General features: G+C 35.3%; 1 protein-coding gene across 1 annotated transcript; it reads right to left on the bottom strand.

Moving 5' to 3' along the window:
- Positions 1–39,803: 39,803 nt before the first annotated feature.
- LOC127793443 (probable 2-oxoglutarate-dependent dioxygenase AOP1) lies at positions 39,804–41,630 on the bottom strand. The gene is made up of 3 exons (XM_052324172.1): positions 41,159–41,630; positions 40,747–41,068; positions 39,804–40,272 (listed from the first exon to the last, which is right to left on the bottom strand). Exons 1-3 carry the CDS (start codon positions 41,530–41,532, stop codon positions 40,024–40,026), a joined length of 945 nt encoding a protein of 314 aa, XP_052180132.1. The 5' UTR covers positions 41,533–41,630; the 3' UTR covers positions 39,804–40,023.
- Positions 41,631–72,089: the final 30,459 nt, after the last annotated feature.

Below are 72,089 nucleotides of genomic sequence, written 5' to 3'. Positions count from 1 at the left end.
AGCTTGCCCATTCCTTTACTCCATAATTTCGTCTCCCATGTTTAGTTGAGATTCCAATGTGACATACAAAGAAGAAATAAAATATCACAACGGTTAAAACTTGATTTTTTTTTATTTCTTTATTTTTTTATATTATTATTATTATTTTTGAACACTCAAAAATGCAATAAAAGAGAACACAAAAATGAAAAAAAATAACTAAAAATAATTAATGTCTAAACTAATATTCAAGTTAATTAGTATTGATATTAATACCAATCCCCGGCAACGGCACCAAAAACTTGTTAGGCTAATTCGCAAGCGTACGAATCGTGCAAGTAATATAATAAATGAGTAGAGTGTCGATCCCACGAGGATTGAATTAAGTACCAAAATTAGATTAACTTTAATATTATTTAGACTATAAAAAGAGATGAATTTGAATAAATTAAAATAATGAAAACTAAAATTAAACACAAATTAAAAAATAACTTAACTTAGATAAAATGGGGGCAACTAGGGTATTTCAAATCCACTTATTAATCCATCTTAATTTTCAATCAATTGGGTTTCTATCAATTCAATAGGATGAATATCTAAATTGGTTAGTTTCTTTCCCAAGATTTACTAACCTAATTAAATCTCAATTTGTTAACAATCAACCTATTTTTCAATAGTTATAACAAACCGAAATTCATTGTTAAGTTCAAATTCATTATCCCTCATAAGATTTAAGTATCAAATCCCTTATCAACTATCTATCTTATGAAATTTATTACTTCAACTTGTTATGAAAATCACTTCTCAGTCTCAAATCATAATACAAAATCAATTAAATGATGGTCAAATCACTCAATCGCATTAAGAACAAGTAATAAATAATTAAAATCATGATAGAAAACCCAATCAATAAAATTAATAATTCATAACAAGTTTCATCTCAAACCCTAGTTAAATAAAATTAGTTCATAATGAAATTAATGAAATAAAAATAAAATTAAATGAAGAATGAAGAAGAGGAAGGTCCCTGTGTCGCGCCTGCTGCGTCCAATCTTCCTCATTGTGCGCCTCCTTCCAGATTTTCAATTCCTTGTCTGTCTCCAATTGCGCCACCCAGAAGCCTTCTCCCCCCCCCCCCCCCCATTCACTTTATTTGTTATCATGCATATATATAAGTGCACATGGAGCCCTAAGGCCCTTCACACGCCACTGCCATGCCTCATTTAAATAATATAATAGATATATGTTATATAATAGGTATCTATTATTCACGCCATTAGTATAGTATATAATAGATATATATAAATAATATAATTTAATAAAGATCTCAGATACCTAGAGAATGAGGCCACGTCTCGGGTTAAGGGGGACGAAAAGAGCATCATAGGTGTGCATTTTAATTAGTGTGGTTATGTTGTAGAATGGAGTATGTGCTACTATGAAAAAAAAGAAGCACGTATGTGTAATATATGTGTGACCATGAAATGAAATGAGAGTTTTAGAGTTGAAATAATGTATACGTGCCTGGTGGATGCCTATCGAGTGGCAAAATTTGAGATTAAATGGGAACCCCCTTTAAATAATCGGGGGGGATAAGTGTGGGCGAGATGTCCCTAGAATCGACCTGTGAAATAGCATAGGTTTACTTGAAATTTTGATTGATAAGTGAGGCAAAAAAAAAAAAAGAGGGAGGACGATGCTTGAGTTTAAAATTTATTAAATTTGGGAATCTGAAATGGGAAGGCAGTGATAAAAAGGCATAGCAAGCCATTGACTAATGGCAAGGAGCTGTTAACTGATCGCGAACAGTCGCCCGTTTCCTTTAATTTGTTGACTATTTTCTACTAGGCTTGATTTCCTAAGCTCCCCGTTATTTTGAAGTAATAAGGATTTATTTTAAGCCTGAATACTTATTGTGTAATGATTTATTGCCTCAGTGACAACTATGGTAAAATTTTGGAAAAATGGGGGACTTGAGTTAATGGGACCCGAAGAATAAATTATGAGGTTCACAGTTGCTAGTTGAGGTAATCTCTAGGGGTCGTGTCGATCATGCGGGTTCAGAAGTGTTTAAGGGAAGTAGTCTACGGATGTGCACAATAGATAATGGTTGGTGACAAAATTACAAAGATGAGTAATAAATATTGAGGCAAATAATAGTAAAGAAATACCTTTGGTGTATGGCCAAAAAATTTATTATGATATGTTGTGAAGGGAGAGAACTGATGAGGTTACTATTGATTTATTAATTAAGGGTAAAGGAAAATCATAGGGTATGATATAGCACTAATGAGTTTTGATGATGACTTTTAATTCAAGGAATGTGCTAGTGGTAATGCCATAGATTAGATAAGGTTACAGTTGGGAGACTAAGTTTGTTATTGATCTATTATTGAGGCTATTGGTTGCTTACCTATGTGTGGTTTAACTGCAATTAATAAGAGTGTAAGCAACTATAGTAGTGCACCTATGTTGAACTTGAATTGGAATGTCTTAGCAATGAATTGTGGTGATTTGGAAAACATGTGAGACCTATAATTAACGTGGTTAGACAAATGTACAAACTGGATTATGTGTTGGCTTGACAGCCAAGGAAGTCATGTATTTAAATTCTCATTATGGAAAAGAAGTGTGGAAGAGACAAAATTTTGAAAGAAATTGAACTACAGGAGTTTAAGGTACAATTGTAAGACTTGCTAGACAAGTGTTTTTCACTAAATGTGTCGCTTTGGGATACTCCTGTGTTATTTATGCTGAGGAAAGACGAAAGTTTGAAAATGTGTATAGACTATTATGCCTTGAATAAGGCGACTATGAAGCATAAATACCCTTTACCTCGAATTGATGATTTGTGTGACCAGCTACAAGAGATTGGGATATTTTCTAAGGTTGATGTGCAGTCAGGGTATTATCAATTGAAGATAAGGTAAATGAATGAGACAATCCTAAAATGGCGTATAGGTTGTGGTATGGTGAATGTGAGTGTTTGATGATGCCTTTGGGTTTGACCAATGCGCTAAAAACATTTATGGATCTTATGAATGGGGTATTTAAACAATATGCGGACAAATTTATTATTGTTGTTTTAATGATAATGATATACTCGCTGAGTGAAAATCTCACCGGGAGCATTTGAGGATTCATTCGTCCTCGTTGAGAGATCACAAGTTGTACGTTAAATTTAGTAAGTGTGATTCTGGTTGAGAAATAGTTTTCTTGGGTCATGTGATGTTGGGCCAAGGAATTTCGGTGAATCTTGCCAAGGTCGAAGCGATGGAAGAATGGTCGTGACCTATTACCGTATCTAAGGTAAGGAGTTTTCTTGGGTTGGCAGGGCTTAATCGTGGGGATGGTACTCAAAGAAGTATTAGAAGTGACAGAAGATGGGTTGATTGCAACTCTTGGAGACGAGGTAGGGGCTTTAGTATAACAATAGCACTATAGGTGTGTGGCTTGTAATAATGGATATGAGCCTAAGGACCAAGGCAGAGGACTAATGATGGGCTTGTGCCTAATGACTAGAGTAGCTTGTAGGCTAGCTAGTGGCAAGGGTATGAGGCCCATGAGTCGGAGCTACATAGTGAACTACGGAGACAGTCAGATGCCAAAGTTTAGGCAACATTGTGGGTGTTATGTTTGGACTAGAATCCAAGTCCCAAGGGATTAGAGCATTATGATAGGATCCTTAATTGTTTATGAAATGGTTGAAAGTTTTTAAGATTGGCAGACTAATGTTGGAGATTCGTGAAGAGATTTTTCAGAGTAGTTGTATCCGCGATAAGACTCATGGGGAGAGTCAAGTAAGAATGGTCTGCCATATGCAAGTAGAGCTTTCAAGAGCTCAAAGATTTGGGTTGCGTGCAATTGCAACATGGATGAGTGTTCATGTATGGATCATGCCAAGGCATAGAATGAACTACCCAATGTAAGACTTGGAGTTGGAAGTTGAGGTGTGTGCTCTCAGGCTATAGAGGCACTACCAGTATGGTGGGACATTTGATATGCCCACGAACAACAAGGAGCCCGTGGTATGTGCTCTTGCAGAAGGAGCTGAACATGAGAAAGCGACGGTGGGTGGAGTTCCTTGAGGACTACAACTGCACTGTCTTGTATCACTCGGGGTGTGGCAATGAGATGCTTGACGCTTTGAGTAAGAGTGTGCCTATTATGACTGGGTGGATGGCCATTTGAGTGGCGGATATTGGAGGCTTTTAGCCTATTGACGGTGAGTGTAATGCCAAGGGGATCGTCCGTCCTTATTGGTAGCCTAACAGTTTAGCTGGATTTCGTGAACGAAATACGGGAAGTATATGTGGGTGGCAAGTGTACATGTCCACGAGTAGATAAGCATAGCCAACCCAAGAATTTTGATTTTTGAGATGCGAAATGACATTCTCAAGTTTTGGGGTAGGATATACGTGCCTAACCTTTGAGAATTGAGGCAATAAATTCTAAATAAGGCCCACAGGACTTGATATACAATGCACTCAGGAGTTCATTTGATCACTCATTTGCAGACCCTGATTGGGAAATTTGCAAAGTTAGCTCTCAAGGTAGAGCCATGCAGTGACACTGCAATGGTGGTGTAGTGCACCCTGGAACCCTATATTCGTGGTTGGGAATGAAGGAAAAGTATGGGTATTGGGGACCTGTGCATTAGTGTTAATCTATTTATGATTTATAAATGGAAAAGTGAAGTTGAATTTGTGAGAAAATATGACAATCATTGAGGAGATTGTGACCTTCGGAGAATCCAGAATGGGAATAAGTACATGTGGCTATAGATTTTATCATGGGATTACCCTAAACTTCAAACAAAATCAATGTTATTTGGGTGATTGTGGATTGATATATTGATGACATCAGTGCATATCTTATCTTCTGGAAGAGCCATAGACGCTAAACAATTTGCTCCATTTTATATTTAAGAGGTTAAATGATTATGTGAGATTTCGATGAATGTTGTGTTGGATAAAGGAAATTGATTTGTGTCCATCTTTTGGAAGACTATGCGAGAGGAACTTCCTTATTTATTCGAGGATTATAGTTAATTCTAGAGGGCATGCCCAAGGCATGTGTGTGGGATTTTGAGAGTTTATATAAGTGATTGTTAGAAGTCTATATATGATATTTGTTCAAAAAACATGTCGATTCTGGGAATGTATATTGCTCAAAAATTTTGAGGACAAAATTTTGTAAGGAGGGGAGACTGTAACATCCTTGACTTTGGAAATAATTAATTTATGGGTTTTAATGTGATTTATTAAGTTATGTGCAGTTTTGAGGAAATTAATGGAAAACAATAAGATATTGACAAGCATCTTGAGACGAGATTTATGACGCTGAAAGAAATTAAAATGGGGACAATTTTTAGCACAAATGTGATGCAGCCTGAAAAATCGAATGATCGTATGAGACTTCTGGAAAGTCAATGGAACCCTGAGAGGGCTCTGATTTTATGTAAGGATCAACCCTGAAGTAGTTTAGGGATGAAACAAAAGTCCTATGAGAACACTAGGGCAAAAACGTACTTATCGAGTAAGCGTTGAATTATTAATTTTGCATTTTAAGTATTTTGAAGAGAATTAATTAATGTTTGTGGGCATAATTGTAATTAAAAAAAATACCCAAGCGAGATGATGAGGAAATTTGGGAATTAAATGAATAATTTTCTAGGGTATCATGTTACATAATATATTATATAGTTATAATATAATATCTAATTATATATGTATATGAGTGACCAAAGTCTGTGGGTGCAAATCAATGGGCTATGTGAAGCGATGCCCAAGTAAAATGTATGTATAAATATGGGGGAATGGGGCAATTAAGGAGGAAAGGGAAAAAAACAAAGAGGGAGTGGAAGGAGAAATGAAAGAGAGAAAGATAGAGAGATGAGTGGTTGGGCGGACAAAAGCCAAGGCAACTGGTTGTAATAGACGTGATGACGGCCTTGGAAGCAACTGCGAGGAACAACGGTGCAATAGCTGCTGGGAACGGCCGAAGGTGGCTTGGAATGGCCGAATTTGACCATGGCAGTAGCAGCTTCAAGCTATTGTGCAGCGACGGCCATGGCAGTGATGGCAACACGGTAATGGGAGGCTGCAGCGGCGTGCAGCGGTGGTCCAACGAGTCTGGTAGTGGCTGGCGAGGCCTGTGGAGCAGCGGCTGGCATGCAGTGGTTGTGCGCGCAATGCACTGTGCATGCGTGAAGTAGGGAGGAAGAAGGAAGAAAGGAAGGAAAAGAAAAAAAAAATAGGGAAAAATGGAGTAAACTAGGGAAAAGCTTTCGAAAATTTTTAGAAAATTCTGTGAATTAATTTGGGGCTAGAAGAGCATGTCAAAGTCAGAAAATTATCTGGGCATGCATTTTGATGTAAGTGTTTAATATGCTTTGTATGTAAATTATTTTTATCATAGCTTGCATAAGATATTGAGAAAGTGCCTAGGCATGGGATAGTGGATTTTTTACTGTGAGAGTCCTAGGACATGGTCATAAAAGGAACCACTAGGGGCCACCTAGAGCCTACAATAAGTGTGGTGGATGGGTTTGCGTGCATGCTGCACTTCATTTTTATCTATGATGTTATGTTCATTAATTTACTGCATCGCATATTGCCTTTACTGAGTCTCCAGACTCATCCTTTTACCCCTTACTAACCCAACAGATGGCTCAGGGTCTAAGAAAGGGAAAGCTGTGTTGGTGGAAGAGTTGTCGGGTAATAGTGATTGCAAACAGTGAGGATGTGGGTCATGTTTCTATGTCATTTTTTGTAATATAAATATATATATATATGTGCTTTGTATTTGACTACTGGAGATAGCTACGACTTAAATAAAATTTGATTAAAATCAAATTAAGGTTCCTGCTATGAGTAACTCAGTATGTGTGTTTGTTGGGAATTTAAATCGGTCGATTGCGGTCGGGATATAAAATATGTTTAAATATGTTCGACTGTTGGTGTATTTTATTGAGCATGTTGGTACTTATTTTGATTTGTTACCGAAAATGGATTTATATTTTAAAGGCTTAATCGAGCACGAGAATCGAGTAAATTTTTGTTGTCTATGCATTTTAAACCCGAGTTCTCGATAGTCGAAGGCAGCGAAGCCTAGACCCCACCTAGGGTGCCCACATTATTTTAGTACTTTATGATGGCAAGGCATAGCAATCCTTCGAGATAAGTCGGGGTTGTAATCGTGGGTTACAGTGACACCCAGTAGTCAGGGCGTCACTCCAGCCAAGTTTGCTCACATTTCTAGTGAAACTGAAAATCTAAAGACCTCGTCCAATGGCTAACAATGCCATGTAAGATCTGCATCACAAGGGAAGAATTTGTTTAACTACCCTTTGATTTTAATAGAATAACGAGGAGTAGTGACACACTCGCGGATCCAACTACAAAATTGCAGAGGGAAATTCACAATATGAAGGACAGTCAAGAGAAAGTCCCACTACACAGTGTCATAAGCTTTTGCTAGGTCCACTTTCATCGCACATCGAGGATGCCCCTTGTGAAGATGATATTGGAACACAAGCTCCTGGGCAAGCAAGACGTTATCCCCAATTGAGCGTCCAGGCACGAATGTTGCTTGAGCCTTATTCACAAGACCAAAAAGTACGTGTTTGATTCTATTAGCCAAAATCTTGGTGATGACTTTATACAAGATGTTACAATAAGAAATAGGCCTAAACTGGGACAACGACTTGAGATGAAGGACCTTAGGAACCAGACTAATGATAATCGCATTCATCTGTCCTAAAAGATGACTTGAAAAGAAGAAGCTCCTGATAGCCTCCACCATATCAGGCCCCATAATCCCCCAAGCCCTCTTGAAGAATTTAACTGTAAATCCGTTTGGCCCAAGGGCTTTATCATCCCCCATGTTGAACAAGGCACCCTGAATTTCCTCTGCTGAGACCTCAGTAATAAGGCCCCCTTATTAATCCCTTGAAAAACGTTTATCGATAAAAAGGGCAATCTCTTCAGGGGACATAGAGGTTAAACGGGCACCGTGACCAAAGAGGTTCTGGAAGTACGAAACCATATAGCTCGCCACTTCCTCTTTAAAATCCACAACAAATCCATCTTCTTTCTGGAGGATATAGATATGGTGATTATTCTGCTGAGCTAACATACACTGGAAGAAAAAGCGGGAACACCGGTCTCCCTCTGCAAACCACCTTATTCGAGCTCTAAGGCGAAAATAATTAGATTCATGCGCTAGAGCAGCCAAATAATCCCTATTAAGATCAACCTCCCGTTGGCGAAGATTAGAATCATGAGGGTTATCTTGCATCTCTTGCTAATTCTATGCAGACTATCTCGGAGAGACAAAACAAGATCAAAGACATGACCACTTGACTTATTAAGAGTCTTCATAGCTCTTTTAACCACCTTGAGTTTCTAGACAACCTGAAAAATAGGGACCTAAGGAATCCACTTGCTCCAACTGTCAACCACCTTATTTAGAAAAGGAGGATGGTAAACAAGGTGGTTGAGGAACCTAAAAGGGCTACCATTACTCCGAGAAGTACTAGATAAGAAAACCACGGCGGGGCTGTGATCAGAGATTCTCGATTGAAGGAAAAGAGCCTCACTCCCTGGGTAGCTAGCAAGCCACCCATCATTCACTAGGGCTTTGTCCAGCTTCCAAAAAATGCACTCTTCACCAAACCTCTTATTGTTACTCATTAGGTTTGGACCACTAAAGGCCAAATCCTAAAGAGAAATTGAGGAAATAAACCCATTAAATCTGCTCATACCCAAAGACAGAGAGGTGTTTCCACCTCTTGTCTTAGAACTATTACGACAGATGTTAAAATCACCAAAGAGGATCCAGGGGTCCTTAACCATCGACAACCCCACACCTCTTAGAGAGCTCCATAGGTGAGCTTGGTTCACCTCTTCATTCCACGCATAAATACAAGATAGGAAGAAGGGACTGATAATATCAGGACTTGTCACTCTGAGGTGAACGAACTGGTCTGACATACTCAAAACAACTAAATTAATGGCTGATGGATCATAACCAATCCAAATCTGACCTCCATCATTTATGTAATAATTGAAAATCCGTTTCCACGTGGGCACAATAAGTCGAGAGATTTCCCCAACTTTCCTTTCCCGCACCCGAGACTCTAAAATGAAAGCTGAAGATAACTTATATTGAGAGATAAGAGACCGAACCTCCCATTACTTAAAGGAGAGATTCAGACCCCTCACATTCCATGTAGTAATCTACATCATTAACACTCTTGAAGGGTTAGGTCCAGGTTCTTGGACCCCTGATGCTTCCCACCCCGCTCTCTATTCTTCTTCTTCTCCCTTTTGGCTTCAGCTCTTGTTCGGCCTACTCCCTGTCGAGCTTGTACTTATCACCCTGAACCTCTCTAGCATTAGAGTCCCTCGGGTCATCCCTCTCAACAGCCTCTCCCTGAGATTTTGTGGGGGAAGGGACGTCCTTATCCTTTTCCTTTTCATTTTAAGCTAAGACACAATATTTATTATTTTTTTATTTGATTGTCGATATCCTCAGGGTCATAAGGAACCATTACGGTATGACACTTAAGGCAATCCACCATATTCATAGAGGAATAATCAGGTTCAAAGGGTCTAGAAGATGGCCCTACCTTCTCCTCCCTAACAATTGCCTTATCCGTTCTCTCATTAGCTTTTCCTTTCTTTTTGTGAACCATAATAAAACCTTCACATTCACGTTCATTCTTATTATCTTCAGTGCTTTTGGGAATCTGATGATAATTCTTTGAATACATGAATCTAGCTTCACTCCCTTTTAGCTAAGGATGATTTGGACACCAAGAAATAGGGTGACCAAAAACCTTACAATGGGAACACACAGATGGCATCCATTGATATTCAATAGGTTGTCGAGATATCCTAGGTTCACCTGAGAGATCATCCCTACCTCACTGAATATCAATAAATTTAGGGAAGTTAGAATTGACACTCACCTAGACACACACTCTAGAAAACCCCAATCTAGTTCTTTCCTCGGTCATAGGGTCAGCATACAATGGTCAACCTATAGAACTGGCAATAATAGAAATACCTTTAAGGGACCATCCTTGAAGAGGGGGATTATGGATTTTAATCCATATCGGAACTGATATTTGGGACTCTCTAGAGATATTCATACTCGACTCCCAACATTTTAAAACTATAGGATGGCTTGCAAAGTGACAAGAACCTGCATCAAAGATTTTAAGGATATTTTCTAAAGAATCAAAGTGAAAAAAAAGAAAAGAAAAACACAATTATTAGAGAGTACCTCAATGAGACCATGGCGTTGCAAAATAATCAAGGCATGTGGGAGCACGGTGAGCTCGATCTTCGGTTATATCTACCCATGATTTATTAGGTTGTATGGAAGCAGGCCTGGGCTTATTAAAAAATGATGGTTGTTGTTTACTAAAAAAAGACCCACGAGCTTGTTGCTTTGGCCCATTAACGTGATGGGTAACCTAGCATTACCCTTTAATTCATGTGGGCCATGTTTTGGAGCCTACCCACCTAAATCATGACCAGACCCCACTCGTAGATGAAGCCCATCACCTTAAAAAATTGACCCATCTGCTTCAGCCTCCTTCTCCCTGCCATCACGTGAAGATCCCTGGAAATCAACCGATCATGAAGCGACTGCTGAGCACTTTGAAGCATGGGCCTATGTTGAAAATGGTAAGTGTTTTCTTGGTTGCCCAAGTCAGCAGGTTCTGCCTCGCCAAGCTCGGCTTCCATTAGATGAGCTTTTGCCACTGTCAGCACCACCGCCTGATGCCTTTTCAAACTCCTAGTCGGACCATCACTGAGGTTCTTAGTCCCTGAACGAAGAAGGGGAGCCCAAGCTTCCTTCTGGTTCTTATCCTTCGTGGTCCCGTCCCCACTGTCACTGCCATTGATATTCTCTCCATCGGACTGATCCACCCCACCGTGTAAGATCTGTTGGAAATGTATGCCCTAAAGACACATTTTGTTTAATTTATGGTAATGATGTTTCTTTTAGTCAGTTTATGGCACATATATTATTTGCATTTAATTGTTGGAAAAGTGTCCATGCTATTAAGTAAGTGATTCATGTGATGGGTCGTTCTTCACAGTTAGGCATGAATCATGGGTACTTAATAAGCAAGAAAATATTACTCTTGATCTTTTGATAGAACTGGGCATTCTATCATGATAAGATCATTGTGCAATAGATCCTAATGGAGGATGGCTTGCCTTAGCCAGTAAACAGTCCATTTACTCTAATTGTACAAGCGCATTTGGAATGCGTAGAGTGGACCTGTGATAGAAGCTAATGACAAAGTACTAATTATCATGGAGCTAGTCTATTACTGCTACTACGTGGACGAGTACTCTAATACTTGAGTATTAGTTGGTGGTCTAGTGAACCTAGAGCTATATTCTTAGATTCACAGTAGGTGAGGTCTATCAAAGATCAATAACCTTTTGAGTTGGGAGTATGGTTTCTAATTAGCTAAGACAGACTAATGCAAGATAGTTTCTGTGATTCACCCCCTTGTGATTGTCCAAGAATAATCAAATAATCCAGGGCCCTGGGAACGTGACTTAAGAGTGTGTGCTTCTGGGTAGCTCCCAGTGATAAGCAAGTACATTCGAGTAGTCACGGATTATTGGACTAGTGATCTAAGGATGGTAGAAATCATTTAGAGAGGTGTTAGTACATTATTCCTTTCTAAATGATGGGTGTTACGCAGAGGGGTATTTTCGTCATTACACTAGTAGGTCAAAGACATTGCATATGAAAATTATTCGTGGGGTCAGTGTTACCATATGGTGATAGTTGGAACACTTAGAATGACAAAATATAGCTACTAGGTAGTAGGGATATTTTGGTCATTTTAGTAGCCGTGAATAATTTATCTTTTGGTCCCCGGGGTAGCTCGATATAACTCATGTATTATTTAATACATTTGGCTTGTTGGGTGAATTACATTGAGAGAGAATTATTTTATTCAGAATGGTCCATAATTAATTGGGCTAGAATAAAATAATAGTTCATTAGTTTTTAATTAATTAATTGGGCTAACCCAATTAGAAAATTAATTAAATGAACTTGGCCCACTAGGGTTTGGCCCACTAGGGTTTTAACCCTAGGGTTCTCCCTATATATATTCTCTCTTTAGTTGTTTTTCATCCAAGGTTATTTTTACTCTTCTTCACCGAAAGAGAGGCCACGAGTTTTTGAGTCATACCTTTGGAAGATCAAAAGAGAGCCTTCAAGTTCTGATGCGAAGGAGCCGAAGGATTGCAGGACAGCCGTCGTCTCCACCACGAGAAGAAGCTCCCGCCCATCCTCCGCCTGTCGCTTCATTCCGTCCGGTAATCCGAAGGAAAAGTAAGTTTCCTAGATTCTAATCAATACGAGGAAAGTTTTTATTTAAAAACGCTTCCGTTGCATGCTATGTATCCTCGAGATGATCCTTCAAGATCTGCATGCCGACCTTGTCTACTACTCAAGATGACGCTCCTGATAGCATGGTGACGAAGCTCCTAGAAACAAATAGTTGGAATCCTGATTGACCATCATGAACAAAGATGACTCTTCCAGATCGCTTCTTCTGAGAACACCATTCGTTAGTGCTGGACTGTCACGAAAGCTAAGCTCCTCGTTTAATAGGTTATCTTCTTCAGGCATGAGCTTACTCCCATTCTTAGAGCCCTCGTTAATCATCATGATTCCATCATCATTAACCTTTGCCTTGTTCTTCGAATTTCGTGTATACTCTTTGTCACATCTGGTATTTTTTTTCCAGCCCTTGAGTTATTGTATCCTCTTAAGCCTCGTCATTTTCTTGATGCCCTAAGCACCTTTCTACACTAAATGGTCACCAAACATGCTTGAACTTTCCAACTGAGGCGCTAGTGCATTATCTTCCTTGACACTCCTTGTTCTTTCTTTGCCCATCTGCCCATCTACCTTCTCATCTACTCGGTCTTTGAAAACAACAGTGGTGAGGGGTTGCTTGGTGGTTTCCCCATCACTTCGACCAAGAGGTAGCCATATTTTTTCGTACGACCTCACTAGTGAAAGCTGCCAGGGACGCGCCAGAATCTCCTTTCTATTAGATTTCGTCACTTGGAAGCCCATCTTTTTCTCCTAAACTAGAGATAAACTGGACTTTTCTTGTAATCTTTTCTAGAAAGAGAAATCGTGCTTTAGGTTTTAGGGTTTAGGGTTTAGAAATCTTACCAAGTAAGAAATTGTCCTATAGAAGCACAATCTATAGCACAATTTCTTACCTGGCAGTTGGAAAATGGGTAGGATCTAACTTGGAGCTGAGTTGGCCAAAAATAAGGATTTGATTGAGCCACTTCGGATTTTGTTAGACACGTGGACATTTTTTATTTACAAGATTAGATGGTGATGTAACGGGTGGTGGATAGTTGACGTTGAATAAAGTTCAATGAACAAGTAGTAACAATCTAAAGTTTAGTGAGTAAGTAGTTACATTTTCAAAGTTCTGTAAGTGAGTAATTTACAGTGTCAATTTAAGGAATGGACAGAAGCTTTCGTCGGAAAATCTAAAATTCGAACCTGTCGGGCAAGAGGCCTTAATGAATAATGGAAGCTTTCGGACTAGGGGCCTTTCAACTAAGAACAAAAGCTGGTAAAACAAATAGCTATGGTTGATCTAGTGAAGGAGTTCACCATCACCGTTGTAGGAGATTAATGCTGGCAACTGCAAAATAGCACTCCAACCCAAGAAAGAGTTGTCAACGACTAGCAATGGGCTGTTGTGGGCAACCAACAATAGTCGTGGTTTGTTCTCTAGTAGTTCTAGTAGCTGTAACAGTGTCAAGATTTACTAGTGGTAGATTTACATCCACAACCCTTTCATTATATCACGCTTCTAAGTCCATGAGATGGACAGTAGGTGGAAGATTTGTTCTAGCTCTCAGTCACCTTCATTTGGGCTTGTTTAACATATGGGTCCGCACAAAGGGTTTCGGTGGCTACTTAGGAGTGAAATAACTTGGTCCCCTAAGTTTGTGGGGGTGACTTGGTTAGACAAGGACAAGTCTGGAGCGATCATGGAGCTAGTTCGTTTTAGGTCGCAAGAGTTCATCCAGTGGATCAAAGGGTTCGGGTCAAATGCGCAACAGAAGCAACCGATATCTTTTTCGAGCTTGAGGTAATTGTTACAATTCAAGCATTTCCATTTGATGGTTTTATTATATGCATATAACTATTATCACTGTGTGTTGTAAGAAATGATTCATTTCTACTACTTATTTGTATGGTTTTCGAAAAAGTTTTAAAAACCAATTTGTCTTCTTACATTTATCGCTAAGTGTTAGCACACTCTTTCACCCATAACCTGAACATCAATCCTAATGTGAAACCCATTAAGCAAAAGAAGAGAAACATTGTCTTTGAAAGGCAACATGCCTTAGAGGAAGAGATTGACAATCTATTGAAAGAAGGATTCATTCATGAATTTTAATACCTCCTTACATGAATTGAAAGAAGGATTCATTCGTGAAAAAAGGCCAACACGAAGTGGAAAGTCTACGTGGACTTCATGGATCTTTCCAAGGCTTGTCCAAAAGACTCATACCCCCTTACATGAATTGATAAGCTAGTTAATGAGATATCAAGCTTCAAACTTATGAGTTTTTAAATGCCTTCTTTGGGTATCACTAGATCATGATGTATCTACTTAATGAGGAGAAGACATTTTTCATCACAAAGAAGGGCACATATTTTTATAAGGTCATGCCTTTTAATTAAAGAATGAGGGGACCATATATCAAAGAATGGTTAAAGAATAAGGGGGCCATATATCAAAGAATGGTTAACAAGGTCTTTAAGGACTTGTTAATTAACACGATGGAAGCCTATGTGGATGAAATGACTGTCAAAAGCAAGAAAAATGAGTCACATGTAGAGAAGCTTGCATGATTATTTAGAGTACTAAAAAATACAACATAAGACTTAACCCCAATAAATGTTATTTGGAGTATAATCTGGTAAGTTCATAGGGCACACAACATGACACTGAGGCCAAGCTAGAAAAGATCCAAGCCATCCTAGATATGAAGTAGCCCACCTCAATTAAAGATGTTTAGTGGTTGACTAGGAGGTTAACAATTAAAAAATGAGGTTTTTGAAAGTATTCACACTTTTGACTTTCTTTCGGAAAAGGATTACAATATATAGGCATATACATTCATAAAATTAATACCATAATTCTAGGACCATAAGATCAATAAACTACCAAAAATAACAAATATTAAAGTTGACCTTATTCCAATCTCACTAACACTGAGATTTTATTCTAAATTTCCAACACTTTCCCTTAAGCTAGAGAATAGATATCAATCATTTTCAGCTTGCTTACAAATGAATTAAATCCCTTGCGAGAACATCAGCTTCTTGTGACTAAGATGAAACATAAGATAGGATAATTGTCTTATTTTCTATCTTGATTTTGATGAAATTCTTGTCAATCCCACATATTCCATCCTACTATATCAAATTAGGTTGTGAACTATGTTAATGGCACATTTATTGTCACTATACAACTTCATAGGACTGGTTAGAGGAACATTCGGGTCTTTTAGTAGTCTTTTTAGCCATATAAGCTCACAAATTCCTTGTGTTATGGCCTTATACTCTATTTCTACACTACTTCAGGCTACCACTATTTGTTTCTTGCTCCTCCAAATTAGATCACCAAATTTTCCCATAGTTTAGTGCAATACCCTATTGTTGACTTGTTGTCTTCAATCGCACCAGCCTAGTCAGCATCGACATATCTTTCTATGTTCCTTTGTTCAAACTTCTAAAATAAAAGTCCTTTTCCAGGGGTTCCTTTTAAGTAACGAAGAATTTGATTTACAGCTTCTAAATGCTTTGTTATGGGAGAGTACATAAATTGGCTTACCGTACACTCACACTAAAGACAATATTGGGCCATGTGAGAGATAGGTAAATAAGCTTACCTACCTGATGTTAATTAGTATCTATCTTAATCTATTGGGGGATCTTCCTTTGAAATTTTCTACTTCCAGTTCCTCTCAAGAGAAGTTTCAGCTGGTTTACACCCAATTTTCCATGTTTCCTTTAAATGATTTAGAGTATACTTTCTTTACCTCGTCTACTTCCAACAATTTTCATTCTTAGGAAATACCCAAGTGTACTAGGATCCTTTACCTTGAATTCAACTTGAAGCTTCCTTTTAAGTTCTTTTATCTCCTACACATCATCTCTGGTAATCACTATGTCATCAACATACATAATTAAAATTGATTTTCTTCCATAATCTTTAGCAAGCTTAACAAAAAGAATATGATTAGCCTACCCTTGCTTGTATCCAAACTACTTCTTGATAGTGTTGAACTATGTAAACCACACCCTAGGAGATTGTTTAAGACCGTAGAGAGATTTTTTTAGTTAACATACCTTGCTTGATTATTCTTATGCGTCAAAACCTAGTGGATGTTTCATATAAACCTCATTTTCCAGTGTCCCATTTAGGAATGTGTTTTTAACATCCAACTGATTTAAAGTCCAATCAAGATTTGCGGCAAGAGACAAAAGAACCCTAATAAAGTTTAATTCTGTTAAAAGGGAAAAATTTTCTTCATAATCTATTTCACATGTTTGAATAAACCCTTGAGTAACTAAGTTGGCCTTATATCTTTCAACCTTTCCATTTAAATAATTTTTTGCAGCAAATTAATATCCCCATGCTTCCAACGAGCTTCTTTCCTTCGGGTAGGTCCACTGTCTCCTATGTCTCATTATTCATTAAGTCTCTCATCTCTTCCAATACAGTTTCTTTCCACCTAGGATCTTGCATAGCCTCTTGAATGTCCTTAGGTGTTTGTACGCTATCAACTCTTGAAATGAATACCTTGTAAACTTGGGATAACTTGTAATAGATCAGATGATTAGAGATAGGATACTTAAAACAAGATCTTATCCCCTTCCTAATAGTAATTGGAATATCTAGAACATCAATCGTTGCAATATTTTCCTGTGTGAACTCCATTGGAGGATTTAACAGTTCTTGTTAGAAAGAACCAATGCTTTGGGTATCATGCAAGGGACTCAAAGTGGTTTTCAAAACTTAAAAAAAAAAAAAAAAGCACACACTCACACAACAAAAATGATACAAAATGACCCTTGCAAGACTTGGTACGAACAACCATATGCAAAAAGAAAGCATCAAATGAAAAACTACAGTAACAGTTACCTCACTTTGTTGAGATGTTGTCGGTTGCTTTTGTGATGAGACTGGATTCGAACTATTTCGATCAAGACCAAGTTCCCCGAACCTCCCTATTTCCAAGCTAGTCTGTTTTGGTACTTGCTTCCTTGGCTGACCAAACCAACTCTTACAGCCATAGGGGACCAAGTTCGTCCACACCTAGGAAGAAATGGAACCTTTCATCCCACCCATGTGCTAGAAAAGTGAGAATGAAGGTGATTCCAAAATATGTTAGCTTCTCCAAGATGAATCGGAAGTCTCATGACCTTTTGGATCACTAGAAAATAAGGAGCAAGAAGAGAAGAAAAGGCGATGGAGCTGAGGAAAAAGATGAATGTAATACCCTAGATTTTTGTAAAGCTTATGTACTTGACACATTTCAAAGGTTATAGAAATTTTAGGGCAAAAGAGTAATTTTTGAAAAAAAATCAGGAACAAGTGTAATATTCCAAAGATTTTGGGAATTGAGGCAAGAAAACATTATCCTAAGGGTATATGAAAGATTCAAAGCTAATCTAAGGGTTCAAATGATAAAGGGGTCATAGTGTAAATATATGAAACTTTGAGCCAAAGTGTAATTTTTGAAACTAGTAATGAATTCTCTGGAGTAACGAACTGGATGAATGAGCAATTGAAAGCCATCATGCAGTTCACAAATCAAGGCACAAGTTGGCATGGTGCTTGGAGGATTTTGATTGGTTGAAGATCTCTATAAATATGGCCATGGGGGTTGAAGAACAAGCATACATAGTAAGTATCGGTCGAGATTTAGGGCCATTTGAGAGGTGAGAAAGTGAGGATTTTGTTCTTGAGATAGAGGGGAGTATTTTGAAAAAAATAGGGGAGGTTTTCATTAAGAAATGAGGAAGTTATTAGGTTTACCAGAGTTTTCAAAACCTCACCGAAATCTAGGCTGAAACTGCTAGAAAACAGCAAGGTAAGTTCAATTTAAGCTTATAATCGGGTAGAAGGGCGAAAGAGAAAGTCGTAGGAACAAATGGCAGTCGAATCAGAGCTAAAACAAGGGAGAAATTCCAAAAAAAAATAGAGGACTGGTCGATTCCGCGTTGGTTGTCGCCGGAGAAGATGATCGACACATGCAATGCTCACGCCAGTTTAGCCTGCACGTCGCCCCTATTCCGGTGGCTCATGACGAATGTGAAAGATCCCCTTCCCTTGCAATTTTCTAGAAAATAAATTAAAATAAATAAAATATGTTTATGTAAAAGTGTTTGGTTTACGAAAACTCATGTTTTATGCAGAAAACCCAATCCCACTCTCTATGAACAGTTCACCTAAAAGGTAAAACAGTAAGGTAAGTGGTTCTTGCATACTTTTATGTCATCCCGGACATTTATAGTTCATTTGTGTGGCTTGATGCTTGCATAACATGTGCTTTTTATCTCCCACACATTATGTTTTTGTTGTTTTCATACATCATCACGGTGTTTATGGCTAGCTGATGGGTTATCATGTGTGATCGGGGAGCGATCATGTGCCGGTGCATGTAGGGCTAAGGAGTTTTGACATGATAACGCAACGATGATTGCAACATCCTGACATAGCTTCCATAGGTGGGGAAGGTTTCACACTCATTTGCATATTGCATTTGCATGCATGAATTTTCTTTCCTGGATCACTCACTGAGATGTTTCATATCTTATATCGGCATATTCAAATGTGCTAGGTGCCCAGGTTCCAGTACAATCAAAGGCAAGGAGGTGGTGGACATTTAGTTTAACTTTTCTTAAAGTTATTATATGTACTTGTAATCCGAATGTTGTATTGTAAATATCAGCTAGGATACTTAAGTTAAAGTATGTATAGGAGTGTGTGCGTACTTTAGTCGTATTACAAATGATACGTGTTATGGGCGATCTTCGGGAATCAGCTGACGGGCTAGACCCGGTCCCGCAGGGCGAACCCAAAATACCCAAGGCCCAATAGGCCGGCCAGAATTCCTTAGAGGCCCGCCAGGCCCAGAGATCGAGAACCACCAATGAAGAGTCTCACGGTAAAAAGTCAGGTCGCTTGAAGATAACGAGCTCGCTCAAAACAACATCCCAGCATCACAACATCACGACTTCAACTTCGCCAAAAGACGCGCCAAAGATTAGAACAGCTAGAAGACCGCGAGATAATCGGAAGCGATATACACCTGCCTATCAGAAGTAATTCAAATCCCTAAAGACAAGGAACCTATCCCTGATATTCCAAAGCCGATAAGGAAAATGCCATCAACGGAATAGACTCCTTCCATACTTAGAACTGATTAGAATTGTAAACAACACGACTCTATTTATAGAGAAGGATACGCCACTATAAAAGGAGGGATGACTGAATTACATACTATGACTCTGCCGGAATAACCAGAGAACAATCGTGGACTAGGCATCATTCGGGCCGAACCACATAAAAATCTTGTGTACTTCTCGTTTGTTCTTTTGCTTTTGTTCCTTACTCTTCGGCACCAATTATCGCATTGTGGGTTCTCGAACTCCGGTTGACAGTTCTCGTGCGTCAACAATACGCAAGTGATGCCACTATGATACCATAGGATTGTTTGATAGTTACTTTGGGTGCATGTTTGGGTTGTGTTTGTATTAAACTTTGGAAATCCTAACTACTTTACGTTTCAGGTTTCCATCATTCGCTTCCATTATTAAGGGTTTCCCTGACACCCCTGGATAATCCTAGCATGTAGCTTAGCATCGTTGTGTTTTAGAAAATAGGGTGTTACAGTTGGTATCAGAGCCAGATTTTATGATTTGATTTAGATCTTGATTTGACTAACCCTGAGGATATTTTTGATCTATGGCAGAAATGGATCCAAACATAGTAGAAAACCATAACCAATGTTCTATTATGGGTTAGTGGATGACTATTTTACAAGGACAATACATGCATCCATGGAATGCTTTAGGGTATTTCTTGGACACAACTATTCCTGTCTTGCAACAATTTCTACCGAACATGGTGGTCCCGTATAACGTAATATTACAAATAGTTTATCTGATCTCTTTGTTAATACCGGAATGGCAGGATATTGCAGGCCAACTCCTCGCTCAAGGGCCCTACGATAATCTTATAGCATTCACTAACCATTTGCATGAAATTGAAGCCAATATGGGTATAGGAAGCCATGCCATTAGCTAAGGTAGAGCATGTACAAGAACCAGAGGAACGAGCTCTGAGACCCCCTCCCGGATCTGAGATTGAATAAGAGTGATTTTTGTTTTAAGAGACAAAGGAAGAACAATTTTGTTGATGTAAATTTATAGATATGTATAAAGGAAACAAGATAGTAAAATGGAATAGCCTATGTACATATAGAATAGTGAATCGGAGCGGCTATAGTAAGATGAGATGTACATGTACAATTGGATGAAAACTATAGTGAGGAACCTACTTATGAGGTATATTTGATGTTATGTTGGTTTTACTAAACTTGAAAGCTTTATGATGACAAGGTAGGTATATGACAGCTCTGGGTCATAAAGAATGACCACAAAGGATTGGCAACAAATTTGATGAGCAAGTGGGATGAGATGAAGATAAGTAAGTATATCAATCATTTGATGGATTAAACCCCTTGCTGCTATCTTAGGTGACTCACTGGATTTTAAGAAATAATTTTAGATGTGGCTTGATGGAATCCTTTAAGAAACTACTTCCTAGAAATTTGATGAATTAAGGTTTTGGAAAACTAACCGGGTTTTGAGGATATTCTGATTTGTGGTTTGTTAAAACTAATAAGTATTTGTAGGTAAGGGATCTAAAAATCTTAAGGATTTTAAACAATCGTCTTTGGAAGATAATTTGTATTACGAAATTTTTCGAAGGTTGGGTGATCCAAATTAATCAAGGTTACTAGTGGGCACCAAGTCCATAAGAACCCTTTTGAGGATTTTTAAAAGGGATGTTTCGAAGTCTTGAGAATCTTAAGAAGATAATAAAACCCTGAAAGATTGTCACCTATAAGAAATTTGGGATTCAAGAAAATAATTGAGTTGAGATTACAAGCTTAATAAAGGTTCGATAGGCATATCGCGAATTCCTTATATGAGTTTAGGGAAAAGGGTGATTGATGTATATATAATTAGATGAATATAAAAGACTGGAAATATGTGGTTATAGGTTTTAATCCTGTTAGCTAAAGTATGGGTATTTCGAAATTATGTTATTGTTAAATATTTAATTTTTAATCTTATGACCCCTTATGTGGATATTTTTCCAGATGGTGAACACTTGACGATCCCGAAACCTGGTGCCAAACACTCCTAACCGACATAGGAACAATAACCAAGAAGAAGAGTTGCAACATCTCCTTGAGGAAAGAATGAGAACTTTCCAAGAAAACCCACTTCAAGAAAGGAACCAGGGATATGGGACACACATGGACCGGATGGAAAGAGTCTTGGAGAATATGGTCACTCTTATGCAGAGAACATAACCAACGAGTCAGGCTATCCCTTGAATTTCTGATATTAGTGACAGGTTCCACTGGTTAAATCTGCCTATTTTTCGAGGAAGGGTAGGAGCTGACCCTTGTGAAAGCGAATACTAGTTGGAACAGATTGAGAGAATCTTTGATTTCGTTGGATGCAGTGAGGAGGATAAACTTAATTGTGCCACTTTTATGCTTCGGGATGAAGTAGACCACAAGTGGAAGACCATCCAAAGAACTTTGCAAGCCCCTATGGAACAAGGTACACCGATTATCGAATGGGCATAATTTAAGGAACTCTTTAATGCTAAGTATTTTTCTTTTTGTAAGAAAATGGAGAAAACTCAGGAATTTATGAATCTGAAACAAACTGGGAATATGACCGTTACCCAGTATGAAGACAATTTTACCATGCTAATTAAATATATGCCCATTTACAACTAGGATGAAGAAGCAAAGGTTCAGAAATTTCTCAATGGGCTGAAGATGGAGATTCAACATACGTTAAGCTCATTGAGGGCACATACCTATGCTGAGGTAGTTCTTCAAGCTCTAACCGTTGAAAGTAATCTTCATTGTATGGACGCCCTAAGAGAAGAATTTCAAGAACCCGAGGACTCGAAATTTGGAAAGAAACATGATTTGAGCGTCTGAGGAAAGAATTTTAAGCCTAAGGGTAGTTTCCCTAAATGCCAGAAATTTCATCCTAAGAGACCATGCAACGTTGGAGGTAAGGTTGACAGCCAAATTGTAGGTCCAGTTGCAAGCCAAAGATGCTTTACATGTGGGAAAAGTGAGCACTTGGTTCATGACTGTCCTAAGGGGCCAAGGTGCTATAATTGCCAGCAGACCGACCATCCACAGAGGAAAAGGACTAATGAACCATGGTCAAGCATGAAGGATCAAGAACCGCAACGAGACTGTGTATTTAATTTGATGCAAGAAGATGCCAATGCCAACCCAACAATCATACAAGGTATAACGATTTTCCTTAATACTCCAATACAAGTGTTAATTGACTTGGGATCTACCCATTCATTCATATCACATGCATTGGCACGTTGCTTAGGGTTGGAATTAAGGGAACTAGGTTGTCCAATGGTAGTAACTACTCCCTTGGTAAAAAAAGTGAAGTCTTGCATAGGCTATCAGTATGGAAGGATCATATTGGGGAATAGTGAATTTGCAGTCGAACTTATGTCCCTAGAAATTCAAGATTTTGACTAGATTTTAGGAATGGACTTCCTATCCAAATACAATGCCAAAATTGATTGTCAAGAAAAAATAGTAGACCTAGGTGACAATGGGGTTTGGGAAAGATTCTGAGGGTAAAATAATGAGAAAAGGACCAAATGGATATCGACCCTCAAAGCTATTAAAATGTTAGAAAATTGAGCCTACAGGTATTTGGCTTGAGTGTAATTGGAGAATAAGATGGTCAAACTCAATGAGATACCTGTAGTAAATGAATTTCTTGATGTATTTCTCAAAAAATTACCCGTGCTACCCCCTCATCGAGAAATTGAATTTGCTATAGATGTCGATACCTCCCTACAGAATGACCTCAACAAAATTAAAAGAATTAAAAAGTCAGCTTCAGGACCTTTTGGACAAAGGATTTATCCAACCTAATATGTCACCTTGGGGAGCACCCGTGTTGTTTGTAAAGAAAAAGGACAGGAGCTTAAGGATGTGTATAGACTATCGCCAGCTAAATAAGGTAACCATTAAGAATAAGTACTTGCTCCCTAGAACTGATGAATTGTTTGATCAATTACAAGGTGTTAAATTATTTTCAAAAATTGACTTGAGATCGGGGTATTACCAAATAAGGATTAAAAAAGGAGGATGAAGCAAAGATTGCCTTTAGATCTCAGTATGGGCATTATGAATACTTGGTGATGCCATTTAGGTTAAGTAGCGCACTTACAACCTTTATGGATATGATGAATATGGTGTTTAAATCATATTTGGATCAATTTGTGATTGTGTTTATTGATGATATTCTAATTTATTCGGCTAGTAGGGAAGAACATGAGCAGCACTTAAGGATTGTTTTAAGGACATTGTAGGAACATCAGTTGTAGGCCAAATTTTTAGATGATAGAGAAAATAATCGAGTAAGCCTAGTAAATCAATCGAGTATATCAATCTTTTAATTGAGTACAAATTCATATTACTCAAGTAATATATAGATTAAATATATCAAGTCAGAAATTTCATTCTCTTAATCGAGTATAAATTCACATGTAATCAAGAAACCATTTGTATCTCATTTTGTAACTGAGTATAATTATTCTATACTCGAGTAATGATCTCATTCAAAATAAGCCTGAAAGCTAAATCAATTAGGCTTACCTTTTTAATTGAGAAAGTTCATTTGTAATCAAATAAGTTTATCCTGTCTAAAATATATTCAATTACAAGTTATAGTTTATTCGAGTAAGCATAAGACTATACTCGACTAAATATACTCTTGTACTCAAGTAGATAATGCAAGTTTTTGACAAGGAAAAATTAATCGAGTACTTAAAATTTGTAATCGAGTAATCATCTAAATGTACTCGAGTAAATTTTAATTGTAATCGAGTACTTATTCTCCAAAAAATTGTTGAGTCTTTGGCACTTTGATGTAATTAAGTACTTGAATTTGTAATCGTATAAATACTTATTTATACTTGACTAAATTGAGTTTTCCCATCGAGCAAGCTTTACAAATTTTCATCGCAAAATTTTAATCGAGTACAATCATTTTGTAATTGAGTAAATCAAAAAATAGTTGAAAACAAACTTTGTACACTCAAGTAAATATACAACTTAGTCGATTAAACTGTTGTTTGTATATCGATTAATATTTGGCAATTTTTGAATTTATAGCCGTTACAGAGCATTTAATGCGCATAATTTTTGAATTTTTACATTAAAATTGATGTTCTAACTGATTTGTGATATGTTGTAGAGACAAAAAATGATAGTTAGACACATAAAACATTCTTCATTCAAGGATATTCTATCAGATGCATTAAAAAGAATAACACTACATAAAGAGGCTAAAGTCTGAAGGAAAGAAGAATGTTGAAACAACTAATCCATACGATACTCTAAAGTTTTCAAAGTGTTTCATTGCTTATGATCCTTCGAAAGAAAAGAAAAAGAGATTGTGCTTCCCATTCCTATCTTTGTATCTCCTTTTACAACCAAGAGAAGTATCTATTTTATTGTATCTCACCTGAAACTTTCCCTTATATCTTTTATTTTCACTTTATTGTGAAATTATAAATGTTAAGCTTGATCCTTGAAAAAGACATTGGTTGTGGTTGATTCAGTTGTAAAAGCCATATATTGTAAAGATTTATAACTGAGCATGTTAAAAAAGTTACCCAAAAGTAAGTTTGGTTAACTAAATCCTTAGTGAAAGCCAAAAGTAATTAAGTAAATTTCCTGAACCACTCTAAAATTTTAGTGTACTGCAATCTTTTATTTCTCTTTACTTTCAGATTTAATCTATTTGAGAACTTTTTAAAATGGTGAAAGCTTAATTCACCAATCTCTTAAGTTAACTATGTTTTACACATCATATATTTGAGTAAAATAAGTATATAATCGATTAATCTCTTAAATGTTTAAGTCTTATTTGATACAAAAAATTAGTCGAGTATAACACTTGTTACTCAACTAAACATTTCCTTACTCGATTAAAACGATTATTACTCAGTTAAGCTCATACATTAGTTGATTAATCTTCAAGTCATAACATATATCTTATTATCAATGCATTCTAATGGAGAAAGTGTATTAAAGTTTTGCATTTAATTTCTCATCGTCAAAACATTCTCAAAATTAGACTCAACAAAATTTAATGATATTATTATAATAATTTAAAGTTTGATAATTTTATGTTAAATAATATTTTTATAAAATTATGAATAAATTTATTAATATAATTATAAATTAGCCTATTCATTAGTTGTTTGCAAGCCTATAATTAAGTTTACTCACAAGCCTTTAATCGAGCTAACAAGCCAAATTTTGCTGAACTCAACTTCAGTTCATTTATAAATCGAGATTTAAAGTCAGGTTCAAGATTGATTCATTTATCTTAACGAACGAAATCGAACGAGTTTTTATCGAATCAAACACTGAATCACTGGTAAAAGCTCAACTAATTTGCGACCCTAAAAAATTGGTCTTTAAGACTCTAAGATAGGAGAAAGAAAGGGAGAGAGAGAAAAATAAATAATACAAGGAGAGGGAAGAGAGAAATAAGAAGAAAGGAGATAAAAAAAAATTAATTTATGGAAAAAAAAAAAGAAGAAAGTAGAGAGAAAGTCAATTATTGTAATTAATTATTTATTTTAATACTTAAATCTGATTGTAAGAGTGCCGATTAGGAAGAGGAGTTAATAGTTTGTGAAGTTTGCTTCTTGCGGCAGCTATTTTAGTATTACTTTAAGATATCATAATAATAATAATATAAAACAAAAATTGAATTAACATAACATGCATTACACATATATAATTGCGTAATGTTGAACCTAAGCAATATATGCGTATTCATTTTTTATGTAATATCGATGGTTTATTATTCGTCTATAAATTCTTTATTAGAAACTTTATTATGATTTTATATATTTTGTATAATAAATGTATTAATCTGTTATTTCGATATGTTTGAACAATACCCAATGCTACCTAGTACCAATATTATACCGTAAAAATAAGAAATTCGATATCTTCTCCAATACGGTGATGACATTTACGTCATCAAGAATGTGTTTTTTTCTTATTCCATTCTTTTTGAGTAATAGGTATAAACTACTCGTTGTTTAATTAACTGTGATAGCGTTTGTTAAAATGAGCAAGATAAAAGAGTATCAAGATAAGGTTGAAATATTTTTTGGACTAACATATGGAATAATTAAGATAAAACTGGAAAGTGTTTCAAGATTTCTATTAGATTATTTGTTAAATTTTTTTAAATCCACTGATAATTACATTTTTTCTTTTTATATTTGTTAATGCATATGATAAGCATTAAAATAAGAGTTTTTTTTTTTTACCAAATTCATTCAAAACTGTTTGTCAACATTAACAAATTTATGATTAAACAATACCCAATGCTACCTAATACCAATATTATATCGTAAAAATAAGAAATTCGATATCTTCTCCAATATGGTGATGACATTTCTATTCCATTCTTTTCGAGTAATAGATATAGAATACTTGTTATTTAATTAACTTAGATAGCGTTTGTTAAAATGAACAAAATAAAGGAGTATTAAGATAATGTTAGAATATTTTTTGGACCAATATATGAAATGATCAAGATAAAATTGAGAAGTATTTCAATATTTTTATTAGACTGTTTATTAAATTTTTTGGAATCATGTACTTTTTCTTTCCATATGTTTGTTAATGCATATGATAAACACCAAGATAAGGGATTTTTTTTATCAAAATATCTCTATTATCAAATTCATTCAAAACTATATGTCAACATCAACAATAAATTTATGATTAAAATAGTTTTTTATGATTAAAGTGAATTGTCAAAAAATGAAATAAAAGTAAAAATTAAAAATAGTGTTTTATTTTCTAAATCCATATTCAAAAATAAATTCTAAAAAGACTCAAACTAGAAATAATTAAAAATTGTCAAAACATATTTTCATAATAGATAATAAAATATAAAATTGAATAAAATAATTTAAAAAGTCAGTGAAAGGAATTTGTATTAGATAATAAAATATAGAGAGAGAGAAATTTAAATTTTAAAAATTGTCAAAACATATGACAATTTAAAAATGTATTAAATGAGTAAATGACATTAATTATAAGATTTAAAAAAATAAGTTCTTTTAAACCAACCTTATTGTAAAACTAAGATTTAATAAATTTAAATTTTAAAAATATATTAAATGACATTAATTATCCTATAAGAAGTATACAAGTAATTTGGATTTATTTATAAAATATCAGATAAATTTATCTAAAGGGAATCAAATAAATTTATCTTAAAAAAAAATCAGATAAGAGATCACGTGAGAATTTTTTTTAAAAATGTCAGATAAGTTTAACAAACAAGTTAAAAATGACAAACGTACAGAATGCTTCTCATATCTAACATTTCCCCCTATATCTTAATTAACAAACACCAGCTTAATAGATTAAATAACACTCACACCCTTTGTAGTTAATTTAGGCTATTAATTTTATATAGATTTCCTATAATTTTAAAAATATTTTGAGTGATCTTTATAATTTAATTTTCTTGCAAATATATATACTCCTTCATTACAAATATTATTACTTAAATCTTCATTAAACTAAATATTAAGTTAATTAAATAAAATATAATCTAAACTACTTAACTAAAAAAAAAAAAAAAGTTACTCGATTGAAATAAACTATTACTAAAATAATAATGTAACACAAAAGTTGATTTTAGGTAAATTAATTAGTTGATTTTGAAATGTTATCGTTTTGTGAGGTTATGCTAAATTGATTATTTAGGTAAATTTGTTTAGTTTGAATTATTTTCTGACCTGTACAATTAATCCAAGAGCATAACCAATGAAATATTAAATGATGATTGCAATAACTACAACCCCTTAACTAACTTAATTTCCTCATGGTTAATCCCCTCCGTAGCACAGCTAATTAATTATGTAGGAAGTAGAATCTGGTGACTGCAATTAAGTTCGCGAGATTCATTTATGCTTCACACCAAAATATTGATTCTTGCATTCTTAGGGTATAAGTTAAGTGGTTAGATTATGATAAATTAAAATTCATACTAATAGGTTATGAGTTCAATTTCTTAATTTGCGTTATAAGATAAGGTCTCCGACTACGATTTATATCATCTATCAAAATCGAGAACGCGAGTAGTGAGGGATCCCACAAGGACAATAAACCCAAATTATCAACTCTTGCTATTTGTGAGGCCATAGCTCCCATCTTTGGGGGAGTGATTCACCTAATCCTGTTGTTAAGGTCATGATGGTCGGACTCGTGATTTATAAAGAGAGTGATACACTTGGGTAAAAGAATTTTGCGAAAATAAAAATTACTTGATTTTCATATACTAAAAAGAGAAAAGAACTTTTCTAATGGATGTCTTTAGCTCTAGGGTAATAATTTTCATCTTATTTTCAAAAAAAAAAAAGTATGAAACATCAAGTGCAATCCAAAAGTACAACCAATAAGGTATTGAATTACAAACTATAGGCAAATAAATCCAACAATAAGTTGAACGAAAATTCTGTTGACGGGATCAGACTTGAGACTTTGGCAAAACTGTTAGTTGTTTAGGTTATGGTAATTTTTTTGTTGAATATTTTATTATATTTATATTATTAGTAATATCAATAATAAATCTAATACCTTATTTAATATGATAATTATAATTATACTCCAAAATATATAATTTTCAGCAGTTTTAATAAAAAGATTAAGTTAATATGTCAAGAGTTTCTCAAGTGTTATATCTACATCCTTCCTTCTCCTAGTACACACAAATCATCCACACACATAGTGTAAGAATTTAAAGTAAAAAATAAACCACGATGAAACCATCAAGTACACAATTAAATACAAAAGTTTTACATAAAAAAACTTAAATTGGGTATAAATTACAGACATAAAGAATAAAATATCATTATGATAATATTACTGCTATAATAGTGATATTGTTGCACTAGCTTCAGGAAGGAAAATCTTGAATTGAATCCCAAATTGACCGGTTGATGTGAGCTTATCCATATGGTTATGCACTCTTCAAATAAGTATTCATTTTCTAAAAGATTCTGGCTTTCGTGCTTTGGTGGGTCTCTAAGATCCTTTCCATGACCTATGTTCGTTGAAAGGATATCTATATAATCCGATCGATTGCCTAAAGCCTACGGTAACAACGAAATCAGGAAAAGTATACAGAAAATGTAGTTCCTTTTCTATTCTATTAGTATCTTCTATTAGATTAATATTAATTAGTGATCTTGACTTAATGAGTCATTTCTTCTGTGATGAATTGTTGACATCAATCCCACATTGTCTTTATGGACCAAGGAGAAAGAGGGCTTGATGGGGAGAGGATTGTACCATGAGAGAAGGAAGCAAGAAGGTCAACCTCTTTCAAATGTAGAACATAGATTTTGGCAATGCAATGTAGTTGAACTCTTATGTCAATCTAAATGAATCATCATTTTCATGGAGGTCAATCTTTGCCTGTTAGGCAAGAGGATAGCAAGTTACAAATTCTGTCTCAATAGGGCATGTATTTCTATTACTATGAAATTCATAAATAAAATAATTACTGATGGGTTACCGTTATCCTTTTTGTAGTGACGCATTTTGTATGTGTTCCTAAGAAAAGGAATTTGTCCATTTTTTGAGGTCCCAAATAGGCGTGAAAACACATGAGAACTCTTTAATGGAAATGGAAAAGATGTATAAATCTAGTTTTTTCGAAAATGTTAAGATTTTTGGTGCAAAAGAAGGGGTTGATCCATATCATCTTGACTTGGTTATGTTTCTTCTATTTTTTTAAGAATATTGAGTCGGGTTCTTCTTTCACTTGTATAGAATAGAACATGCTAAACGAAATCTTCTTCATGTAAAACCTACTTGATTTAGATTGGAAAAATTGTGCAGTTTTATGAAATCATGAGCTATGGCTCGAATCTGTAGTCAATCCTATTTCTGTTAGGGACAGTTTACAATTGAATCTAATTTTTTTCATTATTTTTATACTTGTAATAGTGTGAATGCATACCTATTTATAAATCTACTACTCATCTATAGATATATTTAAATAATAATTAACTCATATAAATTTATATCCTAATCAAAATATGAGTCACATAAATAAATCTTGATGAGATATGAAGATAAATCTTTAATTTAAAATGAAGTCTCAATCATAGTTAAATTTAATATCATAATAACAATTGAATTTAAAGTCTCAATCATAGTCAAATTTAAATTTCATATCACAATTATAACACATACCACAAATAACCCTAGCACTATTGATCACTCAAATCCCGTACAAGACCTAGCACTGTTGTTTTTTGTTCCCTAATAAGGCCCAAGGCTATGACGATTTTTCGGGTAGGTCTTCATAGGCTTCGGCCCGAGATTGAAGGACCTAAGACAGTCACCATTTTCTTTTGGCAGCCCATTTTAGAAGTCGGGCCACAAGCCCACTGCCCACTTTAAAGGAAAAATGGGCCTCGGCCCATTTACTCAAGTGGGGTGAAGCCCACTCAACTTAGCCTTGTAGGCCTCATATAAAAAGGCCTCTTTGCCCTTTGTTTGGTGTATTTTTCCTCTTGGCCGAACCCTAGTTCTTTCCCTTTCTCTCTCGTGTTTCCTATCTTGGCCAATTGCTTCATCACTTCTCTCTTGATTCATCCAATTGTGATGGAGGCATTCTTACCTTCTATAGAGATGATCCTTCCTTCCTTGTTTTCAATCGTATTTCCTTGTGTGAGAAAGGCAGTCCCTCTGATGTCGCTGGAAGCCTCTACATATTCAGATCTGGGTTCTTTATTCGGGTAAGCTCTTTCTCTTGGTTTTGTGTTTTGAACCCATTGTCTTTGTGACTGATCTACCTTCTTTGGTAACCTACTTTGTGTGGCTGTGATTGTTTGGGTGAGAGAGGGTTTCTTTGGTGTTTTGGTCGAGAGGTGTTGGGGCTTTTCTGGACTTATGGTTTGAGAGCTTCGTTTGTGGCTTGTGGTACCTATTCATTGGCATTACCAAGAGTGGTGACTAATCTTTCAGATCTGAGCCTTGAACGGTTTAAATAGGGAGTTTTCTTTCTGTTTTCTTACGATCTTGTTTTGATCTATATTTTAATTCGATTTATTGCACTAACCCTTTCTGTTTTGAAGAGATTTTCCGCAACAAATGGTATCAGAGCCTTGTGTGGCTCCTCGGTAGTGCTTTGTTCGAATTAGATCTGAAAAGCCCTATCGTTTTCAGATTCGATCTCATGGTAAGTTCGTTCCATACCAAATCTGATCTCGATTCGATTGCTCCTTCCAGGTTGTGAGTTGGGTCGAAAGGACCCCAGATCCAAATCCAGCAAGTCGCGAGTATTCTCCTTGAGCAGCACGTGGTTGTTCACTCGCCTACTGACCAGCGACGCGTGAGCTTGCAGGCGATAGCGCATGGAGGCCGAGGTGCCCTTCTTCTGTTCCAGATCTGAGCCTGCATCATTCACAAATCTCAGTTATGAGATCTGTACTGATAACTTCTCTTATTTCCTTTTTCCAGCAATTAGCAAGTCATCGTGTGGGGGTGGCCATTAGGTTTGGAGGTTATCCTGTGGTGGTAAGCATTGCTTGTTAGTAGACTTAGGATTATCTGTGATTTTCTTGTGCTAGCATAAACTATTTTGGTACGGTTAAGTCTTGCTTAGAAAACTAGTGTTATTGTGTTATGTGTGAAATCTGTCTTAGTTATTCCTATCTGGTTAGGCTGAAATTGAAACCCTAAAATTATTTTGTTTGTGTGTGTTAAGCATATTCTTTTGTGTGAACATGTTTGCACCTCACTTTGAATTGGGGATTTTCAATGGGAAGGGAGATTTCTCAATTTGGTAACAAAAAAAGAGGGGAATTTTGGTACAACAGAAAGTTTCTAAAGCCTTAGATGACAAATACCCCGAATCATATACTGTTGAACAAAAAACTGAGGCTGGTGAATTGGCTTATACTTCTATTATTTTACATCTTTCTGATTCTGTTTTAAATAAGGTAGGAAAACTTGATTCTACAAAAGAGTTATGGGAAAAATTGGAAAAACTCTTTGTGAAAAAATCCACACCCAACAAACTTTTCTTGCTTGAAAGTTTTTTCAGTTTTAAAATAGACTCATCTAGGGATCTAGATGACAACCTAGATATCTTCAATAAGTTGGTGCAAGATATAACTAATTGTGGTGAAAATGTAATCGAGGAATACAAAGCAATAATTCTTTTAAATGCAATTCCAGATGCATATAAGGAAGTTAAAAATGCCATTAAGTATGGTAGGGACACCTTGACAACCGAAATAGTCATAGATTCCCTTAGGAGCAAAGATATGGAGTTAAAAAGTGAGAAAAGACATGGAGAGGTCCATTTGATGAGAGGTAGATCTCAATCTAGAGGACATGAGGGAGGTGGTAAGAAGAAAGGTAGAAGTAGGTCTAAGTCTAAGGCTAAAGGTAAGGGTAAAGGTAAGTGTTTTGGTTGTGGGAAAATCGGACATTACATTAAAGATTGTTATGCCAAGAAAAATAAGCAAAAAGAAAAATTAAAAGATCAAGAAGAAGCAAATGCAGTAACCTCATTTGACCCTAGTGAAGTTTACATGCTTCTAGATTCTGACTCTGTTGAAATTAATGTTACTCTTAGGGCACACGGGCAAGAACAGATTTTTGACTCAAGTGCATCATTCCATGTCACATCCCAAAGACATTGGTTTGAAAATATGCGCGAATCCGTGGGTGGTCATGCCATAGTTTGTAGTAATATACCCTATAAGGTTGTAGGGATTGGAGACATCACTCTTAAATTAGAATCAATATATGTCTTAAAGTTGAGAGATGTTAGATTAATCCCTGAAATGGTTAGAAACTTAATTTCAGTAAGAGAGTTAGAAAAGAATGGTTTTACAAGAAAGATAGAGAATGAAATGATAAAAAATTTCAAAGGGAAAATGGTGGTATGTAATGGAGTTAGAAGAAATGGGATATATGCCTTAAATGCTGAGGTAGTGAGCAGCTTAGGCTCTCACATTGATTCAATCAATTCGGATGCCACTCAAAAATGGCACAATAGGTTAGCCCATGTAAGTGTTAAAGGGCTTAAGTTTCTAAATGATAAGGGAGTCTTTGGTAAGGACTATGTGTCCGATATCCCCTTTTGTGACCATTGTGTGTTGGGCAAACACCATAGATTATCCTTCTCTTCAAATGTGCATAGAGCCTCAAGGGTTTTAGAGTGTATCCATTCAAATTTATGGGGACTAGCATCAAATCCCACATTTGGTGGGAATAGATATTTCTTGTCTATCATAGATGATTTTTCTAGGAGAATGTGGTTTTCTCTTAAAAGACAAAACAAAAACATTTAAAAATTTCAAAACTTGAAAAACTCAAATAGAAAATCAAACAGGCAAGATAATAAAATATCTTAGAAGTACTAATAATGGTCTAGAGTTTTGCAACAAGGATTTTGATGACTTGTGTAAGGAATGTGGTATAATAAGGTATAAGACTGTCCCTCACACCCCACAAAAAAATAGGGTGGTTGAGAGGTGAATAGGACCCTCCTAGATAAGGTTAGATGTATGATGATTAGCTTTAATATACCTAAATCTCTTTGGGGTGAAGCAGTGATGACTGCTTGTTACTTGGTTAACTTAACCCCATCAGCTACATTGAAGGGTGACACTCTTTATGAGAAATGGCATGGAAAATGTGCAGAATATTCAATCCTTAGAACTTTTGGCTGTGTTGCTTATTCTCATCAGAATGAAGGAAAATTAGAACCTAGAGTAAGAAAATGTGTTTTCTTAGGATATCCTGAATAAGTGAAGGGTTATAGGCTTTGGGATAGAAGTCAAAAGGGAGTGAAAATAATTGTAAGTAGAAATGTCACCTTCAATGAATCAGATATGCCTTGTTTACAATCAAATAGTGACAAACAACAAGAAAGTGAGGGTGAGGATTCCCTAGAATGGTCTAGGAATATTAGCACCAACATTCCCTCCACCTCAAGTGAGGTGGAGAGACAAAACCAGACTGAAGAAAATGAGGAAAATGAGATAATAGAAGAACAGTCTCCCATAGAACAGCCACCGCTATCTAACTATTAGTTAGCCCGAGATAGGGAAATGACATCCCATAGGATTCCTTAAAGGCTAGAATCTGATTTTGACTTAGCCTTTGCTAATTATCAAGATCTAGCCAACAAAGAACCAAAAACATATGAAGAGGCCATTAGAAGTGAGCATCCTAAAAACTAGATAGAAGCAATGAGAGAGGAGATGGGTTCCCAAAATAAAAACAATCCGTCGGAGTTAGTACCTAGGCCAAAAGATAAGTCCATTGTGGGCTGTAAGTGGATCTTTAAGGTTAAAAAAGGTACAAGTGAAAAAGACCCCATAAGATTTAAGGGTAGGTTTGTAGCCAAAGGTTTCACACAAAAGGAAGGGGTTGATTACAATGAGATTTTTTCACCAGTTGTTAAGTATACCACCACACGTGTCATGCTTGCATTTGTTGCATATTTTGACTGGGAACTTGAACAATTAGATGTTAAAACTGCTTTTTTGCATTGTGACTTAGATGAAAAAATCTATGTTTCAACCCAAAGGTTTTGAAGATAAGAAAAAAAATTGATTTTGTGTGTTTCTTGAAAAAATATTTATATGGTTTAAAGCAATCTCGTAGGCAATGGTATAAACGTTTTGATTCATTTGTTCAATCAATTCAATTTAAAATAAGTGATTTTGATCATTGCCTATATCTTCAACATAAAAATGAAGATGACTGTGTGTTTCTTTTACTTTATATAGATGACATGCTTCTTATTGGCCTAGATGTTAAAAAGATTAATAGCATAAAATCTGCTTTAGGTGGAGAATTTGACATGAAAGACCTAGGTATAATTAAGAGGATCCTAGGTATGGAAATTGTAAGAGATAGGTTAAATTCCATGTTATTCTTGCATCAAATTTCATATGTGTTAAAAATTCTAAAAAGATTTAGCATGCATGAAAGCAAATCAGTTTCTTTACCCTTAGGAGCCCATTTCATATTGTCAAGAGAAAAATCTCCAGCTAACAAAGAAGAAGAGGAGTACATGAGTAAAGTCCCTTATTCTAATGCAATAGGATCGGTTATGTACCTCATGGTATGTACTAGACCAGACCTAACCCATACAGTTAGCAGATTAAGTAGATTTATGAAAAACCCAGGTCCTATCCATTGGGAAGCATTGAAATGGTTGCTTAGGTATTTGAGGGGTACTTCCAATGTAGGTTTAGTGTATAAACATCATTCAAATAAAATGAGTCTAATGGGGTTTACAGATTCAGATTATGTAGGTGATAGAGACAATAGGAAATCAACAGCATCCTATGTGTTTACTTTATGTAACTCATGCATTAGTTGGAAGTCTCAACTCCAACACATTGTTGCTTTGCCAACCACAGAATTTGAATATATAGCTGCTACAGAAGCAATTAAAGAAGACTTGTGATTTAAAGGTTTGCTTAATGAACTGTGTGTTCGAACAAAAAATGTTATTATTTTTTCTGATAGTCAATCAGCTATTCATTTGTGTAAAAACCCTATTTTTCATGAGTGCACTAAACACATTGATGTAAGACTGCACTTTATTCATGATATTATATCTCAAGATGTTATTAGACTTGAAAAAGTGCATTCAGATATTAACCCCTTTGATATGGGAACAAAGGTGCTTACTGTTGAAAAATTCAAAAGGTGTCTAGACCTTCTAAGCATTAGTAAAGTTACGTGAGAATTGATAAGGTTTTCTTTCTTAAATTGCCTACAGATTATTCTTATGTTTTCTGCTGTGTAATACCCCATATCTGTGTGAGGTCAGTGCATAATTTAAATGAATTTAAAATACCGAAAAGTGGGTTTAAAAGTAAAATAAATTGCTGAATCGATAGAAGGGAGTACCTCGGACCCTAGATAATTAAGAAAAAATAGTATAGCATCATCAAGTAATATAAGTTATGATTTTTGGTGATGAAAGAAATTGGATCAGGAACAGTTTTCGGTACAACTGTCGATCGGACTGAGAAAATCGAATCGACGTAAGAAACGTCCAAAAAGTCAACAGAGCATGTCAATGACTAATATTTTATGTATAGAACAACCCTTAAGTGATTCCAGAATGAATCGAGTGGATTTAGGGCCAAAACGATCAGTCGGACCTAAGTATAATTTTCTAAATTTGCCCGAGAGAGGTCAAAACAGTAATTTTTTAGAAGTTTCAAGGGAGAAATGAGAAGTACTAATCTTGAGGGTCTTAGTGATGGTGCTGCGAAGACCAGGGGCTTGAGGATAAGGACCAAAATGCAAAAGAAAATCTCAAGAGGGCTAAAATGCAATTTTCAAAAATCTGCTAAAGCATGGAAGATCTGGCCACGACTTTTGGCCAGAAAATCTGGAGATTTGGGCAGCAAATCTCGTCAGGGCATGGCCAATGGTAGTCTAGAAGGCGTGTGGGAGAAGACATGGCCGAAAATTGGCCACGTGTGGGTCGGTTTTGGCCTATAAATAGCAAAAGATTTTGGCCAATTTTGAAGCACCAAATTGCTCAAGTTTGAGGACGAATCGAGGGAAGCCAATAAGGGGCTTTTGATCCTTGAGGCGAGAGGAGCATTTCTGGTAAGTTTTGTGAGTTTTCGAGGTGATTTGAAGGTGTTTCAAGGGTGGCCGGAAAGTCGCGCGCGATGGTCGGACCGAGCCTGATTTTGCTCGATTTGAAGGCCCTCCGGTGGTTGTTTCGAGCATCCAAGGATGCCATAGTGATCGACTTGAAGAAGGCTTTCAGGTGGTGTGATCGAGGAAAGATTCCAGCGCTGACCAGCGAGCTGCTGGCCGGAGAAAATGATGCACGTGCAGTGCACGCGCTGTCTTCACTCGCAGAGACGCGCCTAGGCGCATGGGGGCGCGTGTAGGTGAGTTATTTTCCAATTTTTTTTGTATTATTCTTGGAAAATTATTTTAGGAATTGTTGTGCAAAAACATTTGGTGAAAAAGGTTAGTGGATATTTATTTTGGATTATTAGTGAGGAAAAATGGGAAAAAAAAAGGAAAATGTAAGAAAATTAAGGAGAAAATTATAATTGTTGGATAAATATGATGATTAGGGTGCCTTACGGCTTAAGGAGAAATGACTCGTGTGAAGTTCAAGGTGGGCACGTAAATCAAGGCATATCACGCTTTTCGAGAAAATTGAGTAGTGTCTAAAGGTGAGTGTTCGTCCCTATGGCTTGGTTTATTGTGATGGTTTGTCCAAATGATTATTTACACATGTATTAGATTTCGTACGACAAATTACATAAATTGAAATGTTGATTTTATATGCATGTTATGATTTTCGGCATTGGCATGTTATGTGTTGTCCATGTGGGACGTAGGTTGTTAACCTGTGACGTAGCCCTGAGTGACAGCACTCGGGATGCGTACCAAGGATTAATGCTAGGTGACCCACTTGGGACGGGGCTGAGACGGACTTTACCCTACGGTACTCAAGTGACGGGGCTAAGAATGGACACCACCCCGGTTGTTGGCTCAAGTGGCGGGGTTGAGAGTGGACGCCACCCCAGGTTCCTTTGAGCAATAGCATTAATACCAAGGTGTCGTTGATTCCGGGGATAGTGCTGATGTGATAATCTTGGGGCTAGGGTTGCGTTGGGTTCTAGAATGCTTTTTGAGTAGGAGCGTAATGCCTAACAATGACAACGGGGTGATTCCCGGGTTCATATGTCGAGGTTGTCCCTCTTAAACAAGATTGTGTTTGCCAATGGGTCGATGTGGTCGTGTCGCCTTTAGAGAGATTGCATTTTCCCCGGTTAGGGCTAAGTGCTGTGTGGGATTCTCTTAGGCTGGGGCATGTCAGGATTTGTCGATTTATTATATGATTTTGCATATCTGCATGAAAATGTTTTTGAACTCTCACTTAGATGATTCAGCATCTAATTTGGACTATGTCCCTGGAATATTCAAACATTCCAGGTGAAAGTAGTGGTGCCAAGGGAAAAAATGTCATCGAGATGTAGCTGTTATGTTTTCTTAGGTCTTTGTTTATGATTACGATGTTTAGAGATTATGTAATATTTTGATATTTTCATCTAAAACATCGATTTGGTTACTGTAAAAGTAATTGTCGGATATATATCATTGAGGTTTCGATCTTGCTTCCGCTGATGTGATTGATAATACCTGTCTTAGTCTATTAATTTTTAAAATTTTGATATGCTGAGAAGGTACAATCGGGATTGTCGGAAAATGATTATGATGAGGGTATGTATATCGAAGGGCTTTTGTTGTGTGTATGAGGTTGAAAATATATATATATATTCTTGAAATCTCGAGGTAATGCACGTTTTGGGAAAATGGGGCATTACATGCTGTATGTTTTTTTGCTACATGTATGTGTTGGCCTTATTAGGAAACAAGGTGGAGATTTGTTGTTTTTTGTTCCTTGATAAGACCCGAGGCTATGACGATTTTTCGGGTGGGTCTTCATAGGCTTCGTCCCGAAATTGAAGGACCCAAGACCATCGCCATTTTCTTTTGGCAACCCATTTTAGAAGTCAGGCCACAATTCCATTACCCACTTTAAAGGAGAAATGGGCCTCGGCCCATTTGCTCAAGTAGGGTGAAGCCCACTCAATTTAGCCTTTTAGACCTCATATAAAAGGGCTTCTTTGCCCTCTGTTTAGTGTATTTTTCCTCTTAGCCGAACCCTAGTTCTTTCCCCTTCTCTCTCGTGTTTCCTATCTTGGCCAATTGCTTCATCACTTCTGTCTTAATTCATCTAGTTGTGATAGAGGCATCTTACCTTCTATAGATGATCCTTCCTTCCTTGTTTTTAGCCGCCTTTCCTTGTATGAGAAAGGAGGTCCCTCTGATGTCGTTGGAAGCCTCTACATATTCAGATCTGGGTTCTTTATTCGGCTAAGCTCTTTCTCTTGGCTTTGTGTTTTGAACTCACTGTCTTTGTGACCAATCTACCTTCTTTGGTAACCTACTTTGTGTGGCTGTGATCATTTGGGTGAGAGAAGGTTTCTTTAGTGTTTTGGCCGAGAGATGTTGGGGCTTTTCTGGGCTTATGGTTTGAGAGCTTTGTTTGTGGCTTGTGGTTTCTATTCGTTGGTGTTACCAAGAGTGGTGACTGATCTTTCATATTTGAGCCTTGAACGGTTTAAACAGAGAGTTTTATTTCTGTTTGCTTATGATCTTGTTTTGATCTATATTTTAATTTGATTTATTGCATTAACCCTTTTTGTTTTGAAGAGATAAATAACCCTAAATAAAATATGAATGATAATTCACTTAAAACACTCACAATAGATCACTCAAATCCCGTACAAGACCCAGCACTTTTATTCCTATTTGAATTCGATTCACAGTTGGGAGTCACCTCTAACAGATGTAAGAGACACAAAGCATATATCCCAACACTTCCTAACATTAATCAAGAAGCAAATACAGACATGCAACGATCACATATACAAAAAAACATAGAAAAACGGCCGGCCGGCGAACTTCATCGGCGGCCATTTCCACGTCAGACGCCACAATAAGCCTTGAGGGCAGACTGTGCTCTCTGGCCGGCGTCCGTGTAGTAGAATCCCAGGAATTGCACGTGGTCGAAGGGCTTGAATAGCAAAGGATGCTCTTCGTCTACCAGCTCCTCCGGCGCCTTTATCAGGTAGCCTGCTTTTGGGATTGAAAACAATCCGGCGGAGTATCTCTCCTCGTTTCCCCTCATCATCACCCTGTGGTATGGAGAATGCAATCGCCCGTTTGTCCATGCCTGTAACCAACAGATCAAATAAATGTACAAATTCATCATTTCTACAACTCAACACGTTATGGAGCTGTTAGATAACTCTTTAAATTCTAAGTCAAGATTAATGCGAACTTATTCAGTCAATAGGCGCAACTCCATGTAGGAGTCTCTTACTAATGTTTGTATTAAGTAGAAATACAGACAATGATAGAGGTAATATATCTAATATTCCACCGGAATTGTTATCCATTGCTAATTACATGTAAATAGGTTGGCACCCCTAGTAAGTGTCCCATGACTGGGCAAGGGGTTGACCAGATATTTAAAATAAAGAGGATCCTAATTGGGTTCTTTGTGCAAAACTGTATATTGATTGAGTTTTAGTGAAGCATCTATTACGGGGTTCAATTGATTTTCGTGTAAGTGACCCTATTCCAAGAGTGGTACTACAAAGCATATCTGGTGAAAGCATGGAATGAAGAAGAGAAACCAGCTTACGTAGAAAGAATCTCCGATCATGACTACGAAAGAATCCGGCGACGGTTTTACATCGATCCACTGGCCGTCCTTCGTCTGCACCTGCAATCCCTCAACATGATTCTGATACAGGATGGTAACTATGTTCTTATCAGTGTGGGAATTCAGCCCCAGCCTCGTGTCGCTCGTTTGGGGGCCCTTGTACTTCATCAATCGGAGAAGATAGTTCGTCGATTCCATGTGCTCGTCCACGTATTTCTCCACCCCTAAGCCCTCCAAAACCATCCGCCTGACCGTCCTATCAAGCTCCGACAGTTCCTCCGAGTAAGAATGAACGGCTTCGCTGCCAAAGATGGAAAATTTCAACAACTCGATTAAACTGTATTTTCGCGCAAAATCAGGGTGAAAAGGATCGATTTCGATAATAATCTACCAGAAACTAAGGTTTCCTTGAGGCCACAAGAGGCGAGTGAATCCCTGAGCCTTTTCAAGGTCGGTTGCGTCGTCGATGCCCATGCTCTCGTAAAGCGGCACCATCGGATACTGGCCGACGTAGCCATGGAAAGGCTTCTTGGAAGTGTTTCGGAGCTTGGCTTCCAGGGGGAGATTGAAGAGCTCTTCCAATGCATCGATCAGGGCCTTCCGGCTATCGGAGGGCACTCGGGAGAACGATGCCTCGAAGCAGCCGTATTCTTGGAGGGCTTCCATGACTCGAGCCTTCACCGAGTCCCATTCTCCAGAGCCCGGCCTGAGCTCCGGGCCGGAGAAATCGATCACCGGAAGTTTCAGGCTGGCTTCTGAACCCATTTCGACCCCTTTTTCTCGTGTTGCTGAATTCGTAGGATCAGTATCTAAGCCTCTTTATAGGTGAATTCTTATGATCATTTGTGATGTAAGTAATGAGATTAGGTTGAAAGTTCTTATCATCAGATCATATATAGCGCAAGATCATGTGAATAATAATTAGTTATTGCCAAGCCAAATGCTGGCTGTGTATTATTTCATAATTGAAAAACATCTAATCATACGGGTCTTTGATTGAGTGAGAGTGGTCCTCTCTTTTAATCATCTTTTATATATTATTAATTTTTTATAAATAAATTGTAGGATTGTCTTGCTTGTAGACATACTTATATTTTAAAAATAATAATATCATATAAAAAACTTAATTGATAACCGAACTAAATCAACTTGTATTTTTCTTTGTATATGATATCAATCTCGATATTACTCATATATGATATGCTAGGTTAAGGGCACTTGACAGATGAATTTGTAATTTTGACCTCCTAACTCGTAAAGTGTGATTATACATTTGTTGAATAGAATCCCGTTACTATTTTGATAAAATAGTGTGTCTAGATATTATCTAAGTAATATTATTAAAAATAATATTATTTTAGTAAAAGAAAATTTGTTTGTGGATATTAACACCCTTGTGGTTAAAACATTTGATAAAGCTTGGTTAGCATTCATCAATTGGTGCATCAAATTCAATGTGTTGTACAGATACAACTTTCCACCATTTCATTTCCTCAAATTCTTCAGAGTTGGTAGCATGTTTGGAGCTTTTCAACTAGCCAAAATTCGACTACTTCCTTATTTTGAACTGCTTAGTAACTAAGGGTTAGTATTATAAATATTAACTTTCACGTCAAATACTGGTTTAATTTATGACTATATTTTATGCACTCTAAGCTATTATTTTGGGAAATAACTGGGTGTTGGTATTGACATTTGCATGAATGTTTCTTGTAATGCTTTGGGATGCATGTTTTATGAATTGACAATTTTAGAATATTGTTCATGTCCTCTCCAAATTCTTTTAGGTGAATAGTCAGATGTTGATATCATAAATGTTAATATTCGCATAAAAAGTATTCAAATGCTTATGGAGATTTGATAAATGAAGATTGAGAGTTCATATTTTCTAATTAAGTGCAGCCCTTTTGAGGGTGACATTTGACATCTGTATAAAGTTGTGTATAGTCTTTTTTTTGTTTTTTAGCTCAAAAGTATATTCCCTTATTTGTTAGTCTAGTTTCTTTTTTGTTTTAGTTTTTGTTGTAAAACTCGAGATATGCCCTCAACCTAACATTATAAATGATTTGGAGTTTTGTTTCAATGAAATCATATTTAGGTAGCCTTTGTTAAAATGAGTAAAATAAGGAAGTATCAAAATAAGTTTGTCATGGTTTTCAGATCCCAAGATATGGAATGGTTAAGATAAAGTTGAGAAGCATTCCAAGATTTTTATCAAGTTGTTTGTTAAATTTTTTAAAATATACTGAAGGATACAAATGTCATTTTTTTCTTATCTATAAAAACCAAGATATGTTTATCTTGAGAGGGGGGAGATAAGGATATTTTAAAAGATCCAGATAAGAAATTATTAATGATTTTTTTAAAAATAGTTAGATAAGCTTAACAAACATATTGTAAATAATAGAAATCCGTAATGCATTTCATATTTTAACTTTTTCACCCCTTTAAAAAAATAATCTTACTATTTGTCCAATCTTAAAACCATAAATGATAGGATAAATAACCACCAAAACAATATATCGAAACACTACACCTACAGGTATCTTCAATGAAACTATCATTGTAAGTGTTCCATACGAAATACGACATGTACTGACGATGTGACATTAAATATAAGTTAATTTATGTCCAAATCCAAGAATATTTTTTAATGTTTGAATACCAAAGGACAAGTGGTAAGAAAGGGATGAGTAGGCTAATTTTTCGCTAACATATGCGATATATACTGTAACTCCCATATAATGCCGCAAGTGAAAATATAGAGTGCTCATGAATAACCTAAACTTTGACTCCACTATGGTTTATATATTTAAACTTGTTTGTTTAGCTAAATAAATAAATTTCAAGCTAAATAAATTATTTTTAAATTTGTCTAGATAATTAACGAGTTGCATTTGAGTTTAAGTTTAAAGGTACTTGAGCTTAAGTTGAATTTGAGCTAAATAAATTGTTATGTTACTTGACTTACAAAAATTTTAAATTGTTATGTTGTCAGATAACATAATAATTGCTCGACACAGATAAAATCAGATAAGAGCGTGGGTCCTCTTACCCACTTTATATGCCCATGTCGGGCAAACCCGACACTAACAAGAGAACAAAGCTAACTTGACTTATTTGAATTCATAAACAAATTTGTTTGTGACTTGTTTGTAAGCTCATTTACAGCATGTTTTGAATAATGTGTGTTTTTTATAATTTAAAATTATTTAATATATTATTTAAAATTTAAATATATATAAAAATAAGCTAATTTTAGTCTCTTTTTAGACAAACAATTAATGTTAAAATAAAAATCTATGTAATGTTATATATTTTAAAAATATTTTGTGTAATGTAAATTTAGCATTTGATATAACTTTTATAACAAAGCCAAACAATTAATTTCCGTCTTTTGACATGTTGATGTTTGTCCCCTTGGCCCTTGGAAGGAATCTTATCACATGAATGCCATTTAAACAAGAAAACAAAAGGGCATGATGGAGCTTAATAAGTTAAAAAAGTGCTTTTAAAATTGAAAATTGGTCCTTGTAGATGTTGCAAGCAAAGATAAAGCTTAGCCTAGGAGCCACTGTTGCCCTTAAAGCGAGAGCAACCTTTCGTTAAAATGTGCTTTTAAAATTGAGAATTGGTTGTTGCATTTAGTCGAACACTTAGAATGCAGACGAAGTTAACGATTAAATTTGTGGATATATAGTTCGGGGTCTTTTCCAAAGTGGTCCTCTAGTCTCGTGCAGTTGCTTGTCATGGTGATCTTAGCATATTTTGTCGTGCCAGCCTTGCTGTTTTATGTCCGTGGGAATCTTTATAATGTCCATAAACTAATTACATAGTGTCACATCATTAAGATTTCGTAATATATATATATTATATATAGATAGCCAACCAACTATTAATTTTAGCAGGATGCTATAAAATGAAGATGATGTATTATACTAACTTTTGTACGAAAATATCATTAGAATGATACATTATTTGTAGTTTTCCAATTATGAGTGTTTATTTGATGGATCTGTATTTTTCTTTTGTAAGCTATAAACAGTAGTAGTAATAGTTAGAGCTATCAACCCATGCATAATATATAGTCCATGCATGCATGGGGCATGCGCGCGCAAGGCCCCAGGCCAGGCGCCGGCCATAGACAAATTTATTATTGTAATTAGAATAATATTTCAACTATTAGATACACATAATGCTGGTGCTGGGTAGGGTAGACAGATGACAGATGAGAAGCACTTATATTGACTAGACTCCAAAATATATAGAACTAATCCTACTCTACTAGATGAGATGAGCAACACGTTTGAGTGATGTTGCATAAAAACCACTAATAATCAATCAGGTGAGGTTACCCTTACTTGCTCCAATTTATATAAATCAATTGGGCTTGTACAGATGATGCCCTGCTTCACAAAAGAAGAGGGTAGGTCAGAAAGGCCTACCCGAGAAGAACCTGGGCTTGTGCCTAATTGGGGGGTTTTCCATTTTCTTGGGAATAATTTTATTTAAAATTATTATAACTTTAAATATCACTCTATTTATAAAAATTAGTTTACACAAACTTTTGTTTTGAAAGTAACATTTCCTTTTTTTTTTTAGAGATTGTTTCACAACCTCAATCTTCCTTTTAGCAATTTTGCAATGAACGCCACCGGCCATCACCACCACGACCTTGTTCGTTTGCTATTGGCCATCACCATTAACTCCCTCATTTGACCATTTCACCACCATTAAGCTCCACCATTGCATTGTCCAACCATCATTGTTGCATCGCTTGCTCTCCTTTATAGTGGAGCCACCACTGCCATTGCCATTGTGGAAGGTCACCACGAGCCACCGAAAAGTCGTCGCTATTCTGGGCTCTCTACTGCCTTCATTCCAATTGTAAAATCTTCTTCTTTAGAGAAGTTTTATGTATATTACGCGTTTGAATGTACAATGACTATTTTATAAATGAGGAAGAGATAAAGCTATGGCTAAATAATAACAACCTTCCTAACTAATACCCTGATTTGGGGAAACTAATCTAGGCAATAAATCAAATATATATAGAAAAAAAAACAAGAGAGAATCAAGGAGTGATTATGTATTATCTTGATTCTTAACACTCCCTTTCAAGTTGAAATAGATGTTGATCATTCCTAACTTGCTGATAAGATTTGAAAATTGTGGCGCACTCAATGATTTAGTGAAGATGTATGCTGGTTGTTTTGATGTTGATATATAGCAAGTCTTGACTATCCTAGGTTGAAACCTTTTCTCGAACAAGGTGACAATCAATTTATATGTGTTTTGTTCATTCATGAAAAATCAAATTGGAAGTTATGTAGAGTGGCTTGATTATCACAGAATATATTAATTAGCTATGAATACTTTATTCCAAGATCATGTAAAATGTTTTGGAGCCAAGTAACCTCACAACAAACAGATGCTATGGAAAGTTATTATGCTTCTGCACTTGAGCGGGAGACGATAGCTTGCTTCTTAGTTTTTCAAGAAATTAGAGAACTCCCAATAAAAACACAATAGCTTGTGGTTGACTTTTGTGTGTCTCGACATTGATCCCAATCTGCATCACAAAGGTATTCAACTGTAATGAACTTGTGGATGAGAGAAAGATACATTACCCAAGTGTTTTCTTGATGTAGTATAGAACTCGTTGTGAAGCTTCTAGGTGTGGAACTCAAGATTTGTCCATAAATTGATTGAGAATGTGAACAAGATATATCAAGTTTGGCCTTGTGATAGTTAAGTAAATTAATCTTCCAACAAGTCTTATGTAAGAAGAGAATTTTCAATATGATTGCCCTCTTTCTTATTAAGAGATAAATTCTACTCCATTGGAGAATTAACGGACTTCACTGCCAAGTACCCCATGTCTTCTAATATTTCAAGTGTATATTTCCTTTGTGAAATAGCAATTCCTTGCTTGGATCAAGATATCTCTATGTCTAGAAAATATTTCAAGTTACCAAGATCCTTAAGCTTAAATTGTTGCATGAGATGAGCTTTAATTCCTTTAATTTCTTGGAGATTATTGCATACTAGAATGATATCATCCACATAGATAATGAGGGCAATAAAGGAAGTACCATGGTGTCGAACGAATAAGGAGTGATCTGATTTGGATTGTATGAAGTCTGCAAGGGTGAGGACTTTGGATAGTTTGATGAACCATGACGAGAAGCTTTCTTAAGCCCATACAAAGTTTTGTGAAGCTTGCATACACGTGTCTCCCCCTTTCATTCGAAATTATAAGGTAATGTCATGTAGACATCTTCCTCCAGATCGCCATGTAGGAAAGCATTATTGACATCCATTTGTCGAAGGTGCCAATTCATGGAAGATGCAATCGCAAGGAATAGGCAAACAGTAACAAGCTTGGTAACAGGGGCAAAAGTCTCATGATAATCGAAACCTTCAATCTGATTTTAACCTTTTGCGACCAAGCGTGCTTTATAGCACTCGACAGTGCCATCATAATTGAATTGGATCTTGTAGACCCATTTAAAACCCACAAGTTTCTTGTTGGGAAGCAAAGGTTGGAGAGACCAAGTGCCATTATCATGGAGAACACAAAGTTCTTCGTTCATGACAAAATGCCATTTAGGATCTTTGACGACTTGAATAAAGGAGGTAGGTTCTTTGATAGCAGAAATGGAACTAGTGAAACCACGATGGATGGGAGAAAGTCTATCATAAGTAAGAATATAAGACAAGGGGTGAGAAATACCTTTGACAACAGTCAACATCGAGTGAGACAACCATAGCGAGTGAGTATGTAACGACCCATTAGTAGGTCTAGATTATTTAGTCATTATTTTTTGTTTGCATGGTATATTGATATATTTTGTTATAACTCGATCAATGTGATAAAATGGAAACTCTCTATATGTTGAAAAGTCAAAGGCAATGAAAAGAGGAGATTATGTGTGTGTAGAAAAGTCAAGAAATGAGGATGTGTATGTGTGGAATAATCTAAGCCATAAGGGTTGAATAAGCAAAATCTAAAATGGTTGAAAAGTTAAGGATATGGGTGTGGAAAAATCAAAATGGAGTAAGGTATGTGAAAATATCTTTTAAATATTGAATTATGGTATTGGAGATTTAGATAAATGGGATTATGTGGAAAATTCAAATAAAGAGGAGATGATAAATCTTGTGGGAAATGTCTAAAGAGGGAAAAATTTAATTAGAAAAGTCAAATGCATAGGGGGATATGTTGGAATATAGGCTATAAGGAGAAGGACAAAATGGGAAAAAAAAAAGTGAAAGGGGTGGTTGAAAAGTGGCAGCAGAGCGCTCCTATCCCCATCCCTTCTTCCTTCTCCATTCTTCTTTCTTCTTCTCTTCTTCTTACCCGATTGTCTCTTCTTCTTCTTCCATCTTCCTCTTCTCTTCTTCTTTTGTTGATTTGGAGCTTCAATGGGTGTAGATTTTCAGTTTTTTGGCAAGTCTCTTCCTTAGATTTCATCTATCAAGACAAGTTCTCTTATCTTCTCCATTTATATGCAAGTTCCCTTCTCTCATTTCCATATTATGCAAGTTCTTCCTTTTTCACACATAAGAGGCAAGCTTCGTATCTCTTTATTTTTGGATGCAAGTTCTAATCCTTTCATTTCTAAACTCATGGATGTAAGAATCTAGAGGATGTTCCATAAGAAAATCTCTTTGTTTTGCAAAATAATGGTTTGCATGTGTCTATGTAGAGTGGTTTGTAAATATCTCTTGTTTCTTGTTTAATCTTGTTAAACTCCTTTAAAACTTCAAATAGGGTTTGTTTCACCCCATAATCCTTAAGAAATAATAATTTTATTGGTTAGAGTTTTGATTTAGGCAAGAATTTGGGTGTATATTGCTCTAATTGTGGTTTTTCATTCATTGTTCATGATCCAAGTCTCTGTCGGCTGACAGTTTGTCTTGGTCTATTGATAGTTTTTTCAAAAAAAAAAAAAAAAAGCCTCCATCAGTAGACTAATGCTTCCCCATCTGTCGGCAACTTGCACATGTTGTACTCTTTAGATCATAACATTTTGTGGTTATATCCGATTTGAGATTCTCTTTTTACGTTGTAAACTAGACTTCATAAGATTCATTTTGGTATATTATTTGGCTAAGTTTTGAGCCTGTAAGATCCCTGTGAAGTTCATGCTCAAATCTAGAAACTCTGTTTCCTCATAATCCGACTATGCCCCAATTTTTGGAATATAACTTTTTGTGGTGATATCCAAATTGAAATTCACTTTTTTTTAGGTAAACTAGACTTGAAACATGTCTTGATAATATTATTTAGATTATTTGGTCAAGTTTTGAGCCCGTAATAGCCCGGATAATCCTTGCTTAAATTCTAGAATTTTCCTATTTTGGGTAGTTTGTCTTGCTTTAGCTTTTGGGGAATAAATAACTTTCTTGAGGGCATGATTGGAGTATGATGAGAGCCATTGATGGGCTAAGTGATGATACTGTTAGAACTGAAATGATGAGGCACACACCAAGAGGGGGGTGAATTGGATATTTAAAAAAAAAAACTTGATAGAAACTTGAAATCCTTTTGATGGAAAATTTAATGCAAGTAAGGATTATTGAAATGCTTGAAATAATAAATGAAATAAAATCACAAGCAAGAGAAGAACATAAGAAATTATAGTGGTTCGCTTAACCCAAGCCTAATCCACTACCTTAGCTCCTCACTAAGGATTTTCAAAACAATCAACTATCAACCCCTTACTCAACCCAAGTAGGTCCTCTAGTTCTCGACTAGGAAATTTACAAACCTCCCAATCAAATAGGTCCTCTAGTTACACAAGCTAGGAAATACAAGAAATGTACAATTGGATAGAATCTAAGAGATGAATCTCTTAGTTAAAATGTCTCTCAAAATTAAACAAAGCTTAAATGAATGTATACAAATTTAGATCAAAGCCTTGAAGAGAGAAAAATAAAGCAGAGACGATTTTAAATACAAATGAGAATAACAGTAAGCTCAAATCATTTCATTCCCGTCCATTAGCCTTCTCTTGATCTCCTTGATATGTATATATATAAGCATCCCAAGAGTCTTGCCCAAAACTAGCCGTTTATGACCGTTGGAATTTGAAAAACTAGTTGTTAGAAGCTTTCTGTGAAAAGAGATAGTCGACAAAAGATAATGTATAGTTGACTATATTTTCAAGTAAAACTAAGACATAGTCGACAAACAAGAAAACATAGTCGACTATCTTTTAAAACAAATTACCCATAGTCGACAAACACATTCACATAGTCGACAAATACAAAAATATGAAGAAGATTTTGAAAATCATATACAAACATAGTTGATAGAAGAGAAACCATAGTTGACTATCCTTACATGATAGTCGACAGAATGAAAAATAGTCAACAAAAGCCATATATAGTCGACAGATTATACAAGCATAGTCAACTATCCTTAGGCATAGTTGACTATTGACAAGCATAGTTGTCAGCACTAAACCACATAGTCGACTATCCATAGACATAGTCAACAAAACACAAACACAAAGTCGACTATTCTTTTTATAAAAACTGAATCATTAAATGATAACATGAAAAAAGAATATTTAAATCATAAAATTCTTTAACATTGAACTCTCTTAACTTTATTTCATCATCAAAATACAATTATTTTTTATCATCAAAATTATATCAAAGGCAAAACATCAGATACTTCTAGTTGTAATTCCTTGAACGATTGGAAGTGTCTTATTGAGCATTCTTGATGCATTTTGTATTCACTTGCCAAGTAGGGCTTCTTTCTCCCTACATTTCTTTGTGGAATGATACTATACCCTAATGGGATATGTTCCAAATGGTTGGTATTGCGTTGGTTGTGTAATTTTGTTTATGGTTATGTTACATTGCATTATGTTGCTATATTAATTCGCATGATAATGTTGGGCCATGGGTTATATTCATTAGGGGGCATGCTTTATATGTGTTGAGAGCATGAGCATTGGCATGACACAGTTGGTCGTTGAGTGCTGACTTGTGTGATAAGTGAACATATACATGTAGAGCATTTGCATGTGTGAATTACTATGTGGACGTGACATTACCTAATGCTTGGCTTATAAGGGCCTTGCCATCACGTTAATGCTGCAAGAGCCATTGCATTCTTTATATGTTGAATTGCATAGAAACGTTGTGGATAAATGATGAGAAGGAAGCATGTCTTCTGTTGATATGTGATATGAGATCTTGATATACGAGCTAAGGACTCGACATGATGTGATTGTGAGTGCTTTGGCACGTGATAATGATAGAGGTGGATACGAGAGCCTTAGGCTTATGTTATTGATTTGGTAGCTTGTGCTTGGCTGCTGGCAAGTTTGTATACAGAATCTTGGGTGCCAATGTGTGCATCTTTTGTGGGCCCCAATGGACCATATATGTGCATCTATGCATTTATGATTATGGCTTGGTATTGTGTTATATGATCGCATGGCATGGTATGTGTGTGATATAACATATGATATGGCATGGATTGTATGTCGTTTATGTATATGGGAATGACGTGTGTTTTCAATGTACGGCATGATATGCATGATGTTTTGGGAAAGTCCACCCGTATCCATTTTCAGTTATTTCTATATGCTTGTTGAGTCTTATGGCTCATCTTGCTTTAACATTATTCTAGGTTAGGGGGAAAAAGAAAAGTTTGATGGTATTCCTAGTGGCGTTGATCCTTTTTGGGGCAGTTATGTGTACAAAGGCAATTCCGACTGAATAATTCTTTGGGGGTTTTGCTTTTCGAGTGTAAAGGAATGTCTATTATGTTTTTGTTTCATCTAAAGTGCACCTTTTATGTAATTTGGGGAATTAGACCCCTTTGGATGTAATAAATGAATTTGATATGTATCATGTTTTTGCTATCTATATATATATATATATATATAAAAGTTAAAGAGAATTTGAGAATGCTTTTATTTAAATTTTTAAGTCACGGCCTCCAAATTTTGGGGAGTGACATGTTGAGCCAACTTACTCTATTTAATTTTTAATTAAGTTTTGATCATTAACAAAAATGATATTTTGTACAAAATTATTTTTGATTAATTTATAAAATATTTAGGCATAGTATATGTATTACCAAAACTAATATTTTTCATTAAAATTATTTTTCAAGTAATTTTAATATGCATAAAAAATCTTAGATAAAAATATATTTTTTCAAAATATTACAATGAATAGTGAACAGTGATCGACAGTTATAAATAATAATTGGACCGTTGTCAATAGTAACTTTTTCAATAAAAAAAAAACTATAAATACCCTCAAACTCATTTTGAAGACACCCAAATCCTCAAATTCTATATCCAAAGCACTCGAAAGCTCTCAAACGCTCTCAAACAAAACATCCAAGCAATCCAAGGCTCACGAAACATTATTGCACATCCACCGAAGAGCCACAAAGTAAGATGAGAAAAAGATATCGTAAAGTTGAATCTGATCTTCTTCATTCAAATTGAGGTCATAGTTTATTTATTTAAATATTATTATCCTGTATATTTTATGCTTAATTGTTTATTTATTTATGTCCAAGTGTGAACAAATTATTAGTAAACATTTAAAATATCGTTGTGGATTGTATTAAGGGTGTTCGCGGTTCGGTCTAGCAGGTTTTGAGCCGGTTTAATGCGCCAAACCGCAAGCTTGATTTTCTACCAAATCAAATCGAGCGCACGATTTGATTTGGTGTGAAAATCCGAACCGAACAGCACTTCATTTTGTGGTTCGCTACAATTCGATTTTCGTGGTTTCAAAAATTTTGCTACCAGTCCGGTCCTAGAATTTTTACATACACTCCTAGAACTTTTACATACACTAATCTAATAGAGAAACCAAAACAAATACCCGATAAATATGTCAATAACAGGTTTGCAAAAAATCAAGCAGGAACGAACCACATGCAAGATAATTAAGCTGCATATATACAATTGTATATACTCACATATTGATGTGTGATTTATATACAATTAATTCGGGCAAATGTAGCCTAATCAGATATGCATATAGTGATGAAAAGAGTGTCGATCCCACGAGAACTAGATCACAATACTAAAATAATTTTAATTTAGCCTAAGTTTAATAATTAATTAATCAGATGAATAAAAATAAAAATAAATGAAAAATTGAATTCTTTATGAGAAAAATTAATTAATGAATGCACTAGGGTTTAGATTTCATTTAATTTGGGTTATGTAATTATCTATTCAATCCGATTCAAAATCAAAAATACCCTTACAGTATTTTATAATTATTTGCATGTGATAGTGGATTTCCCTCAATTAATTAATAAGCTTTCTCAAGTCATATTAATCCTTTATTAATTCAATTTCACTGTCAGATTTCTGAATAGATATCAACGAAATAAATAAGTATTAAGTTCTTTGGAAACCTCTAATCTCGGAAGGGGATTTGACTCACTAGCTTCCTTGATTCCCACGTATGAGCTAATCATCTTTCGATCTCATAGTCAAGCATGTGATTTATATTGCCTATGGATCTAATTTATAACAATCCTTTAGTCAGTCATGCATAAATCAATAAAAGGAGGCTAATCTTTTAAAGAATTAAGCACAACAATATAAAATTCTCATACAAATAATAATCGGATTTTGAATCAAACTAAACAAAGAATCACATAATCCCAAAATTAAAATCCATCCAAACCCTAGCTAAAATAATTTAGCTAGACATTATTAAAATAAAAATAAAAACAGAAATTAAAAGGAGAAGAATGTTCCTTGTACAAATCTGAAACAGATCTGGATCACAATTACAATGGGTCAAAATTATCGATGCTGCGTGCGTGAAGCGTCACTGCAATTTTCTGCTCTGTGTGGCTTAAAAATCTCCTTCAGTGTGCGTCGTCCCCCAGCCAATTCCCTTCACTGTGTGCCTCCAATCTCCTTCTTAATTCATCCACTATGCGCGTCTCCAGTGCTCGACCGCTTCAATTCCTTCCGATCCAGCCTCATCTTCACATATTATTATATATATATATATATGTATGAATTCTCTCATCAACTTTTCTTTTAATGCTTTAAAAGAAATTTCTTTTAATGCTCCATCCAAATGCCTTTTTGTGTTCCATAAGCACCCTCATCAACTTTTCTTCCTCAAGACCTATCAAAGAAGAAATAATCATAGGTAAGGTAGATGAATTCCCCAGATAAACATATTTAAATGAGAAGGAAGAGGTTTAAGTTCAAGAATAGAAGGCTTCTCAATTGATGGTCTGGCTTTCGAAGAAGAGGAAAAGGAATTAAACATCCAAAGGTAGCAATTTGTCTCTTTTGGATGGATTGAATTTTTGCTTTTCTCCCAAATAACCCACGGCCTCCTTGTGTTGTTCATCTAAAATTTGATCCTTCACATCAAGAGAGTTAGCAATGCAATTTTCTATGGGGTCATCTAACCTAAATGCGTGAAATTTCCAATCCACCAAATCATCAATGCAATCTATACTTAAGACTTCATTTTCATTTCCATTTGAATGTTTCATAGCCTTAAACACATCAAACACAACTTCTTCATCATTAATTCTAAGGCTAAGTTTTCCTTGTTGGACATCAATTAAAGCTCTTCCGATGGTGAGAAAATGTCTCCCTAAAATTAGGGGCATATCATGATCCTCTTCCATGTCTAGAACAATAAAGTCAATAGGAAAAATAAATTTATTTACTTTTACCAAAACATCCTCCACTACTCCCCTTAGATATTTGATACTTCTATCAGGCAACTGAAGAGAAACAGTGGTGGGTGTTGGTTCTTTTAATCCAAGTTTCCTGAAAATAGAAAAGGGCATCAAATTAATACTTGCACCGAGGTCACATAAAGCCTTATCAAAATTAATTCCACCAATAGTGCAAGGAATAGAAAAGCTCCCTAGATCCTTAAGTTTTGGAGGCAATTTATTTTGTAGAATTGCAAAGCATTCTTCATTAAGTTTCACCATCTCAAATTCCTTCAACTTTCTTTTATTTGCAATTATGTCTTTCAAAACTTTGTCATAATTGAGAATTAGAGAAATAGCATAAAGCAAAGGGATGTTAATATGAAACTTTTTAAACCTCTTTAAAAATTCAATAGATTGTTGAACCAAATTAGCCACAAGAAATATTTTTGAAAAAGGAAGAGGGGTTTCAAAAGATTTTAAATTAAGAGTAGAAGAACTCCCATTTTTCTCCATTGATGACCCACTATCTTCTTCTTTGGTTTCAAGATCTTGGTTTTCTTCCTCTTTTGTATGCTCTTCATCATTTTCTTCTTTTCCAAATTCTTTTTCACTTTGTAGAGTGACAGCATGTACTGGATCCCTTGGGGTCTCAATATTACTAGGTAATTCCCTTTGTGGCTTTTCCAAAATTGTTTGAGTAAGTTATCCGATTTGATTTTTCATACTTTGAATTCTTGCCTCTGTACTGTTCATAATTTTTTTCATCATATCCTCCAAATTTGACTTTTCTTCTTGTGAATTTTGATGTTGAAAACATAAAGGCCCTGGTTGTTGATTATTACTCCAAAAATAAATAGGATGGCTCCACAATCCAGGATTTTAAGTGTCAGAGTAAGGATTGAAATTGGACTTGTTGCCACCATAAGAAATAAAATCAACTTGTTCAAATGAAGAATAAAAATGATTTCCTACTTGACAATCTATACTAGTGTGTCCCCTTTACCCACAAAGCTCACAATAAATAAAACAAGAAGAAGAAACACTCATTTAAATCCCCCAATTATCCAAATTCTTATTTAATGTAGCAATTTGAACAGATAAGGCAGTGATATGATCAAAATTATAAATGTCAGCTCCCTTCGTATTTGCTCTCTCATTGCCCCATTGATAATTGTTGGCTGCCATCTCTTGAAAAAATTAAGAATTTAAAATTAAAAATAAAAAATTTTCTAAAAGCTAAACAAAAATAAAAATAAAACTAATAATCATAAATAAAAAATTTAAATCCTAAAAATCGAACCTATCAAGAAAAATAAAAGAAGGAAGTAAAAATTAAAAATTTCCTAAAGGATGAAGAAAAAAATAAAATAAAATAAAATAATAATAAAATAAAATTAAAATATTTACATCCTAAAGTAAAATACATAGATGTTCAACCTAAGGCTAACTTATGTAGTTTTGATATGCAATAAATTAGTCCCCGACAACAGTACCAAAAACTTGATGTGTGATTTATACACAATTAATTCGGACAAATGTACCCTAGTCAAATATGCATATAATAATGAAAAGAGTGTCGATCCCACGAGAACTAGATCACAATACCAAAATAATTTTAATTTAGCCTAAGTTGAATTAATTAATTAATCGGATGAATAAAAATAAAAATAAATGAAAAATTGAATTCTTTGTGAGAAAAATTAATTAATGAATGCACTAGGGTTTAGATTTCATTTAATCTGGGTTATGTAATTATCTATTCAATCCGATTCAAAACCAAAAATATCCTTACAGTATTTTATAATTATTTGCATGTGATGGTGGATTTCCCTCAATTAATTAATAAGTTTTCTCAAGTCATATTAATCATTTATTAATTCAATTTCACTATCAGATTTCTGATAAGATATCAACGAAATAAATAAGCAATAAGTTCTTTGGAAACCTCTAATCTCGGAAAAGGATTTGACTCACTAAGCTTCCTTGATTCCCACACATGAGCTAATCATCTTTTGATCTCATAGTCAAGCATGTGATTTATATTGCCTATGAATCTAATTTATAACAATCCTTTAGTTAGTCATGCATAAATCATTAAAAGGGGGCCAATCTTTTAAAGCATTAAGCACAACAATATAAAATCCTAATGCAAATAATAATCGGATTTTGAATCAAACTAAACAAAGAATCACATAATGCCAAAATTAAAATCCATCCAAACCCTAACTAAAATAATTTAGCTAGACATTATTAAAAGAAAATTAAAAGCAGAAATTAAAAGGAAAAGAATGCTCCTTGTCCAAATCTAAAATAGATATGGATCGCAATTGCACTGGGTCGGAATTGTCGCTACTGCGTGCATGAAGCGTCGCTGCAATTTTCTGTTCTGTGTGGCTTAAAAATCTCCTTTAGTGTGCGTCGTGCCCCAACCAATTCCTTCACTATGCGTGTAACACCCAGTAATCCTAGTGTTATGAAAATGAGAAAGGAAGTAAGAAAACTTCCAAAAATGCCCTTGAGAAAGTGATAGATTCTTGCGAATATTAGTGCCTTATGAGAGGGGCATTTTGATAATTTGGATAGTGAAGTCCAATAAAAGGGTATTTTGGTGAATTGAAAATAATTCCTATGTGAAAATTATGTGTGTAAGTGAATTAAATCCCAATTTTGTATTTAGGTGGAGATATATGGGATTAATAAATTTACAAAGGGTATTTTGGGACTTTTGAAATTTATTCCATAGAAGAATTTAATTATGGAAAATAGGAAAAATGGAGAATATGAAATTATTGGAGAAAATAATTATGTTTTCTCTAAATTGGTGAATAAATGTGGTAATGCCACATGGATGGATGAGATGAGAACTTGTGAGCCAAGTATAGGTTTAAAAGGTGACACATGGCAAAGTCTTGTTCAAGTATAAATGGGCGATTTAATTAAATACAAAAATAAATAATTTTGGTCTTTCAAGCATTTAATGAGAAACATGATGGTGTTGGATTAAAAGAAAATCCAAGAAGAAAAGTAAATAGTCACCATTAATGCTTGAAATTATGGTAAATTAAATAAATCTAAAGGAAAATGGGAAAATGGTCTCCCATTAATGCTTTGAAAATATGAGATTTATTTAAAGGAGAAATAAATTATTTGTGTCATTCATTCTTGATGTGTGAAAATTGTCTCCATTTAGTAAATGTTGAGAAATTAATAAATCCAATGGTTGGGATTAATCTTTTAGTGGGATTGTGATCCAATGGTGGTGGATGGAAGCTTGTGGTTGGCATGGATTGCCAACTCCTTAAGAGTGTGTTTTCTATTAAGGGTGAAGATTAAATCTTTCAAAATGAATGGATGAGATTAAAGCCTCCAAAGCACATGGATTGTGCTTGTTATGGAAGGCTAGGATTTCCTCTTCAAAAGAGAAAAGAATGGAGGGTGGAGATGAAGTCTTGCATTTAAAATATCAAGACTAGGAAATTAATCCAAAAAGAAAAGAAAGGAAATAGGAGAAGTATATAAGGGGAAAGAGAGCAATTGTCTCAAATTTTTCCATTTCAAAGAAAGAAAGTAAGAGAAAGGGAGAAGCTTTCTAATGAGAGGGAAAGAGAAGAAATGGGAAGAGAAGGAAGAAAGAAAACGAAGAGTGCTAAGGTAAGGGTTCTTCCTTAATCTAGTAATCTTTTATTTCTCTTAAATGGTAGCTAAGTCTCCTTAAAAATTTTTCTTTAAGGGTCTCTTGAGGAGAAGAGATGGTATTGAAGATAGGAGGTTCTTGAAACATTAAATAATGAAAAGAGGTAAGGGATGGCCCCATGGGAGGGTGGCCTTACAATGTGTAATAAGTATGGTTCATAAATATATATGCTGCATTTGGCATGTTCTATTGTGTTCATGAGACTTATGGCCATAGGGTAGTTTGGGAACATGGTTGAAATTGTGGGTTGATGCCTCTAACCTTGGTGGGTTGTGAAGGCAAAGAGACCTAGCCACACTTGCATGCATTTAGCATCATATAATCTTGTTATGTTCATATTTATTTTCCATTGCACCCATATTGAGCTTAATAGCTCATGAGGTTTTACCCTCACATATAGGTTGACAAGGCATGAGAAATTCAAGGCAATGGTGGAATGGCATGGGAAAGCTTGGGAATGAAGATCCAAGAGCTTATTATGGCTTATGAAAACCTATGTGTTGTGTTTATTTATGTAATGTAATTTATTTTGTTAGTTTTGAAATGTATGTTGTATTTAGAAAATGAGATATTGGCTTATGGCATATTGAAGCCTTGTGGTGAAAGTCTCATTTTTTTTTTTTTTTTTTTTGTTGTGGGAAGCACCAAAGAAGTAAAATAATATGAATTTTTATTTTGTAACGAGGCTTTTGAAATGAGAAAAGTGGAGGTTTTGATGCAAATTAGAGGTGTGCAATTTTCTGGAAAAATGTGCGTTTAAAGGCCCAAAAGAAAAAAAAAAAGAAAGGAAGTTTTTGGAAGCAGCAGGTGCAGGCGTGTGCAAGGGCGCGCACGCGCAGGTATGCAGCCCCGCGCAGCCCATGCAGCGGCGCACCGCGGGGCCCCGAGCGGGCGGGGCGCGCCAGTAGGCCCCACCGACCAATTTTTTAAAAAAAATTGAAATTATTGGGGATTTTTGGGCAATTCTTAATTGATTTTGGGTCCCGGGAGAATTTTCAAATTAATGGGATTTTTCGGGCATTTTGGAGAATAATGCCGAAATTTTGGAAAATTGAAAGTTATGAGTTTTTCCTCCAAAATTGGTAATCAATCAATGGATTGATTTAAATGATGACTTTTATGGAGCCCGGTAAAATTCTTGGATGGAAAAAGAATTAAATATAAATAAAAAAATGGCGATTGGGCATCTTCATGAGTTTTCTTTTCAACCAAATGTGATGTGATTGAAACTCAATTCTGCTAGTGAATCCTGGGGTTGATGGAAGGGAATGACGAACCTAGTTCCCACCTAGGGCGTTTCGTCTTGAAACATGGTCCACCCTTCACCAAAGACCGAGTATGTGGATAATTCGGATAATTGTTCACGAGTGACACCCGCAAGTGAGAATGGGGCGTCACAATGCGCCTCCAATCTCCTTCTTAATTCATCCACTATGTGACTGTGCGCATCTCCAGTGCTCGGCCACGTCAATTCCTTCCCATCCAGCCTCATCTTCACATATTATTATATATGTATGTATGAGATGGGCTGCCCTAGCCAAGTCCAATTCACGCCACTACCATGGACTTATTTAATAATATATATATATATATAAATATGCACATAGCATTCACGCCATTTATTTAGTATAGTATATAATAGATATATATAAATATTATAATTTAATATATATTTTATTTTTAATAAATATTTAATTAATTAAAATATATAAATAAAATACTATAATATATATTTAATTATTAATAAATAAATATATTTTTAATTATATTATAATATTAATTTAATATAATATTAACTTTATTAATTATTTTATAATATTTTCTTTTTTCTTTCTTTTTATGTCCAAATCTTCGAAATAATATCCTTTGTTGGGAACCTACAAAGAGAGATTAAAATAATGTAAAATTCATATAAACATACATTATGCAGGAAAAATAGCATAAGGTTAAGACAAAAGTTAGGTAAAAATATGAAAACAATTAAGCCCTATCACATATCCAGCACATTGTACAAAAAAAAAAAGGAAAGAACAACATTAGCATCCAAACAATTTAAGCAAGAGAACGAAGAGTAAAAATTCCCAACAAACAAGCACAAATTTTGGAAACAAACAGAAATCCACAATTTAGTATGCAACAGTGTAGCCATAGTGACAGATCCCGAAAAAAAAACAGAAAAGGAAGCAAACATTAATATACCCTTAAATGAGCAAGTTGAGATGAAACAAGTTTAGTGGAAGTTAAAAGACAACTACGACAAGTAAACATACCTCAATTTTGTCCATTGATCGAAGAATATCTTGTTCATCATACAACATATCTTCAACTGAAACTTTGCTCACTTTGACATAATCAGATAACAGCAACTTATAGATGGCCTTTGTTGCATGAGTCATGAAAACTCGCCCCTTGAACGTGGTCTATAAAAAGAATCGCAGAATTAGCATCTAAAAGGAAACTATGAGAGCTAATTGAGCTACTGTTACTCAAGAAAGCAACAAACCTTCTCCAAGAAATATGGAAGGTGAAAGCTGACAACAAATAGCATTAGTATGCACTTAATCAGTGACAAAATAATGTCAAAAGTCAAAAAGAAATAATGATGCATTTAAGGTGAAAAAAATATAATGGGAAACATATTCCTTGATAGTATAAAATTGAAGATGGGGAATACATACAAGACTTTTAAGGAAACATGCTCAAACATTCTAGGAGTAAGAAATGCTTGAAAATATTATAAAACAAAGAAGAATGGATTATTAAGGTTCAAAGTAAAATAAGGAAAATTCTTAAGGTTTGAAGTAAAATAAGTTACAATCCAATCGTCATACGAACTTAAAAGTTCAAAGTTTACAACAAGCATGCTCCAAAGTCTTCAACTTCATCACTAACCAAGGCTGAGAAAATTTTGTATCATAACGGACTTATCTACAATATTAAGGAGAACAATAAAATTAGAAAATTAAAATGTTAAAGTTAATACAAATAAAATAATAAACATGTTTGATGAGTGGATAAAAAATTACCAGATTCAACTGATTCATAAGTAGCATGCTCTTCTAATACTGCGCTCATATCCAATGGTAAAGATGTAGCTCTCAACCAATTCTGGCAACGAATCAATGCTTCTAGCATAAATGGACTCAACGAACTTCGAAAGCAATCAAGCACCCTACCTCTAGTGCTAAAAGCGGACTCAAAAGCTACTGTTGACACTTGAATGACAAGAACATCTCTAGCAATTAGTGATACGACATGGTACTTTATCGAAGATACCTTCCACCATGCTAATATATCAAAAGTCTTGTTTCTTATATCCTCATTTGGCTCAGCTAGGTACCTTTCAAGCTCATTTTTCATTTCAATAGCATTATCTAGAAAACATTCTTTCTCAAAGCCAGATTTAAACATGTTAACAGTATCATCCTCATCAGGATCCACAACTAGAAGACTTGGTCTAGAAGTTGTCCCACCTTGTTCATCTGATTGATTTGCTACATAAAAATTCATCAACTTCCCTAGAGCGCTTTTGATAGAATCCATAATGTTTTGAACTTCATCTTCAGAATAGAGTTTGTGCAAACAAAATGCCACATATTTCATTTTGTACCTAGGATTAAGTACAACCGCCACATAAAGAAGCATATTTTAGTTTTCAATGTTACCCCAATACGTATCAAATTTTCTCTTCATGCTAGAAGCCATATCTTTCAAGATTGATTCGTAACATGAACTCCATTTGCTTAGTCTCCCAAGCACATTACAAATTTCATGGAAATAATTATTTCTAGTAACATTCAAGGAAGCACTAAACGTGAGGATAGCATTATAAAAAGTCTTCAAAAACTTACAAAATGTTGCACAATTTTCCCAATCTGTAGAATTTGGTGGCCCAATATGCTTTTTTTCCATTTCTATCCTCTTTACAAAAATATTGAGAATAAAGCAAATCTTCTTCTTCCAACAAGTTAAAAGAATAACATATTTTAGTGCATAATCCAACATTAAATAGGTGGAGTTCCACCTTGTTGGCACATCCAAGCACACAAGAACCTTTTCTTCTTTACATGTATTCTTCACACAAGTTTTGAATCTTTCCAATCTTGAAGGAGAAGCTCTAACATACCTAACTGCACTATGTACAACCATAATAGAGTAATCCAATTCCTTTAAGCCACCACCCACTATCAAATTCAAAATATGAGCAAAACATCTCACATGTAAAAATTCTCTATCACAAACAACACTCTTCCAAATCTGTAATCTTTTTCTCATGTGCCCAATAGCCCCATTGTTAGAAGCAGCATTGTCATTTGTGATTGTAAAAACCTTCTCAATCCCTCATTCTTTCAAACATGCCTCAATTGTTTTACCAATTGTCTCTCCCTTATGATTTAAAATTTGACAAAAGTTCAATATTCTTTTTTACATTTTCCATTCAGAATCTATAAAATGAGCTATAAGCACCATATAATTAACATTTTGAATGGATGTCCATGTATTAGTGGTAAGAGAGACTCTTTGTGAATTCTTAACAAAAAATGATTTCAATTTTTTCTTTTCTTCATTGTAAAGACTAATTATATCCCTAGCAATTGTAATGCGTGAAGGAGGATCAAACTTAAGGCAAGCAGTACTACAAAATAATCTAAACCCTTCCTGCTCCACAAACCGAAATGACAATTCATCAATAACAATCATTTTGGGGCATGCCATCCTACAAGCCACCTGACTAAATCCCGTAGCTAGAAAATTACTACCTGATCCACTTCTATCATCACTGTCACTTTTCTTTAGATAATGTAAAATCTTTTTCTTCTTATCCTCTAATTTGTAAGGATTCTTCTTACACTGATTGTTTATATGGTTCCAAAGAGTACTTGTCCCTTTTCTTCTAGTATCACTTGCATAATCTTTGTCACAATAGTTGCATACAGCTCTAGACTCAGAATAGTCATTCTCATTTTTTGTAAAACGTTCCCACACTTCATATTGTTGCCTAGGTTTCCTTTTTACAGCTTTGTCCTTAGAGTCCTTAGGTGGCAACGAAGGTTTAGAACCACTACTTGATTCAATGATCATATTGGTCGTTTGATTTTCATTGATTTTTCTCACACATAAAGGATCAGTATTACTATCTAATTCCATCTGCCATTGAAGGAATCAAAAATTTGAGATATTTTCTTGAAAATGAATTATTTGAAATTCACATTAACTATAGTATATGGTAGTGGATTCTCTACTACCATTGTTTTAAAAATCGGACCGGACCGGCTGGTCGAACTGGTTTAACTAGGAACCGGTGGCCTATCCGGTCTGGTTTGACATAAAAAGTCAAATCTCCTTTAACCCGGTCAAAATCCAGTCGGACCGGTGAACCGGGTTAACCCCGATTTTTTTCACCCTCTCACTTATTTTTAAATTTTTAATTCTTTAATAAAATATATAACAATTAAATATAAAATATTAGTTGTATATTAGTTAATAATAGCATTTCTCATAATAATATATAGAATACTAGTATTTTAAATATATATTTAATATGTATATATTATTTAATTATAAAATATATATATATATATGACATCATCTGATAGGACCACTCCGGTCGGACCAACTAACCCGTGACCCAATTAATAGGCCGGTTCGCTCTCCGGTCCGATTTTTAAAACATTGTCTACTACTACTAGCTATGGAAATAAGTACTATTATTTTATTTTGGTTCTTACTTAATGGTGGTTCAAGCTATTATTTTAATGGTGGTTCAAGCTATCATTAATAGTAGTCATCAACATAGGAAAAATTAACAAAAGTGCAGAATAGTCATCATAGGAAAAATTAATAGTAGAAGTAAACAAATTTATTCAACTACATTTTGTGCCATATGATTCAACTAATTAAGAGGAAAAATGATCCCCAACATGAATAAGAATTATAGATCATTTTCCTTGGTGATTAGATTTCGGTTTACAGTCATATTAGAATAACAATGATAACTGGGAAGTGAGTCCATTGCTTGAGTACCAAAAACTTGCACTAAAAAATAATCAACAGAAAGTGAGAGAGAGAGCATACTAGCGACCGGCGATTGGTGATCGAAATGGGAGAAGGAAGAAAATAGGGCGACAGGCGTCGGAGAAAATAGGTGCTGACTGTTGTGAGCTTGCAATGGCTTGGGGGTTGCCGATGGGTTGGCGTCGATCGATGATCGTCTGAGGGAAAGGGGACAGAAAAAAGTGTGGCGAGCGTGGGTGGGTGCAAATGGCTTAGGGTTTGGTTGGGGGGAAAGGGAGAGAAGAGGGTGCGACGTCCGCCCGCGCCCTTTATATTTGTAATATATAAGTTATATATATTTTTTAAATTATATATCATCGATGTGGGAAATTTGGTTTTGAACTGAACCGCGCAGTTGAGCAATTTTCCAAACCAAACCGGACTGCCAGTTCAAAAAAATCGAACAATTTGGTCCGATCCAATTCGATTCGGCCGGAAACCGCGATCTAGCGACTTTTTTGAACACTCCTAGATTGTATAAATTTCCTAGAACAGTTAAAATATAAGTAAATCTAGTTTTCAAAGTAAGTTAGGGCGGAAACCTTGATATAGTGGTTACCTAGAACCCATTGTAATCTGTGTATATCTAGTTTTCAAAGTGATCTAGTGTGAAAATATTGGTGTAATGGTTGCCTATAACCCATTGTAATCTAGGTATGTATCTAGTTTTCAATGTGAGCTAGTATGGAAACCTTGGAGAAATTGGTTTAGTGGAACCTTAAGTATGGTTAGACCTTGGGAGAGTGGACTAGATGTGTGTAGAGATATCGAACCATTATAAATTGTCATGTGCCTTATTTTATTTATTCTTATCATATCTTGTGTCTTGCATTTATTATTAATTTCAAAGATATTTTTTTTTTATCAAATATATATTCTCCAATAAAATCATTAATCAAGAATATTTATTAAAATTGAGAAAAAAATTTAAATCACTCATTTCACCCCTCTCTTGAGTGGTCACTCCTTAAGGGACCAACATGACAGAGTAGGTTAAAAAAAGCTTCTACATGATATTGTTGAAGGTAGCTCGGTGCTTGTGTGGGTTGTTGAAATCAGGTGTCAGGTGTAGGAGAATCATGTAGGGCATCTGGCAATGTTGTTGTGGCAGGGTCGAAAGTTGTAACATCAAGAATTGGCACTGTAAGAAGGAGGATCGAGTTTTTGTAAGGCATTGTAATGGGCAAAGCTAGTGTCGCAGCAGGTGATGTCGAGTGAGGATCGTGCTAGGTGCATGGCGGTGTGGTAGGAAAAATGGCATCATAACAGGAAAGTTTGGATTAGCAGGTGCCATGGTCGAAAGAATCAGGTGTGTTGACATAGTGGAGATGGGTGCAACAAAAGCATAAGGAAAAATATATTCATAAAAAATGACATCTTGGGGAAGGAAGATTTTTCTATTGGGTAAATCATATACCCAATAACCTTTGGTACCATAAGGATAACCATGGAAGATACAACAAAGAGAATGAGCATCAAATTTGCTTGGTTTGTGGTGATGGATAGAGGCAAAGCATAGACAACCAAGAACACATAAATGATCATAAATGGGTGTTTTGTGAAAGACTACCTCAAATGGTGTTTTTCCATGAAGAATAGGGGTTGAGGTACGATTGACTAGAAAAGTGGCAGTAAGAATAGCATTTGAAGGGAATCACTAGTATGGCAGTACAAGTAAAAATATTTTTTTTACCATGTATCAGATACATGTAGTCAAATATAATATACACATCATACATAGTTTAGGTATTTAAGTAACATGCATATTCAACAATTGAATATAAATAAATGCATACATGCTTCCAAATGTAAGGATGGAGTACAGAAACGATTTCTGTACTGAGACTAAATCCACCTCAAGATGTGGTGGTCCTAATCGGTCCACACCTAGTATGCTGAATGGTACCGTTCCGGTCATTTCTTCTCATGCTAGACAGAGATTCAGTATATCACTAGTGCTCGAGTCTCAAAATTATACGCATAACAGTTACACTTATAATTTCTATAACAGTAGAATATTTTTCAAAGAAAGCAAAGAGGAAAAATGAGAAGATAAGGAAGAAAACATGCATAAAAGAGAGAGAGAAGGAAGAGGGTTCTACCTCCTTAAATTAATCCCCTATTTTTCCCTTTTTCTTTTTCTCCAAATTCAATTCAATTTGGATTCCGCCGCCCCCTTCTTGAATAATGCCCTATACCTTATTGGAAGAAAAGACCAATGGTCAACTTTTAACCAACTATTTTTAGAGACATTTCAGGCACACGATGTCGATACCAAATGCAACACTATATAGTGTGTTACTCTCTAGGTTCATTACCCGCTAGCAATCAGACAACCCCAAAAAACATTTCGGTATCGATCAACCCCTTGACCCATTACTGGCACTTCTCCAAATCCTGATGACATTCTGAGAGTTCTTGAATATCACCTAGTAGTAGTTCAAGATAATATAGGTGGTAGTGAAGTCTCACTTCAAGTGAACCTATTACAGTTTACGATTACCATGTGCTATAATCATCCATCACTTAACGTCCCAACTAAGCGAGTCATGGAGTGACAAACTCAATAACTATGTGAAGACTTCATTAATGTAACTAGATGACAGCTCATGAAACACCTTTCCTGACTTTCAATTTGCCCTGATCAAGGACTATCATGTCACATTAATAGTAGATCACATGGAACATTCACCCGATCAAACACCGATGAGCGCAACGAATCCTATTCCAAACACCTATCTCCATATATCAGCAATATGGAACCACATAAATGAACATTCCCACCTATCAATTGGATGGTTCGACTCATTAGCAAATATCGCACACCAATACACAAAATAACCATGTTGGTTCAAGTCTAAGGATCAGCACACCATTGCAATTGATGACTCGACCATTATCTACCATGCCATGTGGTCAGTCATCGGCGTCACATTTGGCTAATCACTCCCCAACGACCACCCACGGGTCTACTAACGACATCTCATATCATATGGCGTGTGACACACCATCCTCCCATCAGTATCCCCATACCGAACGAGGTAGTAACCCATGTGATAGTCCAAACTCGATTAATTGAAGTCCCCATCCAAAGAATCTAAGGACTAGGAATAATTTAAGTAATTCTGTTAGCAAAGAATCTTGTGACACAGTCTCAATACACCTTCAGAATAAGATTCTCACACAGAATATCTAAGGACTCATTTATATAATTGATTGGAGAAAATATGAATGAAGAAGACCTTTTATTTTATAAATTTATACAAAAATACAATTAATACATTACAAACAACCCCGCTAGATGTCATCCAAATCTAGCATAAGGGCACAACACTAACAAACATCACCCCAAAAGGCTTTGGGAAGGTTGGCTTGGAAATGTAAGGCACGGGTTACATTGAGCAGATGTTGATGTTTCCGTTCAACAACACCATTTTGTTGTGGGGCAGAGACATAGCTGGTTTGGTGAATAATCCCTTTGGCATGAGATGTGTTTAGAATGGAAAATTCAGGGCCATTGTCACTAAGAATGATTTTGATGTAGGAATCAAATTGGGTTTTAACAAGGTTTATAAAGGTAAGTAAACAATTTCGAGCTTCAGATTTTGTAAGCAAGAGATATACCCATGTGTAACAAAAAAAAATCATCTATGATATTAAGAAAGTATTTTGCCCCTTATAAAGTTGGGACATGGTAACCACCCCAAATATCAACATGAATTAACTCAAAACAAGATTTTGTATTAATAGAACCAGAAGGGAAATGATGTCTAGTTTGTTTAGCAAGTGGACAAATAAAACAATTAGTGACAAAACTAGCTTTAACAGAGTCTAAACATAAAGAAATGGCTTGTAGAATTTTATTAGAGAGATGACCAAGACATTGGTGCCAAAGATGAGGATTGGTGAAAGTGGTGGTGGCAACAAAGACACGACACCCAACATACTTTAACTCATCCAAATAGTAGAGTCCAACTTGCTCACTTCCTGTCCCAATCATTTTTCCCGAATGTTGGTCATGCACAAAACAAAGGTTGTTGGTAAAGGTTGCATAACATAAAGAAGTTTGAGTCAATTTGGCCACAGATATCAAATTGAGTTTAAAGGAAGGGACACAAAGCATATTATAAAGAACTAGTTTACTAGAAAATTGGATTGTCCCTATATGTGTGACCTGAGCAAGAGCATAGTTTGGTAAATGGACATAGTGATTGGTGACAGGTATGCTAAAGGTGAAAAATTGAGGGGAACAAACTATGTGATCAGTGGCTCCTATGTCAAAAATCCATTGAATACCCTTACCATATATGAGAAAGCTAGGAAGGATACATGAAAGGTTGTTTACTATTAACCCTTGATTGGCAGCACTAACCGATTTTGTTCAATCAAGAAGTTCAAGGAGATCACAATATTGATCAACAATGAGACTATAAGAGGAAGCAGTTTATTCATCCTTGTCAGATTTGGAATCCAAATGATGACCTCTGAGAAAAGGGTTTAAGGAACCTTTCTTATCCCCTTTAGCATTTTCTTGCTTGACCTTGCGACAGATGTCGATGGTATGGCCTTTGTAACCACAATGATCACACCTAAGATGTTAGCAACAATTTTTAGTGGTATGTTCAACAAGGTTGCAACGATCACATTTGAGATGTGGATTTCTTGTTTAGTAATTTTCATTAGAATTTAGTGGTCCATTTTTTGACAACAAAGACAGTTATATTTGGTGTCTTCCCAGTCACTTGTGAAGAGACATTTTGTTATTTTTCATCTTGAATAATAAGGAAAAATACCTTATTCACAGGCAACAAGGGATCTATAAGTAAGATCTGCCCTTGAGCTCCAGCATAAACGGGATTGAGTGCCATGAGGAATTGAATGGTACATTGTGTTTGTTGGTACTCCTTAAACTTCTTTGACATGTCGCCATTACTAGATGGAAGGGGACTTAGAACATCACGTGCATCCCACATCACACTTTGAGCAATGTTGGGTGAAATAGTGTTGAGGACCCAACCTTTAACGAGGCGATTGTAGCGAGTCCACTGCTTGTGTTCTTTGGTGGATGTTGTTAATAACTTCGTGATGGATTCGTCCACAAAGTCATCCTTGTTCTTGGTAGTGAGAGCCATGAGTATGGCATGACTCTAAAAAAGATAATTGTTATGTGTCAATTGTTAAGTCACAAGAACTAAACCTGGTTGGTCAGTGTAATGGAGATAAAAAGAATCACTTGGATCATCATACATGTTGGTAGAGGGCTTAGTTGTTTTTGAAGTTTCGTCATTCTTTTTCATGGAAGCTGAAAAAAATGGATGCTTGGAGTTAAGTGGGCTACGGAGATTTCACAGCTCTGATACCATGTAAAATCTCTTCCTCTAGAAAGTTTTCTATATATTACGCATTTGAATGTACAATAGCTATTTTATACATGAGGAAGAGATAAAGCTATGCCTAAATAATAGCAACCTTCCTAACTAATACTCTAATTTGGGGAAACTAATCTAAGCAATAAATCAAATATATATAGAAAAATAGAAAAACAAGAAAGAATCAAGAAGTGATTAAGTAAGATCTTGATTCTTAATACCAGTAGCACCGCAAAGCAATTACCATTGTGCGACAACCATGAGATCACTAGCTACCACCAGTTCGCTCCATCTATAGTTTCCACCGTCACCACTGCCAAATTCGACCGATGCCCAATTTTGGTATGTTTCAATTTTTCATTGTTTATTTTGATAAAATTTCAATTAATTAGAGTATGTTTGAAATGTAGTGGCATTACCTGTGGCAGTGTGTGTATTTGTTAAGTGGAAATATGATTTGAGAAGTAGAAGAAGCTATTCCTTTAGCATTAGGGTATAGTTTGGTTCACTAAATCAATCTTGTCCAATTACTATGTAATCACTGGGTTACTGCTCATGAAATATAGAATTGATACATATATACATGTGTCGTAAGTTAAGTAGGTACAGTATATATGTATAACCATATGTATTCTCGGGAAATTTTCAAAGAGATTAATTGTAGGCTAAGATTGAGATGTTAATCTTGTCTCACATATATATATTATGTTATTTAATATGATTTATTAGCTTTATTTATTTATTTATTTATTAAATATTTAAAATATAAATAAGTTAGTCCTAGAAAATAAATGTAGTTGGAATAATTGTGGGCAAGCCAATAAATTAATTTAAGAGAAATTTAGTATATTGTAAAAGTTGTTATAGGAAGGAAAACTAATTTTATAAAACGGTTGAGTTCTTTGGGTTTAATATGTTTTGGATATGTTCTTTTTCTAGACATACATGTTTCATGTGAATATAGGATTTAAATTTGAGTTTTGAGCTTCCTATTTTGTTTTCTCATAGATATATAAACTTTGTTTTTTTTTTTATACATAGTTGGATTAACATGTTATTTTGTTATTAAAATTGAAAAATATAGCAAATATTAGATACATTAGACTATTCTGCGAGTTAGGTTACTACAAGAATGTTATGTTGCATGCATCAGACAACATAATGTTTGTCCGATGTGGGCAAAATGAGAGAGGGGCGTGGGTCTCCTTAAACACCCCTTTACATGACCACATTGGGTTTCACATGTTATGTTGTCCGCGTCAGACAATATAGCGTTTGCCCGGCACAGATAAAATGAAAGGGGGGTATAAGTCCCCTAAACACCCCTATTGCGTGCTAGCATTGGACAAACCCAATACAGACAACAAAACAAATTTGTATGTCACTGCTTATAGATGTAATCTGATATGAAATTTGGTATCTGTAACTTGTTGGTCTCAATTACTAACTAGGGTTATCCTGACCATTTGTCAAGTTATGATATTAATTAGTGAATAGTGATAAGTTAAAAGGAAATCTTGGAATGGTTGAATTTCAAACCATAGCCGGTGGAAGAAGATAAATTATATGTACATTAAACAGGAAGCCTAATACCAATTGGAATAGGATTGGATAACTCTTTAGTTAGTGTTTGTTAAAATGAGTAAGTTAAGATTGTATCAAAATAATGTTGGAATATTTTTTGGATTAAGACGTGAAATCGTCAAGATAAGGTTAGAAAGCACTTCAAATTTTTTATCATTCTATTTGTTAAATTATTTGAAATACTTGGGAAACATATAAGTCATTTTTTATTATCTGTAAGATTTAAGATAAATTTATTTGAAAATGGAGAGATAAATTTATCTAAACAATTTCGGATAAAAAGTCACGTGACTTTTTTTCAATAGTAATGTAACTTCTGTTTGAAATGTTTTCTATATCTCACTCTTTTCGGCCTATATCTTATTTGACAAACACTACCTTAATGGATATAAAAATATCAAGCCAAATGGATTGTGTCATAAAAAACCAAGAGTAAGAATCAAAGATTAGGAAACAAAGCAATGATAGTCGGCTCTTACCCCAAACTGAAGGTAAGTTTGTCGTCTTTTTCGATTTGGTCTGCATTCTTTGCCTTCGTTGCCACCATAGAAGAACCCCTAGCATTTCCTTGGAACCAGCCAACAACACTAATCGTTGCCCTCGCCGGTAGCCACCCAGTGTCAATAGTTATTTGAGCAAAGATAGTGGAGCCAAAGAATGCTTGTCGATGCTGCTAACCTCATCTTCTCTTATCCAAGAACTTATTTTGACTAAATTTGATATAACCTATCTTGATTAAATTAGCTAATTCAATTTTTTGTGACTTTTAAGAAATCACATAAAATCCCCATAATTTTAGGAAATCACAAGAACACCCCGAAGTTCTAGAAAGTATAAGAACAACCTGCAATTACAAAAGTATTACAACAAGACCTTCAAGTTACAAAAATTATAAAGATGCCTAGATCTTTCAAAAATT

The sequence above is a fragment of the Diospyros lotus genome, unplaced genomic scaffold (assembly GCF_014633365.1).
Source record: "Diospyros lotus cultivar Yz01 unplaced genomic scaffold, ASM1463336v1 superscaf6, whole genome shotgun sequence".
Lineage (NCBI taxonomy): Eukaryota > Viridiplantae > Streptophyta > Magnoliopsida > Ericales > Ebenaceae > Diospyros > Diospyros lotus.
The sequence above is the reverse complement of the archived record's forward strand: the minus strand, read 5'-3'. Positions and strand labels throughout refer to the sequence as shown.

Bases quoted from the DNA above. Each gene is read 5' to 3' on its own strand.
- LOC127793443 (XM_052324172.1), bottom strand. From the start codon at position 41,532: ATGGGTTCAGAAGCCAGCCTGAAACTTCCGGTGATCGATTTCTCCGGC. The intron at 41,069-41,158 runs GTAGATTATTAT...CATCTTTGGCAG, and splicing joins CAAGGAAACCTTAGTTTCTG to CGAAGCCGTTCATTCTTACT. The intron at 40,273-40,746 runs GTAAGCTGGTTT...TGTTGGTTACAG, and splicing joins TGATCGGAGATTCTTTCTAC to GCATGGACAAACGGGCGATT.